At 44.3% G+C, this 60,948-nt stretch overlaps 2 protein-coding genes across 3 annotated transcripts in view; both read right to left on the bottom strand.

The window, feature by feature from the left end:
* Nucleotides 1-9,505, bottom strand: part of Helz2 (helicase with zinc finger 2) — a 14,234-nt gene extending 4,729 nt beyond the window's left edge. Inside the window, exons 1-9 of one of the 2 annotated variants that reach the window (XM_052184565.1) lie at nt 9,434-9,505; nt 7,387-8,475; nt 6,915-7,098; nt 6,734-6,841; nt 5,646-6,163; nt 4,881-5,522; nt 3,262-4,045; nt 3,021-3,096; nt 1-2,878 (exon numbers count right to left, since the gene is read on the bottom strand). The exon at nt 1-2,878 is cut by the window's left edge and continues 807 nt beyond it. In XM_052184565.1, coding sequence (XP_052040525.1) covers nt 1-2,878; nt 3,021-3,096; nt 3,262-4,045; nt 4,881-5,522; nt 5,646-6,163; nt 6,734-6,841; nt 6,915-7,098; nt 7,387-8,402 — 6,206 coding nt within the window. In that variant the 5' untranslated portion in view covers nt 8,403-8,475; nt 9,434-9,505. Of the gene's footprint in view, nt 2,879-3,020; nt 3,097-3,261; nt 4,046-4,880; nt 5,523-5,645; nt 6,164-6,733; nt 6,842-6,914; nt 7,099-7,386; nt 8,476-9,279; nt 9,371-9,433 lie in introns of those variants that run through there. The other variant, XM_052184564.1, reaches the window with a different exon arrangement.
* Nucleotides 9,506-19,177: 9,672 nt separating this feature from the next.
* Nucleotides 19,178-60,399, bottom strand: Gmeb2 (glucocorticoid modulatory element binding protein 2). Its single transcript, XM_052184579.1, has 10 exons — nt 60,301-60,399; nt 48,707-48,879; nt 35,920-36,017; nt 35,111-35,238; nt 27,564-27,667; nt 26,220-26,377; nt 23,584-23,655; nt 23,205-23,342; nt 22,852-22,974; nt 19,178-22,139 (listed from the first exon to the last, which is right to left on the bottom strand). The coding sequence occupies exons 2-10, from the start codon at nt 48,835-48,837 to the stop codon at nt 21,499-21,501; spliced, it is 1,593 nt and encodes a 530-aa protein (XP_052040539.1). The 5' UTR covers nt 48,838-48,879; nt 60,301-60,399; the 3' UTR covers nt 19,178-21,498.
* Nucleotides 60,400-60,948: the final 549 nt, after the last annotated feature.

Genomic DNA, 60,948 nt, shown 5'->3' on the forward strand with positions numbered 1-60,948 from the left:
TCCTTCAGCAGCATCAGTAGCTTCATCCACAGGGCTGCATCTACAGTCTGGGTGTGTGAATCAAAACTGGTGCCCAGAAGTGGTAAAGGCAGCTTGGATGCCTGCACCGAGTACATGCGGCGCCGCCATACAAGCCGCAAGCCTGTCTGGCTCACAAGCTCCTGGGGGTGCTCAGCCAACTGCAGGGAATGGTAGTGAATAGGGCAGGGATCAGGCAGGGTTTCCCGATTTATAGGGAAAAGCACTTTGAAGCAGTGGGCACCCATCTCCACATCCACTACAAAGCCCAGCTTGTTTTGAGTCTGGGTCTTGAGCTGGATGGCCAGGTGCAGGCTGCAAGCCCGCCGTTGGTAGCTCTGGGCACTTGCATGCTGGCGACTGAAGTCCAGGCAGAGCCAATCAATGTCCCTATTAGAATATGTACAGCCCCTGTGGCCCAGTGCCAGCAGGATTAGCCGCTGCAACACCACATCTAGATACCTACGAATGGGTGAGGTCGCCCATGTGTACCAATCTACCTGCAGTAAGTAGTGGCCAGCAGGTTGCTGCTTATCCTGGCAGGAGCGACCAAAAACAGAGCGGCCTAGAGCCCTCCGGAAATCCAGGCAAGCAGGAGCCAGTGAAGGGTGCATGTCATCTGCAGCAATAAGGTCCACCATCTGGCTGTAGTCCTGAGTACCAGCTGCAAGCTGCATTTGTTTCCAGAGGGAAGTGAGAAGATGCAGCTGCTTGTTAGGGGTATAGTGGGTGTTCGAGTGGTGGCATAGGTGCAGGGACAGAGGCACCAGTCCTCTGTGTTTCTTGAAAACACCATCAAGCTGCTGCCTAGTGGGTGCGGGCTGCCACCTTAGTGGCGTGAGTGTCTGTGTGTGCTTGTTGTCCACAAGGAATTCAGCCACATGCCTGTTAAACTGGATCATGTATTCTTGGACCATGATGTGGGCTGTGCGGAAGCCCAGAACACTGTCCTCATCTGGCGGTTCATAGTAACAGGCAGCTGGGAGGCGTTGACGACGTAACATCCAAGAGAAGTAGCAGGCAGCCACAACACAGTCCTCCACAGAGTCCAAATGGGTTGGCAGCTCCAGGCCAGCCCCAGGGTTTCTCTTGATCAGTTCTTCGGCTTCCTCATATGACAACTGGCGGTCGGAGCGGACTATGGAGGGTGCAAATCGCAGACTCTTGATCTGGCCACTGCCTTTCTCCATGGTGAGGAAGAGAGAAATGGCGAGGCGATCCTGACCTGGTAGAAGGCTGAGCACATCCTGGCACAAGCTGGCGGGCAGCATGAGTACTGGCTCCCTGCTGGGGGCATAGAACACAGTGCCCTGCTGGCGGGCTATAACATCCAGGGCCCCGTCCTTGGGCACCAAGCTGGCCACATCAGCAATATGTACTGCCACCTCATACTCTGGGCCTAGGTCCCGGACACTAAGAGCATCATCAAGATTGCAGGCACCCTGGGGGTCCACAGTAAAGGTCAGGAAGTGGCGGTAGTCCTCTCGGTGACCAGCGGCCATTTTTAGCTCTGAGCGGTATCTCTGCAGAGCCTTGGAAACTGAGGCTGGGTCTGGTGTGTGGGCCTTCAGGCCATGCTCTAGGTCAAGGATATGAAGGCCCTGCTCCCAGGTGATGGCCTTGGGCAGCACCTCAAGGATAATGCCTAGTGGATAGTAGAAACGTTCCCGCCAAAGGACAATACGGACCCAGAAAAGCCGGGTGCTTCGGTCCTCAGGCTTGAGGGTCTCATGCCTCACACGCTGAACCTGGCCTTGAACTAGGCGGTGAATGGGAACTTGCTGTGGGTCCTTCATCTCTGCCACGAAAATCTTAGTCACAGATCCATTGATAGGGATCATGATGCGGGGGTCCCACTCATCCATCCGACACACAAAGGCCAGTTCATGCCTCCTTCTCTTCAGGACACCCATCACACGACCCTGCAGGCTTCCAGGGATGCTCCTGTCATCTACTGCTGGGCCCAGGATCTTTACTAGCACCTCATCCCCTGTGAAGGCCATCCCACAGTTCAGACGACCCCTGACCTGGATAGGGCTAGAAGCCGTGTCATCCAGTGGTGTGGCCAATGCTCTCTCAAAGGTCTCCTGTAAGAAGCTGCAGCGGTGGTATTGCTTGGGGTCTGAGCGCAGGAACTTCCGCAGCACGGATAAGGGTAGGTTTGTGTACTGCCGGACCTTCTGCGCGAATGTGGGGCAAACCACAGTGTCCAGAAGTCCATCCTCCCTAACAGTCACAGTCACTTGCCGGCTCTCATCAAGAAGTTCCTTCAGGATGGCATCATCAGCATTGAGCTCCCAACCAGAAGGCCAGAAGTCAGAGTCTGAATCTTCCTCAGACATCTCACCTTCCAGGGTAGACACTTCCACGGCTGCATCTCTAGAGGCTGAGTTCCCTTTTATTGTGTCTCCTGCTGCTACTGTCTCTGTCTGTGCTGTGGATGCTGCCCTGGCTCTAGTCTCTGCCTTCACTGTGACCATGGTCCCTTCAGCTATGGGCCTTTGCAGGTCCTGTGCCATAGATTTGTGCTCTGTCTCTGGGTCCCTAGCTCTAAGTGTCAATGAGGCCCAGTTCTGTCTCTGGGCCACACCCTGCTCGATCTGTTCCAGTGACAGCTCCTCAGGGAAGACACTGTGATGTTCTATGCACTCACGGATGAAGCTTTTCCAGAGATTTCTGCAGGCTCCAGAGGAACAGAGAGCCACAGCGTCTCCCACAGCCACCAGCTGAGATTGGGCACGGGTCATGACCGTGTTCAGCACACGGGGCTCAGTGAAGAACTCTGAGGTTGGTGCCCCAGGGCTGAGCAGACTGTTGCGGTTGTGGACAGAGCTCAGTACCACCACCCGGAACTCACGCCCTGTGGGAGACACGGGTCAGATAGCCAGGTAGGACCAGCAGCCAGGCTACCTCAGTCCCATCCTATATATGCACATTCAAGGAATGGGCTGGAAGCTGCCTCCTTGTTAGGCCAACTTCTGGCCCACATTTCTGTCACCTACCTGGCAGGATCTCAAAGCTGCCCACAGACACCTCACCAAGGTTCCTCCTTCTTAGCTCCTGTCTCAGCGCACTAACCTGCAGACAAGTCCAGGGTTCTAGGGGCCTGTCATCCAGTAAGGAACAGGCCCTCCTGCCAATCCCTAGACACCCTCACCCTGGTATGGTCATATGGATCAGCTTGGAAAGAAACAAAGCAGCCCTCGAAGGTAAAGAAAGTAAAGGCTAGAGAAGATAGCTCACCTGGGCACCATGAGAGACAGCACAGATGTGTCTCTGCTCCTGGGGTCCCCAGCAGTGAGGCCAGGTGTTGTAGATCTCCTGCACCTTCTCCACTACCTGGGTGACCTCAGCTGAGTTAAGCCAGGATGTCATGGACATGTCCTGCTCAGGGCTGCCTGCCACATGGCAAAACATGAGAGGGTAGTGTTGGGGGTGACGTGGGACTTTGCCACTGGCCTGGATGGGGTTGCCCTTGGCTAAATAGAAATGATGGGATACAAAGTTGATGATGGCTGCAGTTGACCGGTAGTTCTCATGGAAGATAATGCGACTCTGCTGAGCGATCTTGTGTACCTCCTGCTGGTAGTACAGGAAGAGACGGTGCAACAGCGTGTGACCAGCTGCCTTGTCCCTGGGCACACTGAAGAGCCTAGGTGTGACCTGCATGTGGTCTCCAGCCAGTACTACACGGGTTAGTGACAAGGCATAGGAGAGTGGGATAAGGGCCTCACACTCCAGCATTTGGGCTGCCTCATCGATGAAAATGTGGGAGAAGAAGCCGGCTGGCACCTGGAGCTCACGAGCCTGAGAAGTGGTGGTGACCACCAAACGGTGATGTACCAGCTCTGGGCCTGTGGGTGGACGAAAGGCCTGGCGGTCCTCAGTTAGGCAGCAATACTGCAATGTGGTTGAATCAGTCTGTCTTGTAGGACGATCTGCATACATCACCCTGAGTGGAGTGGCCTCTGGGTGGCCACTGCTGACATAGCTGTGGAAATACTCCCGGATATAGATGTCTGCAGCACTGTAGGAAGGATGAGGCACTATGGGCTACTGCTTTAGGACTCAGGTTTCTGGCTAAAACATGTGCAGCCTTGCCCAAATGCCAGGAACACTTATAAGGCAGACAGACAGGGGTCTTGCCCAGGGACTCAAATTTCCTCAGAGAGGACAAAAAGCGAAGACACAGAGAAGGTCAGAGCTTAAAGATAAGCAGGCGAGACTTGGAGAGCATGGGTGGTCAGGGATAGCTTAGAAAGGGTGATCTCTTAATTGAGGCCAAGGGGAGAGATAGCTATGGCCTGAGACTACTCATGGCTATGGGCTGGCACTGATCCTGAATGCAGCTCCCAGGTGGTGCAAGATTTGGTAACAAGAATTGGTCCCTGATCCTCAGGAGCAGAGCCTGAGAGTTAAGAGGCCAAGGAAGTGCTGCCTAGGATCTTCCAGGTAAGCAACAACAGCCTTGACTCGCAGAGCTCCAACTCAGCCTAGAAATCAGCTCAGGACACATGACTATTGTCCTGGGCTCTTCCACCCCATACTCTGGGCTAAAAGAGGACTTCATGTCCGCAACAATGTGTTATTACGGAACTAAAATATAAATAAAACCCACATTAGTAAAAGAGGAACTTCTTGGTTGAACAGCCTGTTTCTATATTTGAAAAAGAGAAAATTAAAAAAAAAAAAAAAAAAAAAGAGATTCTTGCCTAAGAAACATGGGGTAGACCAAAACATATCACTTCAATTCTCTCTAGGGTCTGTGAAAAAGGCACCCATATCTCCATAAGAATCAGAGAGATGAAAAGCTCTGAGAGGCAGGGCAGCAGTGAACATCTGGGAAGCAGCTCTGGGCTCACCTGTTGGTGTGTGTGCAGATGAGCACCTTGGTTTGGGGCTGCTGGACAACCTCAAGGGCAGCCATGGCCAATGTGTAGGTCTTGCCGGTGCCAAAGGGGCCATAGATGAGCAGTGGTGGAATGTGCTTTGTATCCTCGGGTCTCCTGCCTGCAATGAGCCCCACAGCCAGCTTCTGTTTGTGATTGCCACGAAATGAGGGTGGAGTGGGCCAGGGGTAGGGCAGGGTGCAGGCAGGCAGGTCAGGAACCACCAGGCGCTCCTCAGGCAGGGCATCCACTGCCTGATGCCAGAACCGGAAGGTCAGAGGGTCAATCTGGAACTGCACCTCCAAGACGGGGCTGTCTTGGGCCTGCAGCCCCAGAGCGGTACAGCATCGCGCTGGTAACAGCAGCCACAGTGCATGCTCTGAACTGGCCCGTGCCTCCAGCTGCACTTGGTATACTGTACTGTTAGGCGCAGGCACAGGAGCCACAAGGGCGGTAGTGACTGCTCGGCTCAGCAGGAATCCCTGGTCAGTGTCTGGCAACAGAGAGGAGGGGAAGGGGACCTTGGCATAGAGGGCCCCTGGTGGTGCAAAGAGCATGCCGAGTGCTGGTGTCTCCAGTGCTGTCTTCAGGGATACCTGGCCCTTCATGGCCAGCCTAGTAGAAAGTTAGAGGTCAGCTTTTTATGCCATAGTCAAAGACCCATCTCCAAGTCCACTTTGAGTCCAGCAGGAGTCTCCAAGACTTTGGCCACTCCTGCTGGCCCACTGCCCCACTTACTTAGCTACCAGCTGCTGCTGGGCTGCTTCCTCCTCATAGAGAAATTTGTGCATCCTCTGTCGGTAATTTGTACGAGAGATGGGCCCCCAGACCAGAACATTCTGATTGAACTCCAGGGCCAGAGAGGGTAACTTGTACTTGGCCATCAGGGCTTCCTGCTCAGGTGTCCAATCTACCTCAAGCACCACATGGCGGTTGCCCGTGTGCCAGCATTCCAGCTCCCGGGGGTGGCTGGATGTTGGCTTCCCATTGAGCCCCAGGTTGTGTGTCTGGCCTAGCTGCAACTTCAGCTTTTGGAGAAGCACTGGCCTGCGACCAAAGTCAAAGACCACCCATTGCTCAAAGCTTCCAAAGGAGGCAGCCTGCACAAGCACCCCTACCTGGAATTGGGCTGGGGAGTTGTGTACACAGAAGTGCTTTCCCTGTGCATAGAGCTGGTGTGGTGGGAGACTTGGGGAAAACAGTGAGAAGGCCGCTCCAGGCTCTTGCTTGAGTAGGGCCACATGTAGCAAGGGGTCCTGGAGAAGGAGACAGGCCATAAAAGTATGGAATAGGCCCTGAGACCCAGTCAAGGCCCGTGGTAACACTCCTTCAACCCTAACCCTTCCCATCCTCCTGAGAAAGGCAGCTTGCCACTTTCTGAGTGTAGAATACTCAGATTGCTTAGTCTGCCCTGGTTTTCACCTCTGCTCATGAACCTTGCCTAAGGCCTAGAAGATATAAAAAAAAAAAAAAAGATATGAACAGCTGGGATTTTCAGGGACCTGTAATCACAAGCTACATTCACTCTCCAGGTGCCAGACACTGGCACACTTATTTCACATATTGATTAATTTACTCCATTGGGTGATCCCATCCATAGAGTGAAGGTGCCACAGTCCTGTCATTGTGGAGGAAACCGAGGCAGAGAGGCTATGAGGTTTGTCCTAGGTCACACAGACACAGAAGTGGAGGCACTGGCAGCATCCACTCCAAATCTCATGCTTTTTATATCTGCCCACTTGTAGTCCTTAACACCCTGGGAATCCCTCTACCCAAGCCTGGGGGTACCCATGAGACCTGTGATCTCAGGGCTGTCTGACCCTTACCTCAGAGTGAATGGTGAACACCCACTTGTGCTGGGTCTTCTTCTCCTGGGCCTGATGCACCAGTGGCTGGTGGCAAGTGACAGACACTCCACGGACAGTCTCAGCCATCTGCACAAAGAAGCTGGGTTTTCGGCACGGCAGCTGTGGACCCACCCTCACCAACTCATTAGCCTCCACTTACCACTGACATCTCTCTGCTGCTGCACTGGTATTCTGCTAGAAGCCGTGCCTGGTAAGGTACCAGCCCATCCTGCCAGGCAGCTTGTTTTCGCAGTTCCATGTCTTGTGCCCGCTGAACCCACTCCTGTAACTCCTCTTTTGAGTGTGCCTTGATGCAGACCTCTCCGTGCTCACAGAGATCAGGCCTGGAGAGATGAAGAAGTCAGCAAGACTTCATGGAGGTCCAGCCTCAGGAGCCAACCCTCTCATCCCAACCCTGGCCTGTATATGGAGCAGGATTGGATTGTGTAGGGGTTTCATTTGCTCTATACCCCGAATATCCAGGACAAGAGCTGGTACAAGGAACCTTCTTCAGAGGTCACAGCAGTACTAGCTTGGCATACAGAGGGCAGGTCCCAGGCCTTGTGGGACCTCACAATCCCTTGGGCTAGCCAGGGTTCTCCTACCCTAGCCTCCCACACAATTCTCCTTACCTAGGGCAGAGCTTGAACTTGGAGAGCCCCATAGGTGGGGCACGGTGCTTCCAGGGTACAGCCTGGTCAAAGGCCACCATCTGTGCATGCTCCAGAGAGGAGCAATGGTTCTCAAACGCCTCTTGAGAACTACAGGTGACCAAGCAGGCATGACAGTACAGTTTGACCACAGGAGGCTGACCAGGGCTGGCTTTCCTTTTGTCCTCCCCAGAGAGAGGATATGTGAGCAGATCTCCTCTCTGAAGCCCATCCAACTGCTCAGCCTTCCACACAGCCATCTCCACAGCACTGTGTGCAAACCCACAGCGTGAGGCCCCATGGTAGCATGGTACCCCACGGCCCACATACATGCAGTAGTTTAAAGGATGTCTTCTTTGTGGCAGTGGCCGCACCTCCACGAATTGTCGCTTTTGGCCCTCAACTATAACATGGATGAGGAGTGTGGGGCAGATTTGGTGCTTAGGGCAATGGCCCTTGGGGTCCACGGGGCAGAGGCATGGGGGACGGCACTTGAAGCAGAGGGCACAGAGCAATTGGAAGTGGCCACCAAACTCTGCACGGATGGTGTCAGCTGGGGTCTGCAGCCTATCTGGGGCTCTGGCGCCCTGCACAGCCTCTATCAGTTTCAGTCGGGGAAGGTTGTACTTGCGCTCAAATGTCCAGACCAGTGCCTCCTCAGGACTGCTGGCAAAGGTGCACCTGTTCCAGTGACGCCTACAGCCCAACCCTGGGCTATAGAAGTGACAGACTTGATAGCGCATGGGCGTTGGGAAGCTGGGCCTAAGGCCCACCTTACGCCAGATCTTGCTCTTGGCTGCTTGCTTGAAGTGGGCCAGCAAGATCTCCCTGGGGCAGGTGTGCTCTACCTCATGCAGAATGTAGGTGCTCTCATTGAGGCACTGGGTACAGCGTGAGCAGCCCAAGTGAAGGTCTACCTTAGCATAGAGCTCAGCCAAGGATGGCCCATTGGTGGTGGATGTGCTGCCTGACCTCAGACTGCACCCTCCGGATGCCATCTCAGAGGAAGGCCAGGTCCTTCAGGATTGTGAGCAAGGCTTCTGGGTAGCTGCTGTATTGAAACCGTTAGTCCTGGAGAGATGATAGGACAAGATAGCAAGTCAGCCCAAGGTCAAGAAGGACCTACACCTGTGTCAGGTGTAGGATAAAGACTTCTGCCCAATTTTGGCTTGTTGGGGAGTTCCACCTGAACTCCAACTCAACCTTTCCTCCTGAAAAACCTCCAAGTCCTGCCCAAGTGGACGGTAAAAAAGGGGAGTTGGGAGGCCACAGAATCCCCCATCTGACACCTCTGGGGCTCCTTCATTCCTTAAGTTTCATGGCTCCTGGCTGTCTGAAGAGTACCCCCTTTCTTAAGACCTGCTTACGGGACTACTATAGGCCACCTGGACTTGGCAACAGGAGCCTCGGGAGGGGAGGGCACAGCCTTGCAGAAATCCCCCCTCTACCCAGGTTGGATGGTCCTCATCAGGGCTCCCACAGAGATGCCAGGAGAGTCAGAGCCCAGAGCCAGAGTCTGAGTTAATATCACCCAGCAGGGATGGGAGAGAGAACAGCTAACTCCCTGAAAACACCTAGTCAGGTCTAAGGGGATCTCTCTCTCCCTCTCTCTCTCTCTCTCTCTCTCTCTCTCTCTCTCTCTCTCTCTCTCTCTCTCTCTCTCTCTCTCTCTCTCCCTCTCTCTCATATACATGCCAGGCTCTCTCTTTTACACATCTTTTACTGACCTATACCCTAGCCCTCTAAACTTTCAAGAGAAATGTTGAGGTACAAAGATTATGTTTTAAATGGAAAGAATGAGCAACAGGCAAAGCCTGCAATCCCTCCCTGCACTCCTGTGGTGCTTTCAAAATCGGCAGAGCTAGAACCCCATACCCGGCAGCTGGAGAAGCAGGAAGAGGGGTCCATGGAGTTGTCCGATGCTAGGGTCTGTCTGAGGCCACTGATCTTGCCCATTTGCAGGCAAAGGGGTGGTCTTCACACCTCTCTAGGCAGCCCCTCCAGTCCCCAGCCACCACCCCATACTCACCCAGTGCACCAGCATCGATTTAGAACAGCGATCAGTTTCGATTCTGCCCCTGGGGCGACTCAGACCTCTGACGACAGAGCGCGGAAATTACCTCACTGCCCCCCCTGCCCCGCCCCTGCCCCGCCCTCAAGTGATAGCCTCCCTCCCAGACCTGGCGGAGCTCCCTGGCCCTAGGAAGATTTCCCCTACTCCCCACCCCCACAGTTCCCTTGAGGTCAACACAGCAGGATTTAACCTGGGCCTTTCCCGGTCCTTCCCCCTACTCACACTTAGACATCTGTCCTCTCTTGTGTGGGAATGGTGTGATGAGCCCCAGGGTGGATGGCTTTAGGATCAAAAAAATGCCTATTGGGAGTGGGAGAGCCTTTGCCTATAGAGCCTTGACAAATTTACTATAGGCAAAGGCTAGGGTCCTTGGGAGCAGGGCCAGACTGGCAAGGAACAGAGGACTCTATGCTGGGGCAGGACCTGTTCCTAAAAGGCACTAGATTTCTTCCTTGAAGCGCTAATGATTATAGTCAATGCTGAGCCTGGCTTGGCCCTGGTGGGGACAGAGTAACATGGTTCCTACCCCTGGAACAGGGCCCTTGTGTTAGTCTCCAGAAGTGTCAATGGTCGCAGTGGGCATAAGGCAAGTTTGTATAATAATGTACATATTTCACATTCCTCTGTGGAATGTCCTCTCTGTTAAAGTTAATGACTCCAGGAGTCGAGGGCGTGGCTGTCTCTGCAAAAAGGTAAACACAGGAACCTTCAGGACAGCCCTTAAGGCTATGGAAAAGAGCTCTAAATACATGAGTTGAAAATATAAAATTTTTTAACTATGCAAAAATACAAGGATGCAATATGAATTATGGGGGTTTCACAAATTTAAAGGAACATAGGCAGCTACACTATGAGCCAGCTTGTCAGAAAGATAGAAAGGCAGCCAGGTTCCTGAGTTTAAGGTCAGCCTAGGACAGAGCAAGGTTAGACTCAGGCGAGATGGAAATGGTGCAAAGTGGAAATAATTTCAGGGCAGGGTCCCACCAAACTAGCTTGTCATCTAGGCTTAACTAAGGCAGATAGATCTCTGAATTCTTTTGCAATGATGAAAGAAAATGTATGTTTGCTGTCTCTTAAGAATCAAAGTGCATGGGTCACAGGATGCTGATTAATCAAAAGAGAACCTGGAATAAATAAATAAATTGGTATGTAAATTTAAAAAGAAGGGGCTTTTGGTGTGCATGAGATGAGCTAGCAGAAAGGAAGAGCAGTTCTTTAGAATTTTCTCTAGCAAGAGTTGAGCTACTTGGAGATCTCTGGAGGGCAAAAACAGTTCTTCAAGAATTTTTTCTTAACAGGATTTCTGACTTGGTCTGAAGATCTTTTTTTTTTTTTTTAAATAGCAACTTTTCTGGTCTTTCCTAGAGAGAGAGAGAGAGAGAGAGAGGGAGGGGGAGAGAGAGAGGGAGAGGGAGAGGGAGAGAGGGAGGGAGAGGGAGAGAGAGAGGGAGGGAGAGGGAGAGGGAGAGAGGGAGGGAGAGGGAGAGAGAGAGGGGGAGGGAGAGGGAGAGGGAGAGAGGGAGGGAGAGGGAGAGAGAGAGGGAGAGGGAGAGGGAGAGGGAGAGAGGGAGGGAGAGGGAGAGAGAGAGGGAGGGAGAGGGAGAGAGGGAGGGAGAGGGAGAGAGGAAGAGGGGGAGAGGGAGAGGGAAAGGGAGAGGAAAGGGGAGAGGGAGAGGGAGAGGGAGAGGGAGAGGGAGAGGGAGAGGGAGAGGGAGAGGGAGAGAGGGAGGGAGAGGGAGAGAGAGAGGGAGGGAGAGGGAGAGGGAGAGAGGGAGGGAGAGGGAGAGAGAGAGGGAGGGAGAGGGAGAGAGGGAGGGAGAGGGAGAGAGAGAGGGAGAGGGAAAGGGAGAGGGAAAGGGAGAGGAAAGGGGAGAGGGAGAGGGAAAGGGAGAGGAAAAGGGAGAGGGAGAGGCACCCTTAGACCTGACTAGGTGTTTTCAGGGAGCTAGCTGCTGTATATAGCATCTATTCAGATAGCTTTTAGAATTTTTACTAGCAGAGAGAGCTATCTTAACCAGTTTTTAGAATAGCTAGAAAACGCTGTCTAGAGCAGAGCAGAATGCTGTCTAGAGCAATGGAGTGCTAGCACTGGCACACGGGGGGGGGGGGGGTGGGGGGGGGGAGTGTTAGGGGAGAGAGAGAGGAGAGAGAGAGAGAGAGAGAGTTGTGGGGGTGGGGGTGGGAAGCTCAGTCTGGAAAGCCATCTCAGCAGCTTAGACCTAGATTTGACTTCTGAGTTCTTTGTTTTCTCCCCTCCCAGTCACCACTTCTCTCAGAATGGCTCTCTAAGCCGAGGCTGGTCCTTGGCAAGTCAACCCCTTCAGATTCATAGAGATGTTGGGAGTGTACCATAACTCATCATAGAGCATGAAGCACTGGAGGCATTGTGCATTTTCATTTGAGTTGCCTGAGCTCTGTGGGAAAGTGTGGTTTGGTCATCCTAAAGGCTGAGTAGCCCACTGAGCTATGACACTGTGGCACTGGGGTCCTAGTCTCACAGGCTGTGGAGGACAGAGAGACACTGAGTACTCAGCAGAAACGACCAAGTATCAAAAAGACTCTGCTTCCTCCTTGTTGTTTGGGTCATTCATAATAGGGTGGAGGGTGGAAATACTCAATGATAGCTTCTCCTTTGTGAGGGATGGGGTTTGTAGGGGAGGAGCTGAGGCTGCTTGCCAATCCCCAGCTAGTAGGAACTCAACCCCTCACTGTTCACAACTGTAAACCCCAACTGTAAAGTCATGAAGAGCACAGATGTGTCAGAAATAAGTTTTAGGCTGGGTCTGGTGACACATACCTTTAGAAAGTACAGAGGCAGGTAGATCTCTGAGTTTGAAGCCTGCCTGGTCTACAAAGTGAGTTCCAGGATACCTATCCTGTCTCAGAATGGGAGATGTGTAAGTTTGGGGGATCACAAAAAAGACCACCACTCCAACAGAAGTATCTAGATAAGGCAAAACTTGTGGATCAAGACAGTGTGTTTAAAAGAAGAAACACAGTAAGAGAAAATACACTTGTTTTTTTATTTTGACTCAGGTGGTGACTGAGTCTTTTCCCCATTGGTGGTCTGAAAAGAATTGGTGCACAGAAAATGATGGGCCAGGGAACCAACTGTTACTGCTCCAGATCATCAAATTGCTGGAATACAGCTTAAACAAAGGTTTAACTAGGTGAGGGGATTAAAATATTTACAAGAAAGTCTTACACACAGTAGAGAGGATAATTTTTTTTAATTCCTTTTATAGTATTTGGTAGAAAAGATTCATATTTAACATTTCTTACAGATGGACAAGCAGATCTCTGGGTCAGAGTCCACAAATTTATCAGAATATGCATGCAGGAGTCTAATACATGATGTAAAGCAGCATCCTAGCCACACTCTGAAAAAGATGGCTTGCTCTGTGCTCACTTGTAAGCAGTTAGTTAACATACTGAAGCAGAAATGACAGAATGGTACTGGCCTCTACCAACGTCTTATAGAAGACAAAGATGTAAACAGACAAAATCATAACAGCCTAAAAGAACCTCAGGTAGAATTATGGTCCCAATTATCAATCTTAGCCTTGGAGTGAAGCAAGTGTCTTCACTCACCCCTACCCTAGCAGACATGTTGAAGCTGGCTCCTCCCAACATAGGTTAAAAGACTCAGTCGATAGCTTGACAGGCCACAAAGGTCACCAGGGAATTCTTTTCAGAGAACCCGTAGTTAAACATCTACCAGCACACTATCAATAACTTCATCCCACAAAACTAAAACAATTTTGTATAGGGAAAAACCCTCATTATCAATAAAGCAAAGCCAGACAAACAAAAAGAAAATTTGCAACTGTTATTACAGGTAAAAGTCTGACTTCTTTAGTATAGTACATATTTTAAATTATAAACATTGTAAGTTCAGAAAAACAATCTATGAACAAAATAGGCAGAGTATATGAACCAATATTTGCTATACAAAGAAAAGTGGAAATAGAAGTTGTTCCAAACATAGAGAAACTATTTACCTTCATGTGAGGAAATACAGACCAGAACCTCTTGATCGAATCTCCATTTTGGATCATCAAGACCACACTAAGTCTCAGTCCAACTGAAAGACAACAACTAAGTAGTCACATCTAGAATTACAGGGGGCTCACACCAAGGAACAGTAACAGATAGTGGTTGCTGGGTTTACTCAGAGCAGCCTTCTTCCAATCACCACAGATCCAGGTCCATAAACCTAGCATCATCTCAATGGTGGTCCCCTCTCCTGCAGGGAATACTGGGAAGCCACTAAAAAGGGGGTCTCTCAGTTCTGGACACTTTACTAAAGAAGAAATGCATTCTTAACTATTAACACACACACACAGAGCAGTCTGTTCTAGAAATCAGAAGTAAGCTGAAGTAGCCAGTGTGAGACTTATGTTTTTCTCAGCCTTTGGAACTTTGCTTTGGGACCAGGTATATACCTCCATAGAAGGAAGAATGCTTCTAGAACAACTTGGTCAGGCACCACACAGACACAAGGGACCCTGTTGTCTGACCTCACCTGTGCTAAAGCCAAATAATCTTCCAGAATGTTCCCGTACCAACCAACCATACTTGCCCTCTAAACCTAGACTCTGGGACTAGACACTGAAATCCAAGGGCCTCCTCGGCTTCACTTCCTGAGTATCTCACATCTACCTAGCCCAACTCATCTCCTCTTACTCCACTAGCAACATCCCCACCACAGCAAAGGATGTCTATCCTAAGTTGAAAAGATATGTCCTGGATACCCCATTTCATGACATATCACAAAAAAGCAAATGCCGGTACAGATCTGTCATTTTCCTCATCCCAGCTGTAATTCATCCATGGCTTTGCTTTTCACTCCTGTGATGATCACCTCTCAGGAGTAAGCACTGACCACAGTGACTGCTTGAATGCCACTTAAACAGAGTAATCAGAGTGAGCATCACTAGAGATAGACAGATGGATGGGTGTCACAAGCCCTGTGATGAGGTATTGGGAGGACACAACTCCATTTCCTGTTAAAGACTGAGCTCAACCCCATTACAATGATCCTCATACAGAGTCCTGTTCACTTCACAGAAGTCCCCAGGTGCTAGGTCAGACTGAAGAGGCCAAAAAGACCCAAGAACTAGTGTAACTGAAATCTATGATTGGAAAAAGGAGGGAAATGCATATGCAAAATTATTAGATCATTAATGAAACTTTAATACAAGTTATAATTGCACACACACATATGCTAATCCTATTGCTATGATTAAACACTATGACAAGTTTAACTTGGCTTACAGTTTCAGAGGGTTAGAGTCCATAATGGTGGAGTGAAGCAACAGCTGAGAGCTCACATCTTAGTCACAACCACAAGGCAGAAAGGGTGCTGGGAATCTTTTGAAACCCAAAAGCCCACCCACCAGAGACATACCTCCTCCAACAAAGCTATACCTCCTAGTCCTCCCTAAACAGTTCTACCAAGTAGAAATCACTGAGAAAAATTAAAAGATAAGCCACAATGATGAGAATGGCCACTATGGTGGTCTGAATGAGAATGGCTCCCAGAAACTCCTAACTTTGAATAGGCAGAACTATACTTGGAAAGGATGAGGAAATACAGCCTCACTAGAGGAGGTGGGCTTTGAGGTTTCAAAAGTCCATGCCAGTCAGCTCTCTCTGCTTTCTATATGTGGATAGAAATGTAAACTCCCAGCTACTGCCTCAGCACCCTACCTGCCTGCCTGTTGTCATACTTTCTACCACAGTGGTCACAGACTCTAACCCTCTGCAACCATGAGCGCCAAGTTAAATGTTTTCTTTTATAAGTTGCCTTAGCTATGGTATTTTGTCACAGCAACAGAAAAGTAACTAAAGCAGCAGCATCCAATGACAGAAAAAATATAGTAAAAATATGTGTGCCTGACAAACTGTAAGCAGATTTTTCTTTTTCTTTTTTCCCTTCAGTACTGGGACTGAAGTAGGAGCTTGTGCATACTAGACAAGTACTCTACCAATGTACTATATTTTCAACCCACAATCTTTTTAAAATTTCATACTTCAAAGTTCAAGTGCGGTTTTTACTAGTTGGTTGGTTGGTTGGTTGGTTGGCTGGCTGGCTGGCTGGTTGGTTGGTTGGCTGGCTGGCTGGTTGGTTGGTTAGTTGGTTGGTTGATTGGTTGGTTGGTTGGTTGGTTGGTTGGTTGGTTGGTTGGTTGGTTGGTTTGAGAGAACTGCTCACTATACAGAACTAGCTGGCCTGAAACTCACTATGTAGACCTAGCTGTCCCGGAACATTCAGAATCCACCTGCTTTTGCCTCCCAAGTGCTAGAATTAAAGGTGTGTGCTACCATGCATGGCAAAAATGAAGTTTTAAAAAAAAAGCTCTTTGAAAAATATTAAGAGAAATGAGAAGACAAGCCATAACCTAGGAGAGATACTTGTAAAAGATAAATCTGATGAAAAGATTTAATAAAAGGCTAGTATCTGCCCCTATCTTCAGTCTCGGTAGTTGTGAGACCCTGTGTCTGATTCTGCAACACTGCCCCCACCCCATCCTACTCCTCACCAAAAAAAGAAAAAGAAAGAAAAAGCAAAATATAAAACAGAAGTCATAATTAACGAAGTAGACCTAGATGAAATGGGCAAAAAAGGATCTAGAGAGATGACTCAGTGGGGAAGAGCACCAGCTGCTCTTCCAGAAGATCCAGGTTTAGTCCCCAGCACCCACATGGCAGCTCACAGCTGTCTGTAATTCTCTGGGCCCCTGACATGCTAGCAGTGATGCTCATATGTATTATATATGTATATAATTGTATAATATATATAATGCTCATTATATATAACATATATATAATAAAAATAAATAATCTTTTTTAAAAAGTAGACAAAAGACCTGACACTTTCCTGAAGAGGATGTATGAGCACAGAAAAACATCTTTTAAGAACTGATAGCCATTAAAAGCACTTCCTGCTTTTGCAAAGGATCTAGATTTAAGTCACAAGTTCACAGCACCCAAATGACAACTCACAACTATCTTTGTTTGGTTTGGTTTGGTCTTTTGAGACAGGTTTTCTCTGTTGTTGCCTCAGTTGTCCTCAAGATCCACCTGCCTCTGCCTTATTAGCGCTGGGATTAAAGGTATGAGCCACCAACTGGCATCACAACCATCTTTTAACTCCAGTTTAGGGCTTCTGATATCTTCTTCTGGCACTGAAAACACCAGGCATGGATGTGTTGCAAATATATAACTGTAGGCAAAATATACCTCATACACCTAAGAATAAAAACAAATGTTTTTCTTTCTTCTTCTTCTTTTTTTTTAAGACCAGGATGACCTCCAACTCAGAGGACTTGCCTGTCTCTGCCTCACAACTACTGAAGATTAAAGGTGTGCACCACTACCACCGGACACAAATCTTCTTTTAAAAAGGTATTCTGTATCATATGTCAACATGCAACTGCAAATTAAAACAACAGGAAAGGGTGGTGAGATGACTCAGTTTGTAAAAGCACTTGCTGGGGCTGGAGAGATGGCTCAGCACTTAAGAGCACTGACTACACTTCTGAAGGTCCTGAGTTCAAATCCCAGCAACTACGTAGTGGCTCACAACTATCTGTAAAGAGATCTGATGCCCTCTTCTGGTACATCTGAAGACAGACAGTGTACTTAGATATAATAATAAAAAATCTTTTTAAAAAAAAGCACTTACTGTACAAGGCTGACAACCCAAGTTTCAGTTTCATTTCTGGAACCCATATAAAAGGTGGAGAGAACTAACTCCACAAAGTTGACCTCTGACCTCCACATGCACACAGCACATGCACCCCAACATACATCATGCTCACAATGACATAATCATTTTTTAATAGGGAAGGTGTATGTGGTGACACAGGTCTATAATCCCACAGGAGAGGCAGAATGATTACAAGTTCGAAGCTATCTTGGGCTACAGTGATAAACTCTCAAACAGCAAGACAGTGACCTACATCTATCACAATGACAAAGTCCAAAATGCTAAGTATACTACATGGAGTGAGGGTGTAGGTCAACAGCCACACTCATTGCTGGTAGAAATGCAAAACAATATAACTATGCATCAGAAGACAGTGGCAATTTCTTACAAAACTAAAAAGAAATATTTCTGCATGATCCAGTAATGGTCATATATTCAAAAAATTGAGAAAAAATGTCCTCCTTCAGCAGGTGAATAGGAAAGCTGCAGTCTTTCCAGATGTGGGGTGTCAGCACCATCCTCTGTGGTGATGGACTGCTCCCCTGTTCCCCATTCTTCCTTTTTGCATTCTCTTCCAGCAAATAGCCAGTGGTGGAACCTGTCTCTAGGGACTTCTCAGTGGGGGTACAGAAGGTTGAACCCTTCTAAGCTAGTAGGGTTATATTCTGCAGCTGGTGACTACCAAAAATGTCAGGAATAGGTGTCAGATGGGCAGATGAAGGGATGTTCCCCTTGCCCAGAGGCAGAAAACGGTCCTTTGATAATGTTGGGATCAGAGTGACTGTAGAGAATGACAGTGAAGAAAAATGTGGACTCTCTTGGCCTGAGAGATGAGAGGGATGGCTTAGTGACGAGGGACTATCTGAAGTGAGATTGCAGAAAGGTGGCCTGAGCAACAGGTGCTGGTGACATCCTTCTTAGAGACAGGAAACAACAGGAATGAACAGGTTCAGGGGAGAAAATAAAAATTCTGTTTTGGATGCATTAAATCTGAGGTGCGTACAGATTTTCTGTGAGATCACAGATGTGCTGGAGATGGGGGGGGGCATGAAATGTGATGATAGGTAGGACCCATTGCCCACCTACTGGCTCTACTGCAGTGGAGCATGCTTATGGAAGAACACTGAATCACAGCAAGTCTTTAGATGGGAACTAGATATTTGTTTAGGTCCCCTTAGGAAGTCACACAACCATCAACACCCACCTCAGGAAGTCTATGCTTGCCCCAACTCTCATTAACTGACATGACATGCTATCTGCCTCTCTGTAGGATGTAGGAGAGGCCTACCTGTGGTCCCCTAGGAATGATAATACCAAAGAGGGGAACAGTGCTGAAGAAGGATCTCGAACAAGCCGGGCAAGGGAAGGCTACCTTGACAGCAATGGCCTCTTCTAATCCTCTAAAGAAGTTGCTGGAACTTCAGCATTGGGACAAGTTGAAGTAGTCACTCTGGCTTTATATCCTTACCTTGTTCCACATTCCTAATAGCTCTACAATGTCTACCTTGACTTATAAGTAGTAAATCTCTGTTGTTTCTGAGCCACCCTGTGTGCACAGTCTGATGCAGTGACAGGGAGGCTTATAGAGAGATGTCTAGCACCTATGCTATGCACAACTGCACTCTGAGCTGAACACAGAAGTCAAGTGGTACCTGGTGTAGTTATTAAAATGGTTTGAACAGGGAGTGGTTGTACACACCTTTAATCTTAGCACTCAGAAGACAGAGGCAGGTAGAGTTCCAGCCAACCAGGTCTATGTAGAGAGACCCTATCTCAAACAAACAAAAACAAAAAACCCACCTCTACCAACAAAAAACAAAATAAAAAACCAGTTTGACTTCAGGACCCAGACCATACATAACGGGACTCAATGGGAAGCTGTATCTGAAGGACATGAAACAATGCCAGCACTGTCACAAGGGCATGCATGGTTTGACAAGTTAAATTTGGTTTCTTCATAGCTTTCATTACAAGAGACAAACACATGAATTATAAAAGTGTTTTTATTTTAGGTCAAAGTACCAAGCAGATACTTGCTAAACACATACAAAGTAGAACTCAAAGAACTCAAACTTGCCCTTCTGCGTGCCTCCTGGGCAGGCATGGAAAGGAGCTTGCACCCTCTGCAAAACCAAATCCTGTCCTATTTTTTCAGAAAACCAAACTGAAAGTAGCCACAAGCACCTGTGTTTGCATGTGGAGGGGGAAGACCTTCCTTCCTGGGTCCTGAATGGCCCAACAAGCAGGGAACACAGCAATAGGAGTCAGTAGGAACCAAAGAGGCAGGTACAAACACGTTAGGGCAGTGATAACACTTCCTCTCCCAGAACTGAGGGTTCCATGCAGACGGGACTATTGGGCCTTCTCTGTCCTGCTAGAAGCTGCCTTGGAGGGTGGGCTGTAGAAAGCCTCTGAGGATACCGGGAAGGAGTGCTATGAGCTAATTCTGAAGCTGATTTGAGAATTATTTTTGTATGGCTCTGAAATAAACTTCACCTTCCAGTACCTCCATGCTCTAAGTGGCAAGGGACAAAAATGTTTCAACCTTGCTTTTATGAAGAAAGAAACTGGCCCACATCCCCAAAAGCAAATGACATATGGGTCTTGTGCCAAGGAAAGGCTCTTGGTTCCTAGGGCAGGAAGGTTTTATTTGTGACATTAATCTAGTCTGAGCTTGTAGACCAAGGACTTCAAGGAAGTACCACCCTGCTAGTCCTCCCAATACCCCTAAAGTCACACAGCTGCATATAACAAGACTTGAAACTCAATGAAAAAACAAATTTTAAAAAAGGAGTATATACATAAACAGGTAAACATCTGCTAAAAACAGCTGATTCTTGGCCACAGTGAACAGTGATGGAACAGAGGGAAAACAAGAACCTCAGTAGCTTGACATGGGGTGAGAGCAGGGGCAGGTAAGCATCCAGTCACAGCAATGGTGTAAAAGCAATCTGGGCACTTGAGGGGATGCATGGATGGAAGGACAAGATACCCTTCAAAGCAGTGAAATGGGACAATGGCCCTTCCTGCTGTGGGGCCCTGGAAAGGAAAGCCTTCAGCTGACAGAACAGGAGGTTCAAGAGGCACCTTAGGACTATCCTAGAACATCCTTTACCAAGAGGCCAAAACTTTGTTCCCTGAATTGTTTGGCTCCAAGTACTCTGGCCCCTAGCAAGGGCCCAAACCTAGACCTGTAAAAACTGCCTGAAGACAGCCTTCCATGGGACATTCTGGATTCTGTCTTCCAGCTGACTGATCCACCACTCTAAACAGCTTACACACCCTGGAGCTCTCAGAATAGAGACACTGAGTATTGACCAGAGAGGCCTAGCTCCACCTCCAGGAGAGATTGGGGGGGGGGGGGCAACTATAGGAGAGTACAAGAGCCAGCTGCACACAGGGAGTCATTTGAGCTATCCCAAGTCTTATGCATACCTCCACAAGAATCTTCCAGAGCTTTGTCTCAGGGAAAGACACTACTTAAGACCTCTAGCACCTGGCTAGGTGTGTATATATTGGTGCCCTGGGTCCCTCCCAGAACTGACTCAGGAGCCTAGGCACTCAGCATTGTTTTGGTTGAAAACACTATAAATTTGATTTTTCCCCTAGAAGGCTACTAAGCTATTTACTTAAAAACACCTGCAGCCCATGTGCAAAGGGGTCTAGAACATGCCAGGTCCACGAGACCCCTTCACCACCTGAGTGCCTGTGGGGTGGGGATGGGGTCCTGACTGGGGTCTGCATTTAGCCCCAGGGCATGTTCCCAACAATGAAGGAACATAGACACTGGCCATACTGAACCAACAGAGAACTGTGGGAAGAGACCAAATCCATAGGATCTATGGCTTCCACACTCAGGCATGCTGCCCAAGACATGTGTCAATAATGTTTCAGCAGGCTCAGCCCCATGGGGGTGCAGGCACTAGGACCTATGATTAGCTGGGCTCTGGTGCTGGCTCTGTAGCTGTACCAGAAGCACCCATGCCTCCTCCTGGTCAGTGGCCCTCTGGTTCCTGCTCAAGGCCCAATGTGTAAACAGGATTAATAAGCAACAGATGGAAAAGAGTATTTCCCACAAAAAAGGGGGAGGAAGTTTATACGTTGAAGACAGATTTTCCAGGTTGCTGGCAATATTCTGCCCTCTTTTCTTCTCTTGATTCATCCGGCAATCCTCTCTTTGGTTCAGCCCATCAGACCTGCTTGTGCTGAGCCAGCCCTGTGGCCTGTGTCCATAGTGGCCTCTGCCTGCAGTGGCCTGAGGAGAGGCAGCCAGCCCATCTTGGAAGGATTTTACCCTCCCTACCAGCTACTTCTGCTCATGGTCCTCTGCTACAGCTGCCACTTCAATAGTGGCTGTGTGCTCCTCAGGTCCAGTGGCAGCTGCTGTAGGCATTGTCACAATGGTGCTGCCTGCAGGTGATGCCTGAGCCACATTCTGTAGGGTAGGTCCCAGGCCAGGCAGAGTGAGCAGCTGCAAGGGGCTGACCACCTTTAGTACTGTGCTGCCATCCTGCATGGCAGCTGTGCTCAAAACTGTGAGGCTGGATGTGTCCGGATGAATCTCTACTGTGCTGGGGAAGGTAGAGCCAGAGGAGGCCAGAACAGTGTAGCCTCCAAGCAGTGGGGAGGCCGGTGAACTGGCTGGGGCAGCTTGAGGAGAGCCCTTGCCCAGGACAGTGGACGGCAGTGTAGATACTACTTTGCCAAGTGGCACACTGGTCAACTGGGACATAGGCATTCCTGGGCTAAGCGCAATCTGTGCAGACTGTGTAAGCACCTGGGAAGCCATAGCAGCTGGTCCAGATGTAGCCCGTGCAAGACGAGGCCGCTTCATAGGGGATGGCAAGGAAACTGGGGTCAACGTCATGAGCACATTGCTGAGGTGCTGGGACTTGTGCTTCAGCTCCTTGGCACGGCGGCGATGTTCATCACACTGTTGTTCCAAGGCTGCAGGGGACACACAGTATCACCACAGAGAACAGGGATGGGGACAGATAGTATTCTCACAGGGAAAATGCAGACATGTACAATCAGTGAGCAGATCATAAATCAACAGCAATCTGATGAGTAGAGGACTGCTTGCCAAAGGCTGGCAAGGTTGGCAGCAGTGGGTCCCTTAATGGTCCTCAGGTTGACCTAAGACCCCAGTTCCAAAGTGCTATAAGAAAAACCTTCCCCTCAGCACCAATGTGTTCTAGTGAGTTTCACATTAAAGTTGTTGTTAGATCAAAGCGACCAAGTAAAATACCTATTAACACACACACACACACACACACACACACACACACACGTCACATGCAGGACATACATTTAAGTAAAATCACCAGGGAAAATGTATTACTAATACACAAACACCACAGGACTGGCTCTGGCTGGAGCAGGTGTTTTTTCCATCTCCCTGTCCTATTTCTTTAAATAACTTGGTTCATCACAAAAAGATCAGTAAACAGAGACCTGTGCTTTCTGTACTGACAAGGTCGGACCACAGTCACTGGAATTTTACTGATTTTTCCATGTATGATGTCCTGCGCTGTTCTGACTAATTAGTCCTCAAATGAAAAGTTCATCTATGCAGCCATGTCTCAGAAAAATATGTGGACACATGACTAGAGAGGTGAGCCTACAGGATCCTCAAACCCCACATTGCTGCTGGGTATACCTGCCAGGTCCCGTGCATACTGTTCCCGAGAACGATCCATCTGGCACTTGTGGCTAGCTAGTACCTTCTTCACCAGATCCAGCATGCCAAAGTTTTGCACGATGTTGTTGAGGAGGACAGCATCTGAAAGGGACAACACCAACACTTAGTAAAAATCCAGGCTACTCCTAGAGTTCTTGAATTCCAGTGCTGGGCTGGCTCCTAATGGACCTCTTATGGAAGGAGCCAGCTCCAAAGATTTTCCTACTGACAACTCCCCTCAGCACAATAGGGTCCTGTGTTCAGGTTCAGCTTCCATCCCAGCCACATGGCAGAGCCTGAGGCTAGTGGGAAGGAGAATCAGGACCTCTTACCTCGGAGCTGCAGGGGAGGGTCCTGCACTCGCTGCTGCAGGCCTTTCATGGTTTCCTCTAGCTCCTGTTGGAATTCCTGTATGACTTCATCTAGTAAGCCAGCATCCTTCAGCCCCCGCCAGAATGCAAATGTGTCATCTGTGATGGAGAAAGAGTCAGGTAGACAGGATACAAATCGATGTATAGAGTAACTGACAATAGAAAGTAGTAAAGGACATCATCTCAGGAGGTCAGCACATAAAGCCTTGAGTTCCATTATCACAGCCTATAAATCTAGCAGGTCAGTGGTTGGATCCTAAACCCAGCTAGGATCAGATCATGGGTAGATAAGTTTCTGCCACAGGCCCACCCATAATCCTGAGAAGCTGAGGGAACATACCTCCAATGGTTGTGGTCCAGTCACCAGGGTCCTCACAGGTCTCTATGGTGATGGTGGCAGGTGAGCCATTCACTGCGGGTAAGGCAGAGCTGTGGGTGAGTGTTGCTCCACATTATATCCCCCAGAACTTAAAGTCCTGATAACCCTTCTAAGGCTCCATCTGAATCCTTCTTTGCCACCCATTTTCACAGAACTGGTATGTACAATATACTAGTAATTCTCTACTTTATACAAAGTACTTCTCTACTTCACAGTTGAGTTTATTTTCAATCATGGATGTCTTTAAACACACGAACAGGAAACACCCTCTGAACTATCATTTAACTTTAGCGGCTCCCAACATTTTGCTCCTCTAGTTCTATGTGCAAGTCCCTGTCACTAAGCCTTGGGAAGGAAACAGACAGGAGAACTCTCTGCCCACCTTGCCTCTCGCGCTGACCTATGGGTCACTCTTACCTCATCTAAATTTGACTGATGCCAGAGCAATCCTAGAACTCATCGTGTTTCCATTCTTTTATATTAAAAGAGAGACAAACCATCCATGCTAGTATATCACCAAATCCATTGCTGATACCTACAAATTCAATGACCATATAGTTTGTACTTAGAAATTCTGGAGTTTCTGACCAAGGCTTCATATACAGATCTAGTACAGAGGCAGACCCAGAAGCAGACATATTCCAGAAGCTTTCCAACTGGCCTACCACTCATCAATGTTGTAATGCTTGTGAGTCATGTATGCATGGAATCAACTGAACAGAAACACCTCTCTCTAGACATATGATATTAAAGCCAAAGACTCATAGAAATATTAAGCTGAAAAACTAAGTCCTAACCCCAATTCTGTCTTTCTCAGGTACTACAGCCTTGATTAGAGGGCTCAGAAAGCCTCTTGTTCTGACAGGAGATGGCACTAGCAGTTCCTATTTGCCCTGGCCTGTCACCTACAGTCAATGTTCTTTTTTTCAGGAACCACTATTTATTGACTATTTACTGTAAAGGCTATTCTATACATTTCCTTTTTGCATGAGACCTACAAAATAATTCCATGAAATTGGCATTCTGGCTACCATTTCACTAAGGCTTGCAGTAATAAACTAATAGATGTTCTTCCAGTCATGATGGAGCTACTACTACACAGTTGGAAACACTACAAGGTTGAAAATGCATTTAATACACTTATCTACCAAATCCCATAGTTTAGCTAATTCCAAGTATACTTAAAACACTTCACTAGCCTCTGAAGGGCTGTGACTCATTTTAATAAGGGAAGCCAAGTCAGCCACCAAGACCTGGACCACTCACTCCCCACAATGCCTTTTGTTTTGATGTGTCCCCACAAGAGCTCTGCCCTGACCCTCTAATATACCTGGTGCTTTGGGTCCAGAAAGGAACAAAGCAAAAGACACTGTCAGATCATGGTAAACCATAAACATGGACTTAGGACAGCTAACAAAAGTCAGTCCCTGACCTATGACCCTGGGTTACTCTGGGCTTCTGAAGAGGAGAATGCACCATTGTCAGAAGAGCTGAACCCTAACTCTGACTCTGCAAAATCTTGACCATCTAGTCTATTACAAAGCACTTTGAAGAACACAGAACTCATAGGGCCTCACTCCTCCCCATCCCTGGATGAGGCTCAATTGGCCCAGTTAAACAGAGGTCATAGATCCCTGATCACTTGGAAGTACATGTCAGCTTAACTGTAGAATGACAGCTTAGTGATACTGCCAAAAAAGAGAAAACAGATTAGCTTCACACAATAAGGAGCTCAAATTCTAACTTCATTCTCACTTCCATTTACAAAAATCCTCTCTCAAAACTGGACAAAGTTCTAGAAAACTGCAGGGCAGTAGTAGTACATGCCTTTAGTCCCAACACTTGGAGGCACAGGTAGGTAGATCTCAGTGAGGCCAGCCTGATCTACTGGGCTAGTTGCAGGATAGCCAGGGATACACAGAGAAACTCTGTCTCAAAAAACCAAGAAGAGGGGAGGGAATATAAAAGTCAAGCTTTCTGCAATTCTGAAGGATAGATATCAACAGAGGAGAATATCCTAAATTGTCACCCAAAATCAAAATGGCAGGAAAGACCTGCATCCAGGTTCCAGTAAGAGATCTGAAAAAGACAGTTTTTCAAAGCACGAAGCACCAAGGAAAAAAATGTATCTCTAATCCAGGCAAACTTTGAGTGAGAGAGCAGGCCTAGGGACATACGTAGGCCATCCTTAACCATTCTCTATACCCTTCTATATGTGAATTACTATTTTAAAATGAAAGTAAGAAAAGTGTTTTAAGATTCCCTACAAGCAGACAGGTGGCAGTGGTACATGCCTTTAATCCCAGCAGTTAGGAAACAGAAACAGGCAGATTTCTGTGAGTTCAAGGCCAGCCTAGTCTACAGAGTGAGTTCCAGGACAACCAGAGCTAAACAAAGAAAACAAAAAACAAACAAAAGATCCTCCATTAGCAAAACTAGCAAATTCTCAGATGTGCTTCCAGGAAGGCTACAAAGAAGGCTGACCTAACACTTCGGGGCCCCATGTGGAAAGAAACAGAAAAGGTGTACAGCAGCCAGGGAGGACTGGTCAGGGTAGCTGCAATTGACCTGTAAGACTGGCAGTCTCTTGCACCTACCATCAGCTGTAGCTGGTGTGAGCGGGATGTACTCTGTGGATGTGGGACTGCTCAGGGACACACGGGCCCCTGAGAGGTCAATCTTGGTGCTGCGGCAAGTATTAGAGCAGACCTTGTCATGCTGGTAGAAGTCTAGCTCTCCAGAGTCCATGATCTTCCTGTGGAGAGGCCAGAGCAGTTCAGGTGAGACCTAACTGAAAATACCTCATCCACTATCTAACTGCCGGGGTCAAAGTTGCCAACTGGTTCCACTGAGGTACAGATGGGCTACAACTTTCACTGTGCACAAAGCCTAATGTAAGTGCAGAACAGGCGGCACAGCCAACCCAGGCTACACACACAGCATTCTATCCACATGCGGGAGATGAAACTACTAGCTATCAAGTATCTACATTGTGAGTATGGACCAGGGGAGCAGTCCCACAGCTAACAAAGGTGGTGAGTGGCTCAGTACTGAAGAAGAGAGGTAGGAATCATTTCCAGGGGCAGTCTTGCCTTTTAGAAGGACAGAAAGGAAGTTACTCAAAGTTTAAATTAAGACACTATCTAAAGCTACAGTCACTTATTCTCACCTACCAGGGTCTTTCCTTCTAAACACTTCCTCTTGTCTCTTTGAGGTCTTGGATTAAAACTCGACCAGTTTCAGCCAGCCTATTATGACCCATAAACAGAAGGCCAGAGGCTCTAACTATACTTAGCCTATAGGCAGTACTGGCCTGAAACAATTCTAACATACCTCCCTCAGCCTGTGGTCTCAACAGGTAACCCATAAAACATATTCTAGAAAACAGAGGGGATCTTGGAAATAGAAGGCTGAGACCTATGAGAAAGTATCCAGAGCTGTTTTCTCTGAGGCTAAGTTCTGACTACTTTGACAGAAAACAGAGTACCGGAGGAAGTGGCTGCTTAGAAAGTGAGGTGGCACTGGTTGCTGCAATACTCCTAAAAGAGCATGCTAAATTCCAGATACATAGAGATGGGTATGGCTCTTGGGTCACAAAAGAATGTGAGCCTGACATGTCCTAAGTACCTATGCACTTTGCAAGGGATTTTAATGAAAAGTAATAAAAAAGACAGAAGTAAAGGGTAGCAAAAAGAGCTGTTTAAAAAAAAAAAAGCCTAAACGTCAATCTATGCACAAATACTAGATTATATCCTTAAGTTTTAATAGTAACATATTCGAAGTATACACACACCACCACCACCACCATTACCACCAAGTAAAGAATTAGTGGGAATTAAAATAAACTTAATTAAAATACCTGATCTTCAAAAATCTAAAACCAAATGAAAAAGCAATGGCTGCAAACCCCTCCCATCATCTTAAGCTGGTCAGATGCCCACCTGAGCATGATGCCATTCATCCGGATGGCTCTCTTCCAATCCTTCAAGGTAGATTTCCCTGCCAGGTGCACAAACTCCTTTGGGCTGATCACATGTTCATCGTACTAGAAAGAAACACAGTAGAGGACCTTCTCAGCCTGACATGGGCCTGGTGAAACTGCAGCACAGCCTATTTATTCTCCCTTCCTGCTCCAGCCTGTACTAGGGGTTCACAGCAAGAAAGAACCATAGCTCTATCAGCCACAGACCTCAGTATAGAACACTCTGATACAGTGTTGGAATATCCCCAGAGCCAGTTCCCTACCTGATACTTGGCATGCTACAGCCCACAAAAGTGTATTATATAGAAGATGAAGGGGCAGACCGCAGCAGAGAAGAGAGCTTATGTACTCTTCTACTAGAAAAGACACAGCAAATCTCTTTCTTATGGATAATTTATTCCTTTAGTGATATGCACCCATATTACACTAGAAAAAAGTGATATTAATCAAAACACAAACATAGCCTGCCAATGGATGACACCTTGCCTGGATGGGCCCACTAAGAAGCCACAGAAATGTAAAATGCAGAATGTTCTTCTGTCTTGTATATTGCTCATACATGTCCACCTCAAAGTCAGGAGAACCACATTCTTCACTCAATAGTGTTCTATGGTTTGCTAAGGCAGAAAGCTTAGAAAAGTAAAACATACTATTCATTTTTCTTAAGCAAGCAATGACTAGAACCAAAGAATGAAAATAAAGTTTGGATGGGCTAGTTTCTGCAAGTAGCATGGTCACAACTCTCATGACCATCTTCTGGTGGAAGGGATGTGCCTGATTCCCTGAGAACCAGTGCAACCCTTATAATCCATAGCAATAGGAAAGAACTCTCTTCACACTGTTGATCAGAATAGCACTGGAAGACCACTATAGTGCCCAGTATTCAGCCATTCATCCTTCAATTAATAACCTCTGCTCATCTAACCTTGCCTTGCTAGTCTGATTTTGCTTACATCTGGCGATCTGGTTCAGGAACCTAATCTGTTTGCTACCCCTTTCCTTTCCTCCTTTCATGTGGGATGATGGCTTGCTCCATTTCTTTTCTTCATACTCTATGCTGGGCCCTGAGCGTATTATGCCTTGACTGTTACAGGCCACTAACCACTGAGCATTACTGTGTAGTTAGTATTCCCCTCTATTTAATTGTTTATTTATTTACTTGCTTATTTGCATTTGAGATAGGATCTTGCTATATACCCATGGCTGGCCTGGTAATTACTATGTAATTCAGGCTGGTCTCAAGTTCACAGTCATCCTCCTGCATCAGCCTCTTGAATGCTAGGATTACTATTAGCATTTGTGCCCATGTCTGGCTACCAAACACTTCATCCCCATCAGTGTTGTCCTCATGTCTTTTACCCTCCATATTCCTCAGCATAGCTTAGATCTATGCTTCTGTCTGGGATCTCTTGTTTTCTCTACATGAAACATATTCAGAGCATTCTTTGGAGAAGATATGCTGATGACAACTTAGTTTTGTCTGAAAATGCCTATTTCATACTTATGTTCAGGGATAGCTTTTTGTTAAAAAAAAGAAAAAAAGATTTATGTATTTATTTATTTAATGTATGTGAGTATATTGTCTCTGTCTTCAGACACACCAGAAGAGTGCATACAGATAGTTGTGAGCCACCATGTGGTTGCTGGGAATTGAACTCAGGACCTCTGGAAGAACAGTCAGTGTTCTCAACCGCTGAATCATCTCTCCAGCCTCCAAGGATAGCTTTACAATAATTCTCTTGTATCATAGGGAGAATCTAGCACTATATAACCTCTGGCTCTACCTCATTGCCTTTTGGATTCTCCTGAGCAATCTCCCACTGCTCTTTAGCTATTTTTACTTTTTTGTTTTGTTTTGTTTTGTTTTTTGTTTTTGCTTATTTGTTGGAGGTATGATCTCATTGTGTAGTCCTTGCTGGCCTGGAACTCTTTATGTAGACCAGGCTGACACTGAATTCAGAATTCTGCCTTGTCTCTGCCTCCTGAGTGTGTGCTAGGATTTAATATATGCATCATCATATTAACAAGCTGGCCCTTGTTATTTTGTTTTAGGTACTGAAACCAGGGCCTCTCATCAACTTTCTGGATGTTTTAGGAATCTTTACCCTGTCATTTTGGTACTTCACTATGATGTTATCTATGGGATATATTTTTTTATCTAATTTTTATTTTGATATAATTTCAAACTTATGGAATAATTACAAGGATAATTCAGGAACTCTACTACACTTTCTTCAGAATCAGAGCTATTTCACTAGGCCCTTCTGTACCACTGAAATCTACAAAGATATATATATGCACGGCACGTCTTCTAGACTAGAGAGACCCTTAGCCCTTGACCCCATAGCACAGACACAGCCATAGTATATAGACACAGACTAGGATCAAGGTACTCTGATACAATCACAAAACAGTTTCCCAGATCAGGAAATCATCAGTATATTAGTGTCCACCTGCAGTCCATATTCAACTATACCAACTGTCCCAATTACAGCTTTTATCCCTGTTTTGTCTTGATACTGAACTCAACCCAAGAATGACAAGGTTCATCAGAGTCTTTCATAAAACCACTTCCCAAACTGCCTTTATTTTCTTTACTTTTGCATTTTTTTAAGCATACAGGACAGGTTTTCATTTGTTTTTTTTGTTTGTTTACTTGTTTGTTTTTTTAAATGTATGTATATAAGTGTTCTTCTTGTATGTATGTATATATGTATGTATGTATGTATGTATGTATGTATGTATGTGAGTGAAGCATGAATATGCCTGGTGCCTGAACTGGTCAGAAGATGGCATAGGATCCCCTGGAACTAGAGTTATAGATATAGTTATATAGAGAGAGAGCTGCCATGTGGATGCTAGAAATTGAACCCAGATCTTTTAACTGCTAAGATATTTTGTAATCTTGTTTTTATTGTCGTTTGGAGTTTTTGATGGGGGTCGTCTTTGAATGTTTGAGACATATGTAGCCTTAGGTGTCCTAGAACTTGTTCTACAAAGCTATACAGAGGCCAGGCGGACCTTGAACTCACAGAGATCCACCTGCCTCAGCCTCCTGTATGCTGGGATTAAAGGTATGTGCCACTACCCAAGTTTTGTTTTTGTTGTTGCTGCTGTTTGTTTTGAAAGCAGGGTTTCACTGTGTAGCTCTGGCTGTCCAAGAACTTGCTATGTAGCCCAAGTTAACCTGGGACTCACAGAGATCTGCTTGTCTTTGTCTTCATATATTAAGATTAAAGGCATGTACTATCATGCCTGGCTCTTCAGGTTGGGTATTTTATTATAGTTCTGTCTCCCAACTTGTATTTGAAGTTTGTCCCAGGAGTCAGGAATACTTAGCCCACCACTCCTTCCATATTCACTGGTGGACTTTCTCAGGAAACCTTGCTTCTCTCTATGTACATACCCAATAGAAGTATACTTTATATAAGTAAGAAAAATTACATGAAATGAATTGCAATAAACTTATCTTATTTCCCAGTCATTAAGCCATTGCCAAGGAGTCGGTAACCTCCAAGCCCCTTTCTTCCTGACACTGCATTCCAACTTCTGCTTTTTGTACAGACTAGTTTTACGGAGAAAAAAATATGTTACATGTACACTATCCATATCCTCCACTCCTTTTAAATTTACTGTTGATAAAGTAAAGATCACAACTAGCTTCCTATTAGTGCTGAGTTATATCTTTAGGAAAATTAACAAAAAAATGCAGGAGGATCCTTACTACTGTCTAGGTGATCACCGATGAATAGAATCTAAAGAAACTAGTCAATTTTTGTTGGTGTGTGTGTGCATATATGTATGTTTATACACATGTATGGAGGCCATATGAGAACATGTACCATAGGTTCATATATCTGAATACTTGGTCTCCAGTTGGTGAAACTGTTTGGGAAGGATTATGAGATCTGGCCTTGGAGAAGGCATGTCATGGGAGTGAGGTTTCAAAGGTTCACACCACTGCACCCACCTATTCCCCTCTCCCTCCCTCCCTTGAGCTGGTGACTCAAGATGAAAGCTCTAGACTACTGCTCTAGTGACATGTCTTCCTACCTGCTACCATATTCCCCACCATAATGGCCATAGACGCTAACCTTCTGGAATCATGAGCCCCAATAAACTCTTTCTATTATAAATTGCACTGGTTATGGTGTCTCTTCAAAGTAATAAAAAAGTAACTAAGACATTCACCAAACTTGAATCTCACTAATTTGAAAGACTAGCTAACTATGAGCCCCATACATTTTCCTGTCTCTGTCTCTTTAGTGTTGGAATGACAGTATGCACCATGATGCTTTAAAAAAAATATGGTACTAGGATTTTTTCTTAAGTATAATTTAACTACAACATTTCTCCATTCCCTTTCTTCTCTCCAAATCATCCCATATACCCTTCCCTGTTCTTCATATTTATGGCCTCTTTCCCCACGAATTGTTATTACATGCATATATGTATGTATGTATGTATGTATACATAAATATACCTAAATATAACCTGTTTAGTCCATATAATGTTACTTATATATGTTTTCAGGGATAACTATTTGGTACTACACAACTAAGTGGTGTGATCTTCTCTAGAGAAGATCACCTCTCCCATTCCCAGTTTTCCTTAGTAGCCTATAATTCTTTGTGTAGGATTGAAGCTTTGTGGATTTTCTCCATCCAGTTTAGCATGTTTGTTGGTGTCATGCTTTTTCAGATAATGTTTGAGTCATGTAGGTGAAACGTTATAACTGTAGCTTCTGATATTACTAGAAGACACAACCTCACAGCAATCTTCAATCATGCATAGCAAACCCTTTACTAACTGAGCCAGCTATTGATCACAAAATATGTTTTTATTTGTGTGATTTTTAGATAGTACTGGAAATTGAATCTAGGGTCTTTTGGTGGTTAGACAAGTGTGTGTGTGCATGCACACCAGCAGACTCATGCTTATGCACTGAATCAAATCCCTCAAATGAGGGAATTGCCTAAAATATAATATAAGCAAAGTAACTTAGCTATGGTGTAGCCAGTACAAGAGCATTTGTCAGCTCTTTGGCAGAGATTAGACTGGCTAAGGATGATCAGCTGAAGGCTCAAAGACTTCATATCAGTTGTTTTCAACTTGTTGGTCATAACTCCTTCAGGGATCTAACAATACTTTCACAGGGGTTGCATATCATGATTCACAACAGTAGCAAAATTACATAAAGTAGTAACAAAAATAATGTGATGGTGAGGAGTCACCACAACATGTGGAACTGTATTAAAGGGTTGCACACAGCATTAGGAAGGTTAAAAACCAATTAAAAAGAAAAAAGATTTATTTATTTATTTATTTTATATATGTAAGTACACTATCACTCTGTTCAGGCAAACCAGAAGAGGGCATCAGATCCTATTACAGATGATTGTGAGTCACCATATGGTTGCTGGGAATTGAACTCAGGACCTCTGGAAGAGTAATCAGTGCTCTTAACCACTGAGCCATCTCTCTATACTGAGAACCAATTCTTTAGATGCTTGTAGCTCATGGAAGCTTAATTAAAGATTTCGTTGCAAGATGTAGAATTTATTTTCTGCCTTGTATCACAAGTTTTAAAGTATCACAGCTTATATCATAATCTGGAATCTGCTTTTTAACATAATACAACACATTTATGCAATAAACTGAAAAGGTGGGTATGAGGGACCTTATCTTACTCAAGTAATGTTATTTATTTCTCTCTTGTCATGCTAGGATTAAACTCAAGACATGTACATACTAAACAAATGATCAGCCACTGAGCTCTAGCCTGCTTTATTGATTTTAACATTAAATTATTTCAGATGGGAGCCTTTCTGTTTATCTGGGAATCCTTTAGGTCTTTCAAAAGACAAACTACAGTCTTCCCTCATCATGAAGTCTTTAGCCTCCTTTCTCACAGACAGATTTGCCATCTCTTTTCCTCCTGTTTTCACCTGCCACTTTCTTCTTCTATCTATGAACTGAGCTTTGGATGAAGTCTTTAGTTTTATCCTCCTGATCACTAATCTTCTCTTCAACTATGTCTAATCGCTGAAACTGATCCCCCAAATATTTGGTTTAATTCTATTCATTTCTAGATCTGGTTTTTTGTCTAATAGGTTATGCTTCACTCATGTTCTGCCTTCTCTTCTATTATTGTGATAAATTTAAAGTAATTATTTGGAGTTGGGAGATGGCTCTGTTGGGAAAGTGCTGACTGCACAAACATGAGGAATCTGTTTGGATCCCCAGCACCAACATAAAAAACTGGGTATAGTGGTACATGTCTGTAATCCTAGTTGTGAGCTAATTCTGAGTCTATATGTGCTCACCAAAGACACCTTGTTCCCTTTGCCCAGTATTTTGGTTTTCTTTCTATGTAAGGCACTCTTTTCCCCTCCTTAGAACTTTCTTCAAAGAGGACTTTTCAACGATTTCTATCAATTTTTGGGAGAAGTCAGGCAAGAAATTACTTAAAGCTAAGATCTTCTCTGATGGAGGTTCTAACCATACTGCCACAGGCCAATGTTCTAAAGATTCTGCTCTCATTCTTAAACTGGAAGTGCTAGCACTCTGCTCAGGGTGGACAGAGGAGGGCTGATGTTATGAATCTCATCAGTACCCATTTTAGAGACCAGCCCCTCTCTAAAGACATTCCATGAGGAGCCCAGCAGAGAAAACTGAGATAACCCATGTCTTGAGCAACAGCAAGACTCAGCATTCTGTCTGTGTACTCTACTCATACTTGGGCCCCAGAACTGATGACTTTTAACTTTTGCTACCTTAAAATAGCTTTATGGTGGGATAGAGAGATGGTTCAGTGGTTGAGAATACTTGTTTTCTTGCAGAGGACCTACATTCAATTCCCAGAACCCACATGATGGATCACAATCATTCATAACACCAGTCCCTGGGAATTTGATACCTTCTTCTGGACTCCTAAGGAAATAGGCATGCATGTGTTTCACATACACACATGCAAGCTAAATAGTCATATATATAAAATAGGAAAAATAAATTTAAACCAGTTTTATGAATACATCTTAGTGATCTGTTTTAATATAAGATGAATTTAGGTACTAACCTACCATGTTTCCAGAAAGAGAATACCTTTCCCACTCAACATCCCCCAGCTACTAAAGGAGTCTCTTCAGAGCAAACCTCAGTCTGCCAAACAAAGCCACTTGCAACTCAGAGGCCATAGCTTCTACCAAATACCTAAAAGGAATAATTGTGCTTAATATAAATAAGAAAAATGACAAAAACTACACTATCATAAACTTATCCTCCTTCAAATTAGGTATTTCTTCTCATTAACCTGTCTCTGTTGCTTTAGCTCAGCCAAAATGACTTTTGTTTTTCCTCACTTCACTCATTGGTCCCAGAGACCTCCTGTCTCCCCAGGCCCATGAGATTCAGCCTCTAGAGGAGTGTCCAGCATAGGCAGATACCACCCCAACCCCCAAGCAGGAAGAAGTGCAGGTAAAGGTGTGCGCCTCACCTGACCCTCACCTGAACACATTTCACATTGATGCCAGGGCACACAAACTTCCTCCAAATGAGGTTAGCTCTGCTGTCTCCGCAAGTGATGGGGTACACAATTTCAGCCTCTAAGTTCTCCCCCTCTTCAGCCATCTTCACTTCTCACAGAGACATGGACAAGAAAAAGTAGAAACAGAAAATCAGTTACAAACTTTCCAAAGCATTTCCACAAATGTGGAAAGCAGTCACCAACCTGAAACCAAACTGAGATTCAAGAAGGCCTGAAACACAGCCCAGGAGTAGGGGTTCCCATCAATCCCAAGGAGAATTTCAAATTAACCCACAAAACAGATTTAACTAGTTATCAGTAACTATTAACCACAATATTAAAATAAGCTCATTAAACAATGCCCAATTGAAGAACCATGTTAGATGACAAAATCAAACCATAGTAGAGCTGTTAGGGAATCAAGTTTTAGGTATCCCAACTCTTTAATCTGGCTACAATCACTCACTGGTAGTCAGAGGAAACAGGAAGGATACAGTAGCAAAACAACAAAATACAAAAGAAGAAAGAGCTACAAGGTTTGGGGTGACTCTTCTTTCTTTTTTCCACCAGTGGCTGGTATAAGTACTTCTTATTTCAGATACAATGTGACCCTACCTCTTAAGAAGACCCAGGACCTGGTCTCTTATATGTTGGGAAACAGCCAAAACATGGGCCTAGTTAGCTTTGGCTGCTACCTTAACTGCTGGACTGCCCAATCTCTGCAACAAAGAGTAGGCAGAAGGCAGGCTTCCCACCTAATAACAGCTTCCCAGCCAATAGGGTTTCCTACCTAACACGGCTTCCTTGAGCTGTGAGGAGGCTGTAAAGGCAGCAGCAGCTGCAGCTGCTGCATTTTCTGTTTCCATGTTATCTTCTGTCAAATCACCCCTGGTAGATAGAGAAAAAGAACATCAGAATCACCAAGTGCATACTTTGTAGCCTTTAGCACATCTTCACCATAGAAGGATGACTGCCATTATTGACAAACCAATTATACTTCTCTAACTTTATTCAGAAATTGTAGTGGCTACATAGTCAGAGAAGAATGTAAACACAAGTACCTATGTCACTCTCAGGAGAATAGGTAGCTTGCATTAACTGTTCCATTTTTGCTTGTCTCCAGTGTCCAGAATGGCATGGCCAACAACAAAGCCAGTGTGAAGAACTTATAGAAGCAACAAATGCTTATGTGGGAATTCAAAACCCTTCTTTCTTTCTTTAGTAAAGTTTTCTATTTCCAAGATAATAATTTCATATTTTTACCAAAGTTGCTAAAAATACAAAATTTATAAAGCTTTAGAAATCAAACTCTGAGGCTAGGCAGTAGTGGTGCACGCCTTTAATCCCAGCACTTGGGAGGCAGAGGCAGGCAGACTTCTGAGTTCAAGGCCAGCCTGGTCTATAGAGTGAGTTCCAGGACAGCTAGGGCTATACAGAGAAACCCTGTCTTGAGAAGGAAGGAAGGAAGGAAGGAAGGAAGGAAGGAAGGAAGGAAGGAAGGAAGGAAGGAAGGAAGGAAGGAAGGAAGGAAAGAAGGGAGGGAGGGAGAGAGAGAGGGAGGGAGGGAGGGAGAGAGAGAAAGAAAGAAATCAAACTCTGAGACATATACTCAGAAAAAAAATTTCATCTTGACCAACCCTTATCTCATACCAAAATAAATATGAACAAACCAAAAGCAAAGGCAAAAGGTGAAACTATATAGTACTGAAACATTTTTAAAAGGAGAAAATTAGTAGTAGTAGTTATAAAATGGTAACAGTTTCTCTTATATATAAAATCCAAAATCACAAAACGGATATCTTTTGCTTAAAAACTCAAAAACACCTGAGGATGCCTCTTAGCTCAGAGTACCTAAGTAACATGCACCTGGATTTGATTTCCCAATAACACATAAAATTGGGCATGGTGGTACATGCCTGTAGTCTCAGAAGTCAAAGTAACCAGAAGTTGAAGGTCATCCTCAAATATATAGTAAATTTGAGGCTAGCCTGGGCTACAAGACCCTATTTCAAAATAAACAATCAAATATAGAAGCCAGGACCAGTGAGATAACTCAGTAGGTAAAAGCACTTGTTGCCAAAACTGACTGACAACCTTAGATCAATCCTCAGAAGCTAGTCTTCTGACCTCCATATGTGCATTGTGGTGCCATGTGTACGAACACACAGACACATACACATACACACACACACACAATTTAATTGATTAATTAAAAATAACAGAAGTCAGGGCAGCAGCACATACTTATGATTCCAGCACTCAAGAGGAGAAACGGGATCACTCTAAGTTCCAGAGAAGCTTAGTCTACTTGGCTCATTCTAGACTATCTGGGGCTACATAACAAGACCCCACTTTCAAACATCCTCCAAAATTAAAAAGAAATTAATAAAAAATTTAGGAGCTAAAGAGATGGCTCAAAGGTTAAGAGTACTTGCTACTTTTACAGAGGACCTAGGACCTTGGTTCAATCCCAGCACCCATACGGTAGTTCACAACTACCTATAATTTCAGTTCCAGGTGCTCCAGTGCCCTCTTCTGACCTTTATGAGCACTGCATGCACACAGTACACTAGAATACACGCAGGCAAAAGACACATATATACATATACAATAAAAATGTTTCTTGGATTTGTTTTTTTCGAGACAGGGTTTCTCTGTGTAGTGCTGGCCATCCTGGAACTCACTCTGTAGACCAGGATGGCTTCAACTCAGAAATTCGCCTGCCTCTGCCTCCCAGAGTGCTGGGATTACAGGCGTACGCCACCACTGCCCGGCAATAAAACTGTAAAACTCAAACAAAGCAGCCAGAAGCCTCATACCATACCACAGCCACATGTTTTTCTCCTGCTTTTGTATACTTTTAAATGCCAGACTCTGAATCAGTTGGTTTTTGTTATTTTTAATTAAAACACATAATAAAAGATTAAAAAACAAAAAACCAAAACTCTGTCTCTTTGTTTTGAGACAGGGTCTCACTGTGTAGCTTTGCAGGCTTTGAACTCAGAGATCCACCTTCCTCTGTCCCCCAAATGCTGAGACTAAAGGTGTACGTCATTACAATAAATAAATAAATAAATAAATAAATAAATAAATAAATAAATAAATAAGATGAAGGTCTTGGGTTGATGAGAAAATCCCTAGAACCTATGTAAAAGTGGAAGGAAGAACCAACTACTCCAAGTTGCTCTCTGAGTTCCACACAAATGCCATAGCACACATGCAATACATTTAGAAAAACAAAAACTCCTTTTAGTATGGATGGGAAAAAAACATAAAAAATTCTTTTTGTTGTTGTTTTTTCTTTTTGAGACAGGGTTTCTCTGTGTAGCACTGGCTGTCCTGGAATTCACTCTGAAGACCAGGCTAGACTTCCACTCAGAGATCCTCCTGGCAGTGGGCTTCACTTTCTTTCAGCCATGGTGAGGCAGAATATTGTGGTGAATAGATATGACAGGGCAAAGTTGCTTCCTGTGCTGGGATTAAAGGTGTGCACCCCATCACCCAGCCCTATAAACTACTTTTTAAAAGAGAGAACACAAGAACAGTCAGAGGGGCAGTCTACCAAGGTTCACGACCAGAGCTATCAGAAACCTGTGAAGAGGGGCTGGAGAGATGGCTCAGCGGTTAAGAGCACTGACTGCTCTTCCGAAGGTCCTGAGTTCAAATCCCAGCAACCACATGGTGGCTCACAACCATCTGTAATCGGATCTGGTGCCCTCTTCTGGTGTGTCTGAGGACAACGATAGTGTATTCATATAAATAAAGTAAATCTAAAAAAAAAAAAAAAAGAAAGAAACCTGTGAAGAAATTGTTTCTAATTCTTAAGAAATGCAAATAAAGACAATGGTGAGAGCTGGGATGCTCAGTGGAAGAGTGTTTACCTAGTGTTATCAAGAACCTGGGTTCAATCTCCAGAGCAGGGAGTAAAAAAAAAATGAGTGAAAAAACACTTTCACAAAGATGGATGTATCACCAAGATATTTGAGGAAAAGTTAATGGAGTGGAACAGCAGCATCCCAAATAGCTAGAAATACCCAAGAGAGCACATGTCATGGTTTAGATATAATGTTGAAGGCTTAGTTCCCAAAAGAGCAATATTAAGAGCTGGAACTTTTGTAGGAAGTGACTGGTTCATGAAGGCTCTGACTTTATCAACTGACTAATCACTTGATGGATGATGATAATATGATGGCATTATTAAGAGGTTGTAGAAAGTAAATGTCTAATTTAAAAAGTAAACCATTGAGAGTATGCTCTAGAAGGATGTATCCTCTCCCTAGATCTTCCTGTCATTTTCTTTTTCCTAGCTGCCAGGGAATGGGCAACTCTGCCCTGTCATGTCCATTTACCACAATATTCTACCTCACCATGGCCAAAAACAATGAAGCCTACTATCATGCTCTGAAACCACTGAAGTCATAAACTCAAATAACCTTTTCCCCTTTTAAACTGTTTCTCTCAGGTATTTGTTACAGTGATGAAAAATTGACAAGCAAGTAGTAGTAGCCCCTCCCCCCAAAATAAAAACCCATGAGAGGGCATTTTGTCCATTACTTACAAAACACATGCCCTCTGACGTAGTATCCCCACTACTAGGGATCAATTCTACCCAGTATTTCTACTTAGATATGTGCAGAGTCAATGCCAACGGCCTTGATCAGGAACCTTATCTATTCTGGAAACTGGGAAGCTATGCAGACAATCTGGGAGAAATCTAGTATGACAGTGCTTATGACACCTGAATGTGGAGTGTATGTACCTAATCTGTACAGGTTTCATTAGACACACATACTATCAGGACTGGCTGTGGGCATTCTTTTTATTCCCTTGACTTTTTTTAAGACAGAGCCTCCTGACAGAGGTCTTCTAAGTGCTAGATCTCAGAAAGGAGACAAAGAGCACACAAATTCCCAGTTCACCATAACCTATAGAAACAAGGACATGGGCCAACAAGTTGAGTCAAGCTAGAGACAGTATCTATTTGGTAGGAAGCCAGGCCCCAAAGGGTGATTTTTCAGCAGAATCTCAAAAGACTGTGAATCAGCCAGGTAGAAGTAGCTTGCTTAGTGCTTGAAGTGGGCTGTGGACCAAAGAGTTTCCTCCTGTGAGGCAGGGAATTGGAAGGTACCTCTGGCAGGGCCAAGGTTGGGGAAGCCCTTTGGATCTTTAAACAGTAGAGAGATATATCAGGTTCATATATTATAGAGAGTATTCTGGCAATAGAGAAAAGAACAGGTTTTAGGGGTGGGAAACAGGCTGAGAAAACACTTAAGGGCAGGAAAAAGAACTTCAACAGCAGAAAAGACTGAAGATCAAGGGACAAAAGCCAAGGACCATGGTACCAATAAAAGAAGACCTGAAGATAGGTTGGTTGTCTTAAGACTGCAGCACAGTCTAAGGTCCTGGGAAAAGAGTAAAATAGAGCATGATAAGACGGTAACTGCGGAATACATAGAATCTGGTTAGGAGACTGACAAAGTCTCCATTCACAGAACCATCCTAGGCCCCTGGAGGCATAAGGATACACATAGGGAAACCTGCTTACAGGCCATACCTAGAAGCATCCTTCTCATAGCCCTGCAGTCAGTGCCCCTCATGGGCAGCCATTATCCTAGCTGACTTTTGCTACTTCCTTTTTATTTTATCTTGTAGGGTTTTGCTTTTAGACAGGGTCCCATGTGGTTCAGGTTGGCCTTGAACTCCTTACAAGGCCCTGAACTACTGATCTTCCTGCCTTTACCTCCCAAGTGCTGCCTTTATTAAAAGTGTGTACCACTATACCATACTTGGGTTTATTGTGTTTGGATTTCTGCTCTTGCTTCTTGTCTTTTGAGACAGCCTCTTACTGTATCACTGTGTAGTCCTAGCTGGCTTGGAACTCAGAAATCTGCCTGCCTCTGCCTCTCAACTGCAGATATTAATTAAAGGTCTGAGCCACCACACCGGGCAGTTCACTACCTCTGAACTTCACATGAATCACAGATGTGTCTTCTCTGGATCCTCTTTCCTTTACTAACAGGTCTCTGGCATCCATGGCTGCTTGCAAAGCTATAGCCTTCTCTCCTGTGGCTAGATGGTGTTCAGTCTACAAAATGTCCACAATCATTACCCAAGCAATAGACAATTTTCTAAGCAAGTCTACAATTCATCAGAGGTCAGAGCTTGGCCTAAGACAAGGGATTCCTCAGTGAAAGCGCTTATGAATAAGAGGGTCCTGGACAGCCAGCCCACAGGTTAAGAGCTACTGCTCTTCCAATGCCCTGGGTTCAATCCCAAACATACACCACAGTTCACAGCTGTCTGTAACTCAGTTCCATGGGATTCAACACTCCCTTCTGGCATTCTATCCAAAAGGCACCCAAGAAGTATACAGACATACATGCAGGGAAAAAATCCATATAAATATAAATATCCAAATAAAAATTAACTAAGAGGGTCCTTAGGAAGATAAGGAAAACAAAGGTAGTATAAGATATAGATGATTCCTGGGAACAGCAGTTAAGGCCTAAGGCCAGGGTACCAATGTTTGGTAAAATCAGATATCCAGGCCCTGGAGAGGCTGCCTACAGTAGTAACCCAGTTTGGACAACAACATGTAAATAGAAAACACTCTCAGACTTACCAGACATCCCCAGGAAGGTCAATGGGTATTAAGAACAGTCTAAGAGTATAGGAAGAGGATGTTACTCTGGGTTAAAATACAGGGTATTCATGTGAGCAGTGGTAGCAAATGCCTTTAATCCTAGAAGGCAGAGGAAGGTGATGTGATCTCTATGCATTTGAGATCAGCCTGATTCACACAGTGAGTTCCAGAGCAGCCAAGGCTACACAGAGAAACCTTGTCTCAAAAAAGCAAAACAAGAGCTGGAGAGATGGCTGGACTGGAGAGATGGCTCAGCGGTTAAGACTGCTCTTCCAAAGGTCCTGAGTTCAACTCCCAGCAACCACATGGTGGCTCACAACCATCTGTAAAGAAATCTGATGCCCTCTTCTGGTGTGTCTGAAGACAGCTGCAGTGTACTCAAATAAAATAAATAAATAAATCTTAAAAAAAAAAAAAACAAAACAAAAGCAAAACAAAACAACCCATAGGCTACTCACTACAGAGAAGAAAGAAGAATCCAGAGCTGTGTCATGCATACTAGGGCACACTTGCCCACTGTGAGACCTCATGGTTAAAGTCCCACCACAGCCTCCAGCCTGACCACTCCCCTCACAGATTTATGTACCAGGTACTTACTCTACATTAGCTCAGGAAATCTAGAAAGCTCAGGAAATAGTCCCTGAACAGTAGGCATATCTGTACTAAGGACTTAACCTGATCTCTCTTGTGGAATATTTGATGATGTTAAGTCAGCTCACTACTTCCCGAATCCTCAAGATTCATTTTATCTTAAAACAGGTTAGAATGGGGCCAGGCGGTGGTGGCGCACGCCTTTAATCCCAGCACTTGGGAGGCAGAGGCAGGTGGATTTCTGAGTTCGAGGCCAGCCTAGTCTACAGTGTGAGTTCCAGGACAGTCAGGGCTACACAGAGAAACCCTGTCTCAAACAAAACAAAACAAAACAAAACAAAACAAAAAAAAACAACAAAAAAACCCAGGTTAGAATGAAAGTTGAATAGAAATACAAACTTGAAATCTAATTTTAAGACATATTAAGAATGACTCCTCATTAATGACGGTGCACATCATTAATCTCAGCACTCAGGAGGCAGAGGGAGGCAGAGCTCTGTGAGTCCAGGATAGCCTGATTTACATAGAAAGTTCTAGGCCAGCCAGGACTATTTAGAACAGTGATTATTAATCTTCCTAACTCTGAAACGCTTTAACAGTTTCTAAGTTGTGGTGACTCTACATAAAACTATTTTCAGTACTACCTCATAACTAATTTTGCTACTGTTATGAGTTATAACATAAATATCTGATATGTAGAATATCTGATATAACCCCTTCAAAAGGGTCATTCGACTCCCAAAAGAGTCTCAACCCACAGGTTGAAAACCACTGATTTAGACAGACCTTGTCTCACAACAACAACAATAACAACAGTAGTCAGGATTACTCTGATCTGAACAGTGATATTAAGTGGGAACACCTGGACTCCAAGGAGTATGCAGGAACTTGGAAAGGAAGCTATCCTCCCTCCAAAGCAAAAGACAATGACAAAACTAAAATTACACCTTGTCCAAAACAAATTCTTCCAAGGAAGGAAGTCAGGAGTGGGGGTGGGGAAAAGAGACCCAAAACCTTTAGTGCTATTTAGAAAGAATCTATAGCTCCTGACTTAGGAGTCAGTAGAAAATCCACTATGGTCATCAGCAAGCAACAGGCTAGCATTAAATGGAGAAGGCTGAGGAAACTGAAGTGAAGATCAAGAGGGGAAGTTCCTCCACGGATGTGGATAGTTCCTCTGCAGCACAACTTGTAAGACTGTCTCCCCATCTCTCAGCAAAGATGCTAACAAACTGGCATTTCTGTCCACATGTCACATAAAAAGGTACACTTTTCCTAAACATGTGAACTCCTCCTGGCTTTCTGTTGGGAACTCTTCTCTTTTCAGCAGGAGGCAGAACAGCATGGTGGTAGATGGGAACAATTCTTCCAGGCTTTCTTTCTTTCTTTCTTTCTTTCTTTTTTTTTTTTTTTTTTTTTTTTTTTTTTTGGTTTTTTGGATTTGGTTTTTTCGAGACAGGGTTTCTCTGTGTAGCCCTGGCTGTCCTAGAACTCACTCTGTAGACCAGGCTGGCCTCGAACTCAGAAATCCACCTGCCTCTGCCTCCCATAGTGCTGGGATTACAGGCATGCGCCACCACCGCCCGGCTTCTTCCAGGCTTTCTATGTAAAGAACATTCCCAGGTCTCCCCAAATCAGGAAGGAAATTAGTTCCCACAAAGAAATTAACTAGTCTCTGCCTCACATATTTTTCTTCTTTTCTCTTCGTTTTCCTTTTCTTTCTTCCTTCCCTTTCTTCCTTTCCTCCCTCTTCCCCCCACCCCCAATAGCATGCACCAAGAGTTAAGTCTCATTTTCCAACTAGTAGTAAAATGGAAACTCTTCCCATCAAAAATGGAAAATTCCCTATTCTTCAGGATATGCCTGCTTTGGTGGCTACACAGGTTCTTCCAAAGGAGAAATTCACAGCCTCCTCTGTTCTGCAGAAAGAAATGACCATTGGGGCAGCATGCTACCACCCTTGTACTAAGGCCACAGATGGAAGAGTTCTTATCCTTCATGATTTTTTTTCTCCATCAATCAAGGGAATCATTTATTATCCTCCCACTTAACTCAGGCAAACTTTGATCAATTTACTAATGGGATGGACAAGACTCTACAGTTCCCAACCCTGACTAGTAGAACCTTCCACAGTTAAGACAAACTCAGGCAGGTATCTTGATATGTGATAATCACATGCACAACCTGTGTTTTAATTATGGAGTGAGGTCACCCAGACAAAGCCAACCCAACATACCAAGAAAACAAAACCCATTGGTTACTTTTGTTCATGAAGTTCTGTGATGGTCTATCATATAATTTCTATAGCCAAGATAGTAATAATATCAGGGTTGGAACTTATGTGTCTCCCTAAATAACATAAAAGGCTGGGACAAAAGGAGACACTAACTACTAGGCCTCATGGCAGAGAAAAGAAAGCTCTACCTTAGCAATTTAGAAGGTAGAAAACTTGATTAATGTGTGAATTTCATGAGGAACATCTTAGGCAAAAATGTAGAATTTATAGGGAGTATAAGGACTGAATTATTTCATATCTCCAACTGTTAAGGGTTTAGGGCAAACCAAAACTGTGTGCCTGTAAGATTCTACTTTGCTCTCCAAAATTCAAGGGAGTACCTGGCCAAAGGCTCCAACAACCTTCAGAACCTACCCAGAAAAGCAGACAGAGGCCCACCTAAAAGAATTCACCACATGGTTTTTGAACCAATTTGCCCATCTAGTTCTCCCAACTGTTTATGCTGAGTACAGGGAGAGGAAGTGTGCTGACTAGTTTTATGTCAAATTGATACTACCTAGAGCCATTTGAAAAGAAGAAACTTCAATTGAGAAAACGTCCCCACCAGATTGACCTTTGTGAAAGCCTGTAGTACATTTTCTTGATTGATAAATGATATAGGAGGGCCCAGGTCACTGTAGGCAGTGCTATCCCTAGACTGGGTGGTCCTGGCATTATAAGGCAAGCTGAACAAATCATAAGGAGGCAAATTAGTAAGTAGCACTTCTCTATAGCCTCTACTTCAGTTCCTACCTCCAAGTTCCAATTTTGAGGTCCCTGCCTTGATTCCTCTGGATGCTGGACTATAAAATAGAACATAAAATAAAACCTTTTCTTCCCATGTTGATTTTGGTTATGGTGTTTTATCACAGCAATAGAAACCTTAAGACAGGAAGTTACTGTGTTTTTAATTCTCAAGACAATGATCAAAAGGCATTTAAACCACACCGTCTTCAAGGTACCTATGAAGCCAAGACCCTGAGGCCTGGTACCATATATAGCTGGACATGATAATGAGAAACCTTGGGGGAGTCAAAGAATGACTTGACTTGTCAGGGGGATGGTGTAAGAATTCAGGAGCAGCCATGGTATCTTTGTAAAAGTTGGATATCAAGTGTTCCACTAAAAGGCTTATGTGTTGGGGGTGGCCTTAACTTAATGATACTATTTTAGGAGGTTGAAATTACTTGAAAAAAGTAGGTCACTGGAGGGAAGCCATTGGAAATAACTTATTCCTAGTCCCTTCCCACCTTGCCTTCATGTTCCTCTTTCTCATCTTCCCATCCTCCATGAGGCAAGTAGTTTCTGCCTATACATGTTCCCAAACTATGATGTTCAGCCAAGCAGTAGGGGGGCAAGTAACAATGTACTGGCTGAACTCTCTGAGACCATGAGACAAAGTAAATCCTTCTTCCTTTGAGCTATTTGGTCAGGTATTTGTCACAGTGACAAAAAAACTAATGATCTACAACTTTCCTGGTCCTGAGGTAGCCTTGGTCCACCCTGAGCTTGTGAATGGTTATGCTATTTACTCTAGTTGTTGGAAAATGAGAACACGCAAGGCATGACATCACCAAGGAAAGCCAGGGCCACCTAGTTGGAATATTTAGAGGCTGGCAGACCTGGGGAATCCCTCACTACATCAATCAAAATAGTAGCCTGTCAATGAGCATGGTTGAAGCCATCTTCACCAACCAACACATCCCAACACATGATAGGCTGTTAGACAGTCAGCCTAAACCATAAAACCAGAGCCAGATTACATGAAATAACAAACATTTACATATTATACCCCTGAATTTTGAGGGTTTTTTCTTCCTTCTTCTCTTGCCCACATCTTTCCCACTACTATATAGCTTACACTGGCCTAGAACTCACCTTAGTCTCCTAAGCAATAGGATTATAGGCATGAACCACCATATCTAGCCTATGATAGTTTCTTACTCGGCAAAAGAAATTAACATACTGGTAAACAGGGTAAACAAAAAACTGACCAATCACATCCCTCTACTTCTCATTACTGTTGAACAGTTACTGTAAGACCGTGGTATATGCTGACTCTTGGCATCCTAGGAGAGCTGCTTACAGAGTTACTACAGCAAACCTGGCCTCCAGAAATCACCTTTCTAATGAAGACAACATAAAACCCCCAGCTGCTAGAGAACTGTACTAGCTAACACTCCCATATCTAGTATAGCCTTAGAAGTTGATCTTTCTTACAAGATGGTAAGATACCCGCAAGAGATAGTTCTAAACCCACATTATGTGAAATACCTCAAGAAGAGAGACTGTGCTTGGTGGTACCTGTTTTTCATTACTCAGGTGGTGAAGCAGGAGGGTCTCCTTTCATTCCAGACTAGCCTGGACTACACAGTGAGCTCCAGGATATAGTACAGAATGAGACCCTTGGAAAGTCGGGGGAAGGGGAAGAAGAAAGATAATATTGAAAAGTCTTTGATATGGGACTGAAACCCTCCAGTAGTGGTCCACCAAAATGCTGGACTTCAACTGGGAAGATGATCATGAGTCTGGTCCTCCTCATAGCCCCCTAAAAGCCTGGGTGATACCAGAGCTATGAAGTATGGCAGTTGAACCCCTAACAGTGACTTTAGGGCAGAAAGCAGAAGCCACATGGCCTTTTCTAATCCAGCATCACTTCCACAACACTATTTACCACAGGTTACTCCAAATCTGAGAAGAAAAACTGGGTATGACTTTTGGATAAAGGTATGCAAAGGTCAATGGGAAGTGTCAGAAAATACAGTATGCCCAAAACATAAACATAGGACACATCTAACCTAAATACTTGGTGGCCAGGTATGGTAGCACTTAAATTCCAGTACACGGGAGGCAGAGGCAATCAGATCTCTATAAATTTGAGGCCAATCTGATTTACACAGTTTTCCAGGACAGCCAAAGCTACAAAACAAACCTGTCTCAAAAATAAATAAGTAAACAAACAAATAAAAAAGAAAGACAGAAAAGAGAAGAAAAGAAAAGAAAAGAAAAGAGAAAAGGAAAGGAAAGGAAAGGAAAGGAAAGGAAAGGAAAGGGAAATAGATAGGATCTATGTCAACAAAGCAGGGAGGTTCACACATTAAATTCAACTCACAACCACCCAAAACCAGCCCTGTACACCAGCTTCCTGTTTGAGGAGGAAGGCAGTGTCAGGACTTCCAAGCAGAGGTCAGCTGGCAGCGAGATGTACATATGAAGAGGACACAGCCTCCTCAAAACACTTCTCAAAACACAGGGCAACAGGGCAAGCTGCAATGACTGATATTCAAGCTTCCTCTTAAATTCACTGTCAACATGTTGTTAGTCAGCCAAAAGCTTACCTAAACTCCAGGAAAAGTCAAATTCAGTATGACAACACTACACACAAGATGCAGCAAAGACAAGACAAAAGTCCAGGGACCAAGTCACTTAGGAGAGAAAGAACAGTAAGACCCATAGCCCCCAGCTCTGCCCTCATCCTACCCTTTGTCAGGGGCAGGAACTGTTCTGACTTCTCCTCACATTTTTTTTTAATATAAGTGATAAAAGGAAGATAAAGTTTGGTAAATGTGAGCCACATGTGATAACAGCAGCACATGCTCTTTATCCCAGCACTAAGGAAACAGGCAGGTGGATCTCTGAGTTCAAGCCCAGCCTAGTCTACAGAATAAGTTCCAGGCTGGCCAGGACTAGACAGAAACCCTGAAGCACCCCCCACCCCCACCCCAAATAGTTTGGTTAGATGTGATTTTTTTTTTTTTTTTTTTTGGCCAACTAATTCTCAAAAATGACATCTAGAACAAGAGGTGATAAAGAAAATATTTAGTTCCCCATTGTTCCATTTATCCAAAGAGATATCACTAAGAGATTTAGAGCCATATTGCAGTGATGAGCTATCACCCTAGAATCTCTGTTGATCCTATTGCTTGACAGACTTTGTACTTCACCATTGTTCCTAAAATATGCTGGGTCTTAGGATCTTATATGTAAAGAAGTCTTGAATCTCACCCCTATACCTGGCATACCAAGCTATGCCCCTATAACCTAGCAGGACCAAGGCTTAGTTCTTACCCATGAGGAGCTAGATTCGTTGTTACAAGCACTGTTTTCACTTCCTCTACACCACTGCCATCAACTGCAGTGTCTGGAGTTGTCACAACCACAACCTCCTCCATGTGGACGCTCACATCTGGGGTTGCCATGGCTCAGAAGTCAGCAGTGTCACTTCTCCAGAGTCTGAAGTCCTAAAGCAAACAAAGCAGGACACAGGTTATAGGGTCATTTCTACACTGGTACAACAGAATAGTTAGTAGACCACCATCATATGCACTAAATTCAGAATGGATGTCTTCCTTACTAGAGGACTGTCTCAAGCGTCTGGAGATACACCATGCTTTATGCCAGGCCCAGGATGGACCAAGTCATGAAATGTTGGGGTAGGCACAGCATGGGTTTCTAGCCAGAGGACAAAAAAAGAGCCCCTGGAGTCAGAGTGGGACATGGTATAGACAGGAAGAACATACTATACATAGCTACACAGGATCCTGAGAAACTGTATGTGTGGACCTAACCCTACATGAAAAAAACAGTGGCTTTGAGTACTGACATACAGGGAAGATATATGCTATGATGGTTAGAATCACCAGTAAAAAGGGTCTCTGCCCATGCCTAATGTAAGATTATCCTGATTACCTTAATTGATATGAGAAGACCCATCTCAATTATAGATGGGGCTATTCTCTACTGTATAAGTAGAGAAGGGAAGCTAAGAAGCACACATGCATTTTTTGCTTTTTCCTTGTGATCAGCCACTTTAAGCTCCTACTGCCTCGACCTCCTTGCCACAATGGAATGATTTTACTTTGAGTTGTGACCTGAAATAAATCCTTTCTCGCTTACATTGCTTTTGTTAGGGTATTTGATCACAGCAACAAACAAAACAAAAAACAAACAGACAAAAAACAAAGAAATGTAAGACAACCACAGTTAGGCTTCAGTCTGGGTCATGGACAGTATTCACAGGGCTGGTACAGAGGCTCTGAAAATGGAGCTGTTCACAGCATGATAGAGTAAAGACAAAACACTCCTGGGCCAGGTGTGGTGGTACACACCTGTAATACAAATCTTCAGGAGGCTAAGCAAAGAGGATCCCAAGATTGAGGACAGCATGTATTACAGAGTAAGATCCTGTCTCAGTCAGGGCTTGCCAAATGGCTCAGGAAGTAAAAGTTCCTTTTTACTAACAACACTGACAACCTAAATTTGATCTCTGAGAGCTTCCTTAGGAGAGAACTGACACAAGTTATCCTTTGACGACCACACATACATTATAAAATATACATGCACATGTGCATGAGCATGCACTATGAATGAACGAATGAATGAATGAATGAATGAATACATACATACATACATACATACATACAAGTTTTTAAAGGTTTACAATAAACCATTTGGCCTAACCAACTAGGTCCAGCCCCTATTTCAGGAAAAATGTCTGCACTTTGTGAGATTAAAACAATACCAACTTCATACAGTAACATTAAAAGTATACAGATATAATTTAAAACTGCTTGATAGCCGAGCATAGTGGGCACACCTTTAATCCTAGCACTCAGTAAGCAGAGGCAGGCAGACCTCTATGCTATGGAATTGGAGTGAGTTCCAGGACAGCCAGGACTACAAACAGAAACCCTGTCTCAAAAAATTCAAACAAACAAACAAACAAACAAACTGGTTAACATACAAAAGCCAGGAAAAACAGATTACTCTCAAGGGAAAAATAATTAAGAGACACTTACTCCAAGATGATTACTATAGTCTCAGAGACATGTAGACAACTAACTACATCACCCTCCAAGAGTAAGGAGATCCAAGAGACCTGCACAAGTCAAAATTCTGAGAATAAACATAAGCAGAACTGTAGATACTTGAGTGTAGAATGCTTTCTTATTATGCTCAAGGCCCAGGGTCCAATCTCAGCTCCACCCAAAAAGTGTGTAAAATAAAAAAATCAATAAAAAATAAATACAAAATAACACTGGATGGGATCCATGATAGCATGGAGACAACAGAAGAAGTCAGGGACATAACACAGAGCCTCAGAAATTATCCAGTCTGAGCATCAGGGAATAATAAGTTGAAAAGCAGGCTTGACTGAGCTTCATGACGGTGTGCCAAGACTATACACTAATGTGTCTGTCAGTGGAGTCCTAGAGCAGAGAAAGAAATGCATTATGCTAAAAAAAATACGTTAAGATACACTTACTGAACTTAGCCAGGCATGGTCGTAAACATTTACACACTTGTAACCTCAGCGCTCAAGAAGAAAAGGCAAGAGGTTTACTACAAATTCAAGGATAGCTGAGCAACAGATCAAAATCCTACCTTAAAGAAAAAAAACAAAGAAGTGCTAGATGTTGCCCAAATTTAGTGAAAGACAAATATGTATTCCTAGAAGCTTGGCAAACCTTCATGGGCATATCCCAGTCAGAATCAAACTAAAAAAAAATAAAAAATAAAAAAAAATCTCCAAATATCAAGTAAAAAGTACATCTTATCATATGGTAACTGGAGTTTTCACAAAAAAAACTACAAGGGCTACAAGGTAAAGAACAATTTATTTTCCTTTTGGTCCTAGAGAACAAACCCAGGGCCTTTTGCATGCCCTCTTTCTACTTTTTAAAAAAAGATATATTTATTTTTACTTTAGGTTTATGAGTGTTTTGCTTTCAAGTATGTATATGCATCACATGGGTGTCTGGGGCTCATAGGGACCAGAAGACAGCATCAGATCCCCAAGAACTGGGGTTACAAATGGTCATAAGCTACAATGTGGTTGCTAGGAGTCAAACCCAGGTCTCTGGAAGAGAAGTAAGTGTTCGTAAGCCTGAGTTGTCTCTCCCGCTCCTGTTTTTACTTTTTGAGACAAGGTCTCACTAAGTTTGCTAGCTTTGGCTTTGAACTTGCAATTTTCCTACCTTAGCCTCCAGAATTGCTGGGATTATAGGCAGTATCACTAGACATTACAAAGAATATTTTTAGTGTGCTAAATAAAGTAACAGCCAGATTTGATGGTTTACATCTATAATCCCAACATTCTCAAAACTAAGGCAAGGGAATTACCATGAGTTCTAGACCAGCGTAGAACTAGGCCAGCTACAAAGTAAGATTCTGTCGCAAAAAGAAAAATAGGAAAAAGGAAGGAAGGAAGGAGAGACAGACAGACAGACTGACTGACTGATGATAGACAGGCTACCTACCCAAGTATGTATAACAGGACCAGCCAGGGGCTCAGCAGGTAAAGGCACCTGCCACCAAGCCTGGTGATCTGAGTTGGATGCCTAGGACCTAGAACTGACTTCCTCAAATTGTCACCTGACTTTATTTAACACAGGCACTGAGGTATATGTACACATGTGCTAAATAAATAGATAAATGTATATAGCAAGGGTTTAATTAAGAGATAGGCTTAATTAGTAAAGTACTTGCCTAACATGTACAAGGTCCTAGATTTGGCTCCCAGCACCTCATAAATTAGGCATGATAGCACATGCCTGTAATCATGGCACTTAGGAGGTAGAGAGGTAGAAAAATAAAAAGTTCAAGACCACATTCATGAAACCTCATCTGAAAATAAGAAAAAAAAAGTATAATAAGCTAGCTTTAGTGGTCTTAGCAGACCTGCAGTCCAAGCTAAAGTAGACCTGCTTGAGTCCAGGAATATTAGAAAAGCCTGTGTAACAGGAAGAGACCTGGTTTCAGGGAAAACAAAACCAAGTTACACTTGTATTATAGCTGAAAGCAAAAAAAATGTTTAACACTGTCTGGTATACAAATATATAATGTACTACTACCAAAGGGTGGAGAACTACTATCAAAAGGAGTAGGGAAGGAAGGGTTCTGATAACATTTTTGCCATTCTTTGTCAGCGATAGCACATTCTTTTAGGTAGACTGGGAAAAATGTAGGTGTATAGAAATTATATCCCAGACAGTGGAACATTATTCAAAAATAAAAAAAAAAAAGAGCTCTCAAAGGGTTAGAGCTGAAAGGCATGAAACAAACAAAAGCACCTATTACTCTGTGAAAGAAGCCGCATCTTGTAGGATTTCCTCTCTGACATTAGGGAAAAGGTACACTATGGAAACAGTGGTTGCCAGGTAGAGGAGAGAGAGATGAACAATGGAGCAGAGGTTCTCTTGGGTATCAAAGTTATTCTTCACTATACTATAAGGGCAGGCTATATAATCATGTGTCATTGAGCTCTACTACAAGCTGTGGGCTCATCAACTGCAGCATAGATTCTGTAAACTTTCCCAATGAGAAAATATGGGGAAAGAGGAAGAACATATGGGAATTGTTACTATGACAAACTTCTTATTGCTATAATAATAAAAACAACTAAATGGCTCATAATTTGAGGGTACAATCTGTCATGGTAAGGAAGCCATGGCAGTAGAAGCATGAGTTAGCTGCATTCCAGTCAGGAAGTGAGAAAAATGGCGGTGCTCTGCTTCCTGCCTCCTTGTCTTAGTCTAGAACTACAACCCAAGAAATAGTGCCACTCACAGTTCAGTGGGTCTTCCCATATCAACCTAAGCTCCCTCTAGAGGTTGGTTTCCTAAGTGATTCTAGATCTTGTCAAGTTGTTATTAACCTCCAAAGGGAATTCTCTGCTTTCCTCTCAAATTTACCATAAGCCTACACTGCCTACATTAAGCTACTAATCTTTAAAAATTAGGGAGAGAGGGAAAGGGGGAAAGGGAGAGAGAGAGAGACAGACAGACAGACAAAGGGGGAGGGAGGGAAGGAGGGAGGGAGGGAATGTGGGGAGAGAGAGAATATAATGGAGAAAAAAACACAGGCTACATACTGAAAAAATTTACAAATCTTAATTCTGATAAATAACTTGCAACCACAATGTATAACTAATGATAATAAAACAAACTACCCAACTTACAGCCTACCTAAAAGAGTGAGTAAAAGACTATAGATTAAACATGTTTTCATAAAGATATAAGGATGGGAAATAAACATATAAAAATATTCAGCATGGGCTAGGCATGAAACTTTGCTGGTAAACTGTACAAAGTCCCTGGGTTCTATTTCTAGCACAGCATAGAATTGGGTGTGGTGTAATGGGTGGGTGTTTGTACCTCTGTAATCCAGCACAAAGAAAAAGAGGATCAGAAAATAATAGAAGTTCAAAATCATTGAAACCTAGAAAGCAAGTTCCAGGCCAGCCTAGGATGCAGGAAATCCTGTCAGAATAAAGAGGTGTGGGGAAGAGAAAAAGAAAGAGAAGAAGTGTAATGGTTTGAATAAGCTCAGCCCAGGGAGTGGCACTATTAGAAGGTGTGGCCCTGTTGGAATAAGAGTGGCCTTGTTGGAATAGGTGTGTCACTCTGGGTATGGGCTTTAAAACCCTCATCCTAGCTGCTGGGAAGTCAATATTCTGCTCGTAGCCTTCAGATGAAGATGTAGAACTCTTAGCTCCACCTATACACCATGCCTGCCTGGATGCTACCATGTTCCCACCTTGAAGATAAAGGACTGAACCTCTGAACCTGTAAATCAGCCTCAATTAAAAGTTATCGTTTTAAAAGTTGCCTTGGTCGCTGGGCAGTGGTGGCCTTTAAATCCCAGCACTTGGGAGGCAGAGGCAGGCAGATTTTTGAGTTCAAGGTCAGCCTGGTCTACAGAGTGAGTTCCAGGACAGCCAGGACTATACAGAAAAACCCTGTCTTGAAAAAAAAAAAGAAGTTGCCTTGGTCATGGTGTCTATTCACAGCAGTAAAACCCTAAGACAGGAAGGAGGGAAGGAAGGAAGGAAGGAAGGAAGGAAGGAAGGAAGGAAGGAAGGAAGGAGGGAGGGAGAGAGGGAAGGAGGGGGGGAGGGAGGGAAGGAAGGAAAAGAGGAAAAAAGGAAAGAAGGGAGGAGAGAGGGGGAGGAAGGGGAGGAGAAGAGGTGAGGGAAGAGGAGGGGAGGGGAGGGGAGGAGAGAAAAAGAACTCAAAAACAGGTAGAGGGGAAATGTTCACTAAAGCCTTGATGATGCCTTTCCAGTACCTATAAAATGGCTTTTAAAAAGGCAATTACAAGAAATTGTCAATGAGAGTTGAAGAGAGGGTCCAGCCATTAAGAGTACTTGGTGTTCTTGCAGAAGACTTGATTTCAGTTTCTAGCACCTACATCAGGAGGCTCATAACTGCCTGTACTCCAGTTCTAGGTAAATCTGACACCCTCTCTGGCCTCCTCAGGCACTTATATATACGGGATGCACATATATACAATCATGTGCACACACATAAAAAAATCTTTAGAAAAAATAAGTTGATAATGCTAAGTTTGGAACAACCAAGGAAGTGGAAGAACTGAAATTCTTAATATACTCCCTGAAAGACTTAAATGATCCTATTACTCTGAAAACAGGTTTGTTATTTTTTAAATAGTTAAATGTATTCTTACTTGACATGAAAGAAACCATATGCAAATGACAGTCAAATTTGTGGACAAAATATAAAACAAAGACAGAGTTCACTGAGGACTAGATAGGAGAAGTGCAAACTTACTGTTTAATGGTACAAAACTTTAATATGGGATGTTGAAAAAGTGAAAAAGTTATGGAAATGATAGATAGATAGATAGACAGACAGACAGACAGACAGACAGACAGACAGATAGATAGATAGATAGATAGATAGATAGATAGATAATTTTGTCATAATAAAAATTTTGGACCTCTTTGGGGGGGAGGAGGGAAGTTCGAGATAGTGTCTCACTATGTAGCCCTGGCTGTTCTGGAACTCACTCTACAGAGACCAGGCTGACCTCAGGCTCACAGAAATCCACTTGTCTCTGCCTCCCTAAGTGCTGGGATTAAAGGCAGGCACCACCATTGCCCAGATGATAATATAAGCTTTTTAAATGTGAAACCTGCAAGACTGCTCGATGGATAAAAGCATTTACTATACAACCCTGATCATTTTGAGTTTGATTTTCAGCTCCCACAGTGGAAAGAAAGAACCAATTCCCAAAAGATGTCCTTTGACTTAAACATGTGCACTATGGCATGTATTAACATGCTATACCTGATCATAATATTTTAATAATAAAAATAAAAAGGGTTCCTGGTAGGTAAACCACACTCCAGTGCATAACCCATATCCAGAAGTATATAGATGGCATAAACTGAAGTCAATGGGTTATTAATTTTTTTAAAAAGGGAGGAAAGTAAGCTAGAATGGGGAAAAAAAGATGAATTCTGGGAGGATTTGGGGTGAATAGTGATCAAAATACAGTGTATAAAATTCTCAAGGATTTATTTTTTAAGTTGTTTGTTTGTTTGTTTGTAGATGGGGTTTCTCTGTGTAGCCCTGGCTGTCCTGTACTCACTTTGCAGACCAGACTGGCCTTGAACTCAAGAGATGGATCTGCCTCTGCCTCTCAGTGCTAGAATTAAAAGTGTACACCATCACACTAGGCTCAGAACTTTTTTTTAAAACAACTTTATTATTTATATGTGTGTGAGAGAGAGAACATGACTGTGTCATAGAACATTGAGGTCAGAGAACTTGTGGAGATAACTTTCTCTTTCCATGTTGAGGGTCCTAGGAAATCAGACGTTGTCAAGCTTAGCAGTAAGAGCCCTTGATCAATGATGCCTGGCCTCAGAAATTTCTTTCTTCTTTTTAAGACAATCTCTCACTATTTAGCTCCTGCTAACCTGGATGGAACTATGTAAAACAAGATGGTATTGAACTCTCAGAGATCTGCCTGCCTCTGCCTCTCCAGTACAGGGATTAAAGATATGTGAGTTATCATGCCTGGCTCAGAAGTTGATTTTTATCATAGTAATTGTGACTGACTAGCACTCACCAAGCAGCAAATATGTATTAGTTCTCAAACAGACTCCACTTTCATAACCACACTCCAGCTTCTACAATTAAGCCTTTGGTGACAGAACCAACTAACCAAACAGCCAGTAACAGCACATCCTCTTAGAGAGTTCAAATTCTTTGTTAAATCATATATTCAACCCTTATATCTCCAGCACTTTATGTTTTAGAGAGAGAGGGTCTTGTTATGTTACCCAAAGTAGTCTTAAACTTGTGATCCACCTGCCTCAGTCATTACTGATGTGCACCACCACCACACCTGGCTCCAAAGCTCAGCAACAGAAGCCTCTTATGAACTTCTGCTAGAAAGCATAATGCAAATCTTTTCAGATTCCCCCAGTTAATTACCACCTGTAAACATGCCAATCAATGATCTTGGTTCTGGGCAGAACATGGGTCTCTGGAGGATCCCCAAGGGCCAAAGGGAAGTAAAGGTTGACTTCTGGGCTACTAATCATCAACAACATCAAGTCCCTGTAGTAGCCCTGACCCAAAGACCCAAGAAACCAAGAAATGTAAGCTGACTAAAAGCAAGGATGGTCACATGGAAACCTTTACAAAGAAAAAAAGCAAGAAGAAACTAGGGGCCATTTTCCAAAATAATCACAAGCTGGTAAGAATGAGTCCTACCAGAGGATTTGTTTGAATTAAAGAAGGAAAATAATCTAGCGCAAAATCCACAAGGAAACACATTGATTTTACTACAGAGAACACACTGAACATATACCTAGAATATATATTTTGCTGTTTGGTGGAGAACAGGGAATGTACCTCCTCCATGGAGATGCTTGTGCACAGGTCAGAGGTGTTGGCTCTCACCTTCCACTTTGTTTCAAAACAAGATCTCTTTGTGGTTCACAGCTTCATATGCTAGGCTACCTAGCCTTTGAGCCTTCCAGGATTCTCCTGTCTCTAGCCTATTTCCCAGTAATTGGGTTAGGATTACAGAAATCCCTGCCACATGTCCAGCTTTTACGTGAGTTCTGGGAATTTGAACTTACCTTTGCAGGTTCTCATACCTGCAAAGCAAGCATGCTTACTCAGTGAGCCATTTCCCAAGCCCCAAGACAATATACTTAAGCATGGAATACTATTAGAAACCACAAATAAGGCGGTACTTCTCTTTCTGATTAAAAAGGTACAGAAAATGAGCAACAGAGAAGGAAAACAAAACAAAACAGAAAGAACAAAGGGATGAAAAGGAAGTACTAAAACAAAAAAAATTTTTTTCAAAATTCAGTCTGTGTATAAATTTATGAGGCCGTAAGTTTCAAACCCAACACTGAGAAAAAAATTCAAAATATTCTTGAATACAACAAGCCTTTTACTATTACTCCAACATAAATCTGGAAACTATCCAACAGATAGTTTAAGATCCATTAAGTCAAGGTAGGAGTCTCCATTGTGAACATTTCCAGCTACGAGTTTCCAGAAATCCCCATCCACAGGTTAGATCAATTCAGGTCTGCAGAGACAATCTTCAAATGCTTCTCAGGCAGAAAAACTACAATGAATTCATATACATTTGCAGACATCCTATTTCTTAAAGTTTTTCACTAAAGTAGTGTTTGAGAATTAGGCTTCAAAAACGTTTAAACAAACCTCAACAAACACTTTAAATTTCACTTTAATAAAAATATTGCATTGAGCCAGGCAGTGGTGGTATATGTCCTTAATCCCAGCAATCAGAAGGCAGGCAGATCTGTGAATTTGAGGCCAGCCTGGTCTATAGGCTGGAACATACCTATAATCCCAGTACTTAAGAGGATGAGACAGAAGGATTGCTACAAGTTTCAAGTCAGCCAAACCTATCTATATTTGTTCTGAGATCGGATTTTATATATATGTGTGTGTATGTGTATGTGTGTGTATGTGTATGTGTGTGTATGTGTATGTGTGTGTATGTGTATGTGTGTGTGTGCGCGCGCACTGTATACATATCATATATATTATATATATATTATATATTCATTCCGTAATTTCAGCACTTGGAAGACAGAGGCAAGAGGAATGATGATATGGCTTTGCCAACACCATCCTAGAACTGGGCACAGTGGTGTATGCCTTTAATTCTAGCACACAGAAGGCAGAGAGGCAGGCAGATCTCTGAAAGTTTTAAGGCCAGTCTGGTCTGGTCTACATAGTGAGTTCCAGGCCAGCCAGGGCACAGAGACCCTGTCTCAGACAGATAGACAGACAGATAGATAGATAGATAGATAGATAGATAGATAGATAGATAAAGTAGATAGATAAGTAGATAGTTAGTCCTGGGTTAATTTCAGGCCAGTCTTAAGATTTCCCCCCCACCACCACCACTCCTTGAGCTGGAGAGACAGATCACTGACTGCTCTTTCAGAGGTCCTGAGTTCAATTCCCAGCAACTACAAGGTAGCTCACAACCATCTGTAATGGGAACCAATGCCTTCTTCTGGTATGTCTGAAGACAGCTACAGTGTACTCACATACATAAAACAAATAAATCTTAATAAATAAATCTAAAAAAAAGTTTAAAAAAAAAAAAAAACAAGATTTGTTTTCTTTGCCACCCTGTATGTAACTCACTCTGTAGACTTGAACTCAGAAACCCATCTGCATCTGCCTCCCACATGCTGGGATTATGACCCCAGTCTTAGATATTAAGACTGTCTAGGAAGGCAGGGAGAAGGGAAGAAGAAATATAGGGAGCAGTAAACCTTACCATATGGCAGGCTCATTCCATGAGTGTCTCTCCTGGCACTGAAGGGACACCTAAATATCCTTCCTTTCCAAGTAGGCCATAAAGTGGATAGTCTATGTCTTAGGATTGTTTTCTCAGCACTCTAAATCACACACACACACACACAGTTTGTTCGTTGCACTCTCTATTCTTTGTCCAAATGGTAGGTAGGTATGTGTACTCCAGATGTCTTCCCAGAACGTTTTACATACTTCCTGAGAAGTTGAAGAAACTAAATAGGTATTCATGTTATCGATTTAATTTAACTCATTAAGAAAGATGATTGAAACTGTTGGGTTTGAAATGTTTGCAAGAAAGAGAACTTTGGCTCAGCAGTAAAGACTCCAAACTAAATACCTAAAAATGTAACCAATCGTGACTAAAATTGGGCCAAACGATTCGGTTCCCTGCAATAAGATTATCTATGATATAATTCCCACCAACCACAGTTCTACAAATGGGTCCCCACCAACGCAATTCCCACCTGACAGGTCCACACTGGCATGGTTCCACTGATAACGAGTCCCTATCCTTATGATCCTGGCCCCTAATCATGGGTCTCTGTAGATTCAATTCCAAGCCAGGGGTGCATCAATACGGGTCCCACCAATGGGTCTACGCCGGTATGAATTCCCACTCATGAGTCGTTCCCTATCTTTCCACCTTCCCTCAGGAACGTGACCCATTTGATGCCCACCGGTGGGTCCCAAACACCACCACTCCCGCCTAACCGCTCCCCACTCCTCCAGCCCCTTCCGCCTTGACTTTCGCTGCCGACCCAACCCTGTCTCTGGCGAAGCCAAGATGGAGGCCGGAAGCGAGCCGCCTTCGCGAGCCCTCCCGCCAGGCGCCCGCGCCCGCCCGCCAGCCTGACGCCGCCGCGCCTGACGCCGCCGCCGCCCTCGCGCGCCCCGCCGCCCCTCCCCCGGCCTCCCCTCCCCCCGCCGTAACGTCCTGACGCTCCGCAGGGACCCCTGACTGGACGGCGGCGCGTGAGCGGCGCGAGAAGCCTCGCCGCGGGGGTGCGCGGGCGCGCCGATGCCGCTTACCTGGGCCCACACGGGCCTGCTCCGGCGCCCGGCTGTGACGGGTGCGGCGGCGGGTGGTAGCGGTGGCGGGCGCAGCTTTCGCTCCTTGTTGGGGATTCGGCGGCGGCGGCGGCGGCGGCGGCGGCTCGGGCGCGCGCTTCCTAGTGACGCAATATCGAGGCCGCGCACGCAAGGGCCGGGCGGGCCTGGAGACTTATTTGGCGCCCTGCGCGGAAGCGAACAGTGTGGTGAGATAGTACCCCCCCCCCTCGGGCTCTTGTGCGTCTGCGCATGTATCTGCCCAATTAGAAGATCTGTAGTTCAAGCCGAAGTTGTAATCCTAGTGTATGGGCTCAACTAGGGAACGAGTACCCCAGGGCAACCCAGCCTCGACCTTGCTGTGACAGACACAGTCCTAGAACTCTTGAGCGGATGTTCTTAACCATTTCGAACAGAATAGTGTTTCTTTTTTAAATTTGAAAACTGCGAATTTGCTTTCTCAACCTACTCAGTGAGGAGCGGTGTTTTCACGCGGTTGACTGACATTGCAGCGGGTAGTCCAAAAGGATTTAAACTTTAACGGACTCGCTATGTAGATCAGGCTGACTTGGAACTCAAGAGCTCTGCCTGCCTTCCGAGTTCTGATATTAAAGGTGTGTGTCATCATCC

Source organism: Apodemus sylvaticus, chromosome 5, assembly GCF_947179515.1.
Source record: "Apodemus sylvaticus chromosome 5, mApoSyl1.1, whole genome shotgun sequence".
NCBI lineage: Eukaryota > Metazoa > Chordata > Mammalia > Rodentia > Muridae > Apodemus > Apodemus sylvaticus.

Bases quoted from the DNA above. Each gene is read 5' to 3' on its own strand.
- Gmeb2 (XM_052184579.1), bottom strand. From the start codon at position 48,837: ATGGCAACCCCAGATGTGAGCGTCCACATGGAGGAGGTTGTGGTTGTG. The intron at 23,343-23,583 runs GTATGTTCCCTC...TCTCCATCACAG, and splicing joins CTGGACCACAACCATTGGAG to ATGACACATTTGCATTCTGG. The intron at 22,975-23,204 runs GTAAGAGGTCCT...TGTCCCTTTCAG, and splicing joins CCCTCCCCTGCAGCTCCGAG to ATGCTGTCCTCCTCAACAAC.